This window comes from Macaca fascicularis, chromosome 4 (genome assembly GCF_037993035.2).
Source record: "Macaca fascicularis isolate 582-1 chromosome 4, T2T-MFA8v1.1".
Lineage (NCBI taxonomy): Eukaryota > Metazoa > Chordata > Mammalia > Primates > Cercopithecidae > Macaca > Macaca fascicularis.
The window spans coordinates 113,876,986-113,937,933 of record NC_088378.1 but is presented as its reverse complement, the minus strand read 5'-3'; the positions used below and the strand labels follow the sequence as shown (position 1 = coordinate 113,937,933).

At 36.5% G+C, this 60,948-nt stretch overlaps 1 long non-coding RNA gene across 1 annotated transcript; it reads left to right on the top strand.

Moving 5' to 3' along the window:
- The first annotated feature begins 352 nt into the window (after positions 1-352).
- Positions 353-34,587, top strand: LOC135970427 (uncharacterized). The gene is made up of 3 exons (XR_010586103.1): positions 353-493; positions 32,504-32,565; positions 33,005-34,587. It is a non-coding gene; the product is annotated as an uncharacterized lncRNA (long non-coding RNA).
- The last annotated feature ends 26,361 nt before the right edge of the window (positions 34,588-60,948 follow it).

The following is a 60,948-nucleotide window of genomic DNA, read 5'->3' as shown; positions in this document are numbered from 1 at the left end:
ACAAGAGGGGAAGACTGAGTGGTCAGGCAGAGAGAGGGTGCAGATTCCTGGGATCCAAAACAGGATTCAAACACACAAGCCTTAGTTTGACAGACAAGAGAATAAACTGTTTCCCTTTGAAATTTTGGTAAAGCACTATGTAATTGTGCAGTGGGATAGCTACTGATGACAAACACTTTTTTTTAAGCCAAAGATGATTCTATGTACTACTCAAAGTATTTAAATTATAAGGTATTTCAAACACAATGGAGACCTATGGAAAATTATATAACAATCCATGTATTCATTATGAAGATTATATACCTTTTTTTTTTTTTTTTTTTTGCCAAATTTGCTTAATATTTCTCTCTCTTTTTTTTTTTTTTTTTGAGACGGAGTCTCGCTCTGTTGCCCAGGCTGGAGTGCAGTGGCTGGATCTCAGCTCACTGCAAGCTCCACCTCCCGGGTTTACGCCATTCTCCTGCCTCAGCCTCCCAAGTAGTTGGGACTACAGGCGCCGGCCAACTCGCCCGGCTAGTTTTTTGTATTTTTTAGTAGAGACGGGGTTTCACCATGTTAGCCAGGATGGTCTCGATCTCCTGACCTCGTGATCTGCCCATCTCAGCCTCCCAAAGTGCTGGGATTACAGGCTTGAACCACTGCACCTGGCCAATATTTCTCTTTTTATAAAAATAAAATAATACATTATATGACTAAAGCCCAGCCATTCCATGCCTTCCTGACCTTCTCTTCTCAGGTTAGCCTCTCTCCTGAATTTGATATGTAGCATTCCTATGATTGTTACTTAGTATTTATTGTATATATTTATGCATCTCAAAGCAATATTTGCTTTATTTTACAGGTTTAAAAAATGGACATAAACAGTGTTGTATATCTTTTTTGCAGTTTGCTTTTATTCACCCTTAATATTATTTTTGAAGAGTTATCCATGTAGATACTGCATTCATTTAAATTACTGCACAATATTCATTAAACAGACATGCCGGTTTATTCAAATGTTTTTCTACTGAGGGACGGTTAGATTGTTTCCACATTTTGCCAGTAGTCTTCCAATGAACATCTGTGTTTTCCTCATCTTGTGGGTATGTGCAAGAGTGGAATTGTTGATTCACAGGATATGCCCACATTCAACTTTTATAGGTATTGTCAAATTGCTTTATAAATCAAATTGTATTAATTTTAGCACCTCAGCGTTTGTGTATACATGAAAACATTTCCTAACATCTCTGGTACTGATTTGGGTTATTGAATTAACAATTTTTCTCCAACCAAATGGGTTTAAAATAGTTTCTCCTTGGTTTGTATTTTACTGATTACTGATGAAGTTGTGTGTTTATTGAGATATTACTTAGCTATGAATGAATCTTATTTAACATGTTTATAAAAGCTTGAAACCAGATCTATGAATATATTGGAAGTTATTACTGTGCTGATGCCACACTATTTAACTTACTGTATGTAGCGTTATGGAACACTTTAATATGTTGTGGGTGATGGCCTTTTAATTACTTCTCTTCAAAATTGTCTTGCCTAGTCTTGACCTTTTCCTCTGATGAATTTTAGCCATAGGTAACCAAACTTTGGGAAAGAGTCTTTTGAATTTATAGCGTTGAATCTATAGATTTGTTGGCAGAGACTGGCCATCTTTAAGTGTTGTTTTTGATATGGCATTTTTAAAATTAATTTAGGTCTTATTTACATTCTTCAGTAATAAAGTTCTTATACTTTCCTCACATGTTCAGATTTATTTATAGTTACCTAATAGTATTTATGTTGGATACATAAAAACCAATATTTTAGATCTGTTTTATTGTAAATGGTAGCTTTTAAATACTTTTTAAAGCATTTATTAATGATAGAAATATATTTGCTTTTTGATTATGATCTTGAATCCATAAAATATGCCATACTCTATTATTAATTCTGCTAATTTGTCAATAGATTTTCATAGATATTTTTATATAGGCAGTCTCACTGTTTATTTGTTTCCCTTGGGTATATACTCAAGAGCAGAATTGCTCGGGGAAGAGAATACATAAATGTTTAGTTAAGAGATACTGCCAAACTGTTTTTCAAAGTACTCATACCAATTTACATTTCATTCCACAATCAAAGAGTGTTACAGCTGTTTTTCATCCTTGCCAACATTGGGTGCTGTCAGTCTTTTAAATTTTAGACATTTTGGTGGGTGTGTGAAATCCCCTTGTCATTTTAATTTGCATTTCTTTGATTACTAATGACGTTTGAGTAGCATTTCATATGTTTATTGGCTAAATAGTGTATTGATATTCTTTCCTGTAGAGTGCCTACTGAAATTTTCTCCCTCTTTTAAAATTGTATTTTCTGCTTTTTAGATAATTGAAAATATCATGATGGGTACAAATATAATTGATTTGTAGGATACAAATCCTTTGTTTGATGGAAGTATTCTTCCCAGTATGCAGTTAGTCTTTTTATAGTCTTTTTTTTACCTTCTTAATGATATCTTTTGGTGAACAGATGTTCTTTATTTAATGAAGTCAAATGTATCAATTTTTTCTGTTATTACTAGTACATTTTATGTCTTAAGAAATTTTTATCTATCTCCAAATTAAGAATATATTCTCTTATGTTTCTCTTAGAAATGTGATCGTTTTGGCTTTCACACTTAGGAGTACAACTATTTCCAATTTAATTTTTGTCCATGATTATAATATTTATAATTATAACTAATTGCTTCAGCATCATTTATTGGAAATACCACCCTTTCTAACTGAGTTGAATTGGTACCTTTGTTATAAATCAGATGACTATGTGTTTGTTACCAATTTTAATATATTTCAGTCTTACCTGCCCTAATTTTTTCTACCACTCATTATGATGTCTTTCTTTGAGCTATGTTTTAAAATTTCCAAATATTTCCTCTTTGTAATTCTTTTAAATTTTACCATGAATATGTAATGACTCTGTTTGCTGTTAGGTACATATAAGCTCAAAAGCATTGTATTTTCTAGGAATGAACAAATTCCCTCATTCACTTAACACATTCTATTGAGTATCACACATTTATTTTTAAGGGACTAGGGACATAGCAATGAGCAAAAGAAAGAAAAATCTGTTTACATGGGCCCTACATTCTATTGATTGAAGAAAGATAAACAACATAAGATATATGTGTGTGTGTATACATATGCATATACACATATACATATGCATGTACACATACATATGCATATGTAAGTACCTATATGCTTGTATGCATACAAACACATGTACATATGTTTACTTATATGTGTATGTATTTTTTAGATGGGGTTCAGTGTACAATGCAGAAAAATTGCTGGGAATGGTCACAGAGTATGTTAGAGCGAGATACTTGCAATTTTAAATAGGGAGAATGGTGAAGGCCTCACATTTAAAAGGAGACATTTCAGCAAAGGCTTGAAGCAGGTACCTGCAGATACCTGAAGGAAGAAGATTCTAGGCAGACGGCACCGCAAGTGCAAATGCCCTGGATGACATGTTCTAAGAAAAGGAGCCAGTGTGGTTAGATTTGGTTAAGTGTGAGAGAAAGCAGTAAGAGACAAGTCATAGAGGTAATGGGACAAATAAACTGAGTAGGGCCTTGAGAGCTATCTGAATGCCTTTGGATTCTTATTTTGAGTGAAATGAGAATCCATTGGGAGGTTTTGAGCAGAGGAGTGATATGATATAGCTTCTGTTTGAACAGGATCACTCTGGCTGCTGTGTTAGGAACAGCCTGAAGGAGAACAAGGGTGGTAGTAGGAGACCATTAGGGGCTATTGTCATAATAGAGGGGAAAGACAATGGCTTGGACCAAAATGATAGATAGAGGTGGAGGTAGTGAAAAGTGCTCTGGCTCTGGGAATTTCTTTTGAAGACAGAGCCAAAATAATTTGCTGATGGTTTGGATTTATAATGTCAAAGAGCAAAATGTCAAGAATAATTTTAAGTTTTTGGTTCAAACAACTTTTTTGCTCACTGTGTTATGTCCTATTGTATCTTTATTAATTTGTTTTGCCTTAAAATCTATTCTAAATTATATTAATGCTGCTAAGTATTTGCCTTTTGTTTTCAACCTTTCTATGGCCTCCCTGGCTCATAGCTGAATTTTATTTTTAAAATCCATACTCAAATCTTATAAATTCTACTGGGTTAATCTATTTGCATTTATAATTATTAGTGTTATTTATTTCTATCGTCTTGTTTTGTACTTTCTATGTATCATTCTTTTGTTTTTTTTCTATCCCCTGCACCCCTACCTTCTACTGTAGTGATTACTCTTCTTTATTCTCTTTTTTCCCCTTTATTGTTTTGAAAATTATCTATTTTATATTTATTTACTTAGTAATTACCCTTAAATATATAACATACCATTCTTGATTTGACAGGCTAAAGGAAATCACTACTTCTCTACTCCTCCCAAAACATATCCAGGCAGAAAATTCTTGAACTTGAATCCTCCTTTCTGTTTTATATATTATTGCTTTCAGTATTTTATTTTAAACTTTTCCGAATGGAATTTCACATCTATTCACAAAAGCATAGAGAAACATATAATAAACACTATGTACCCTTCACTCGGCTTCAATAACTACTTGTAAAGTCCCATCCTGTTTCATCTATACCTCTTCATCCCCCCTCATCCCTTTCATGTATTCTTTAAGTAAAATAATTTCTTCTTTATTTTAAAACAAATTCCAAACATTTTAGATATAAATAATTGTATATGTTTTCCAAGAGAGAAATGAGCCACTGTTTTAGTTCCCTCTTGTTTATATTCCTTCAGATTATTTATTTTTATTATTGTTCTACACTGTGGTATCTGTTTAGATTTAGCTGCACATTTACCCATTTTATTGCTCATCTTTGCATTTTGCATCTCATTCATTCATTTTAGCTTAGCTCCCTTCCTTTGAAAGTACATTTTTAGTAGTTCTTTCAGCAAAAGTAATTAATTGTGACTCCTTGTGAATCCTCTCTGTATCAATTTTTAAAAATGTGTACTCCCTGTTGAATAATATTTATCTGAGAGTAAAATACTTGGTTGACAATTATTTTCCATAACATTTTGAAATTATTTCCCCATTGACTTCCAATCTTTACTGTGATTTTGTGAAATCAGTTATCAGTCTAGTTGTCTATTTCATAGTATTTCAATTCACTGCTATATGTGAGGCTGTCGAGTTTTAACCTATTTACCTTAGGTTTCTTAAAGCTGAGAATTCTTGGATGTAATCAATTCTGAAAATTTTTCACTATTGTCTTTTTAAATTGTCTCTCCCTGTTCTTTCAATTATCTTTTGGAAACTTATTTAAAAAATATTGAACTCTTCGTTGGTTTTCCATGATTTTTAACTTTTTTTTTTTTACGATTTCTGTCTCTGGACTAGAGTAATTTTCTCAGATTTATTTTTCAGTTCTCTAATTTTCTTTTCAACCATAGGTTTCATTTCTCAAAGCTCCATTGATTTTCAGATAGTTACTGATTACCTATTTTCATAATGTCTTACCTTTTGGGATAGTGCAATTAATTCCTTCTCTTATCACTTTAAACATGTGCATTTATATTCTCTTTCAGTTATTTCACATTCCTGTTTGTGTCTATTGACTCTTTCTCAGGGTCGATTTATCCCCAGGTTACTGTGACTCATTTTTGAAGATATGTTGCCTTTTTTTTTTTCCTTTGGTAGAAAATACCCCTTCCCTAAAGCCTAGAATGTGGAAGAATTCCTCCAGAGCAGTTTGGCCTTTTTTTTTTTTTTTTTTTGCTATATGATCCAGGAACACCACTGATTCAGGATGAATTTTTGTGGTATTAATAATTTCTCAGATTAGAGTTCCCCAGACCACAAAGGTAGAAGAAATTAAGATTGAAAATCTGTGTGATTCACAAACCTGGAGTTTAAATTTGTGAGGGAATATTTTTATTTCATTTTTTTCTTTATTTTTGCTTTTATAGAATTAGATGTTTTCCTAAGCAGATTTTTAAAATAAATAAATTTCTAAAACTCCTAGACTGTCACAATATGCTGCAAAAGAAATTTATATTTATTGTAGTAAATGGGAAACAACTAGAAAATACACAATGAAGAAAGAAAAATTACTGATGATCCCACCACTAGGCTGATGATCACTTTCACATTTTGATATTCTTAAAGTTCTATTTTTTATAAATGTATATATTTTTCAAAAATGAAATTAGACCAGATAATATATTTTATAACTATGTTTTATTTAAAATAATATTTTATCTATTTTATAATATTTATTAAAATATTTAAAATTTATTTTACTTAAAATATTGTAAAAAACCTTGCATATCTTTAAATATTTTTCTATAGCACATTTTCAACTAGGATGATTTTGCTCTCCCACGGGACCTTTGGCAATATCTGGGGACAGTTTTTTGATAGCCATTAATGAGCAGTGACACTGGAATTTAGTAGGTAGAGGCTAGGGATACTGCTAAGCCTGCAATACACAGTACAGCCCCTACAACAAAGAATTAATCAGTCCCAAATATCAATATTATCAAGGTTAAGAAACTGTTCTACAACATCATTTGAATGGGTGCTAATAAGATTGTCTTTCTAATGTGCTTTATTCTGATCATGATAGTCCTCAAAAACTCTAGTAACCTTTGTTGGTATTACTCCTTAAGCAGTAATATATGTTGTCTTGAAGTATTAATCATCTCTTTATGCTGTTCAGCTAGTCTATGTTCTTTAAGGAGCTGCTTCTCTGTGCTCTGTTTTGTTGATGACCAGTAGGCCCTCAAGTCTTGTCAGATGACCAGTAGGCCCTCAAGTCTTGTCAGATGGTAATAGTGAAGTTGATTAGTATTACCAAATTATGAGAATGTGAGCTCTCCTTTTGTAGAGAGGCAATGTAGTGTGTTGAAATACGCTTGGATCTGTCATCAGATTCAGGCTCTGTTTCTTAGCAGTTCATGTGACCTGGACTTATATTTTTCTAGCCTTAATTTAAGCAGCTATAATATGGACATAATAATATTAGCTTACAGGGTTTCTGTTAGAATTTGAGAGCATGTGAGTAAAATGCCTGGTGAGAATAGGTAATATTTTTATTTTTTATTTTTATTTTTTGAGACGGGGTCTTGCGTTGCCACCCAGGCTGGAGTGCAGTGCTGGCAATCATGGCTCAATGCACCCTTGACCTCCAGAACTCAAGCGATCCTCTCTCCTTAGCCTCTCAAGTAGTTGGGACCGTAGGCATGTGGGTCCTCAGTAAGGCCCCATGGTTGGGCCAGGGAGCCCCTGAAGGCTAGGGAACAGGCTGCCAGTCCTGTGGACCAGAATGAGGACTCATGGTGCCTGTTCTGGGCATATCCATGGCCGCCCATGGACTAATTAGCATGCACTTCCTCCCCTCTGAGGTCCATAAAAGCCCTGGGCTCAGCCAGAGCAGGGCAAAGGATGGCCAGAGGACAAAGGGAGACATGGGACCTGATGACCAGCTGCAGAGAGGAGTACCCTCTCTGCTGAGAGCTGGAGACAATGCCATGACCAGCTGCAGAGAAGAGTACACTCTCTGCTGAGAGCTGCAGAGAGGACCTGCCAGGAAGAGAAGAGCTACCCTCTCTGTTGAGAGCTTCAGAGACCTGCTGAGATGTGGGAATGACTTGCTTGTGGAGAGAATCCACTCTCTCCAGGGCGTCCTCTTTGCTAAGAGCTGAACACTCGACTGGACAACCTGCCTACAGAGTGAAGCTATTCACTTCTCTGAGCTGTTCTAACACTAAATGAAACTCTTCTTCACCCTTCACTTGTCTGTGTACCTCATTCTTCCTGGACACAGGACAAGAACTTGGGCAAAGGCCGTGTGGCCACAGAGTTTTCCGGTCAGAAAAATCGACACCTCAGAGATCCTGTAACATTTCCATCGCCTCCAAAATCATATTTCGATATACTGCTTCTTTCTTATAAGGCTGATTAGGCCTTTGAAATTTAGGCAAATACTGAGAATCACTGAAGAATTGTAAAGTACTTGCAGGTACTATATCTTAATTTATTAAACAACTATCATACACAAGATACTGGGCCTGTTACTCTTGCATATATTAGTACCTCAATGAATCTTTATATCTATATTCTGATATAGATAATTGCATTTACAGATGAAGTGAAAAAGGTTGTATGAATACATCACAGAAGTTGTGAACAAACTCATTTTCATACCATTCACGTGAGAAGAGTTACTATGTATTTCTCTTACTGGCCCTGAAAAACACCAGTCATTTCTGTGGTAGTTTGTGGTAAACTAGGAGATAAGGATTTCTGTACCTCTGTGTTCAAGGTTTCAAGGGATTCTTCCAGGATAAGTAGCTATGGGCCATAGGGTGGAGAAAGAAATTATTATGTTTTCTTTCATGTATTTCCTGTCATCTCTGTTGCTAGTTATTCCTAGTCTAGTTTTGAAAAGGATGGGCCATAAATATATATGTTTATATGTGCCAATGTACAGAATGTGTATGGGCATGTGTGGCTATGTATATGAGGTTTTGAATTGACTTGGGTTTTGTACTATCCTGGCCCATTGACCACAATATCTCTCAACCAGTCCCAAGTAGTTTTAGAAAAAGTTAGTGTTGCCTCAGTATACATAACATCTGGTCTATCTTGTTTATCATCTATAAACATTGAAATTGGTATACTTCCACTGCCTTCCCTTCCACTCGACGAGTTTCATTTGGGTTTGTAGGACTTTGGCAAATTTTGAAGAGACTTCTAGATAGATATTGTAGGACCCATTCACTGCTAGTCACAGCTTACCTATGGTTTTATACTGAGAGAAAGCAAGAGCTTTGGAATCGTAGAATGAAGTTCTAATCCTACAATATACTTACAATGTAACCTTCCAGAATTCTGTCTGTAAATTGGGGATCATAGTATCTATCTCTATAATATGGGGGAGTTGAAAATAATATGTTTAAAGTACCTACAATGATGCCTGACACATTGTAGGAGTTTGAATAAAGGCCTAAATTTGTTTATGTGTTCATCTTATAAATGAACTATTGTATATGGAAGTCACTGAGCACTGTGTCTTTCATATAGTGTTCTGTAATTGTTTTTGTGGACAGATACACAAATTGCATTTTATTCATTTGTTGTGTATATCCACTTATGGCACACAATAGGAAACTGTGAATACTGGTCCTTAAATATGAGAAATTCACAGCAGTCCACCAAGAAAGGCTGCTGCTTCTAGAATTTGTCTACAGTGCAGTCTAGATGACAGAATCTCCCAATTAAAAATTTTATGTTTGCGTGTGCAGTATTTGTGAGGTGAAAACATTTGTGTTGGCGTTCACAAATTCGTATGTTTTAATATTTTGAAAATTAGAACCATAGTTCAAAGAACAGATTCTTAAATTTCATGAAAATTATATGCAGTAATTTTCTTAATTTCTCTTAATATTTTAGAGCTTTTTAGGTGATGTTTCTAAAGTTGGAATAAAAGATGACCTACAGAGGTGAAATGCATTTTTCTTCTCTCCAGGCTTAGGATGGGCTGTTTCTACATATTAAGTGAAACAAGATCTTGACTGATGCAGTCTGTTTCAAAAACAGGTCAAGGTTTTCTGACATTGCTCTGAGAGAAAAAGGAATCAGAATGTCTGGGGAAAAAATTCAGATGTTCGTCTTCTCTCTTTTACATGGGAAAAATACAGCAAGTTTCTGTTATTATCTCAGGATCTGAAGACTTAGGACAGTGCAGGAGAAAATTCTGTTTTGGATGCTTCTGATGTCCCCAAGTCTTTCAGGAGGAACAGAATTCTGAACTCAGTTCTTGACTTGTGTGTGAATAGGATGACATGCATTTTTGATTTTCACAGGGTCACTTTTATAGCTCAGTGCCTATAGGGCAGAATACAAAATAGGACTATAGAATACAGAATGCCCTAGAACAGCTATCCTTAAAATATCATTCTAAATATTCCAAGGAAAAACTCTGTTTATGATGGAAATAAAACCTTCAGCAATGCATACAAATAATAATTCAAACAGCACTAAATACATATCTTACTATGGTTTATGGTAAGCAGTGAGACCCTAGTGGAACAGTACTGGGTCATGGAGTGCTTTGGAAACAAAAAATGGCAGCCTGGATCTCTTGCTACATTGTGAATTCCTTCAGGGCCAGAGGTATGTATCCTTTACCTTTGCACCACTGGCAGCAATGCTAAGACTGTCCTCTTGGTGTGGTTGACACTCAATAACTATTTGTTGATGGGATGAGTGAAAGACATACTTGACTACACTGACAAGGGACAGGCTTTAGTCCACATTAATTAGGGCTGTAAAATAGGTCATGTGGAGTTCTGGACAGATCCACTATCTCTGTCTTTGCACTTCCTGGGAGAGGCAGGGCAGACACATAAAGTATATCTTGTGACTAGAAGCTGTCACCACTGCACTGTTACATTGCTCTGGACAGAATGAGTCTCTAAAAGAAGCTTGCATATATATATATATTTGCAGACAACTGAGCATATTATATAAGTTGATAGTATATCTGCATTGTTGTCTTGGTGCTTCTTGAATATAACTTCCTTGAAAATCACATTTGTATCTTGTTCTGTTACATTGAGACACAGTGTTGTTTAATGGATAAAAAATAGACTCTGGGTCAGACTGCCTGCAGGAGAAGTCCTGAGTTTGGCAATTACTGTGCAACCTGGGCAGGTTATATAACCTACAGTTTCTTGGTATCTTCATCTGAAAAATGTGATTAGAGGGTTATTGTGAAGATGAAATAAAGTTAATGTACAAAAATAGACATCTAAATGTTATTTGGCATATGGTAAATTCTCAATAAAAGGTTGCCATTTGACAGTACTATGTACTTGTACTTTGCAACAGAATGTAAGAACAAAGATGCTTATTTTATAAGCAGCTACTCTATGCCTGTTGCTTTACATAACTTATTTATTATGAAACAAAGTGTTATATAAAGCATGTCTGTCTTGCCTCCTATCCAAGGATATCTAGTAACTGTAGGCTAAAGTGCTTATGTTAGTTTCCTAAGCCACCTATAACAAATTACCACAAATTTAGTGTCTTAAAAGAATACATATTTATTCTCTTATACAAATGGATGTCAGAAGTCTGCAATCAGTTTCCCAGGGCTGAAATCAAGGTGTCAACAGGGCCACACTCCATTTGGGTACTCTAGAGGAGAGTTCATTTCTTGCCTCTTCTAGCTTCTGGTGACTGTCAACATTCCTTGGCTTGTAGAGGCATCAGTCCCAGCTCTGTCTCCATGGTCACATTGCCTGTTCCTCTGCCATGTGTGTAAAGTCTCCCTTTGCCTCCTTCTTATAAGGATACTTGTGATTATATGTAGGACCCACCCAGATAATTCAGAATAATCTCCTTATCTCAATATATTTAACTTAATCATTTCTGCAAAGACCAATTTTGGTCATAAAGGTAACATTCACAGCTTTCAGGGATTAGGACATGGGTATCTTTTTGAGGGTCATTTCTCAGCCTACCACAGTATCCTATAAAGATATTTCAGAGAAGGCACTCTAAGACTCTGTAATAAGACTCAGTATACTTATTAAACCATCCTCACTGTTGCTATTAAATAGTCAAAATAATAGGGTATCTCAGTATCGAGTATCACTAAATTTGAGTTAATCATTATTCCTTTTTATTTTTTACTGTTATTTTAAACTGATTTTTAACAATTTCTGATACCATTTAAACATCAATTACATTAATCCTGATATTCTATAATTTCATATTCCCAGTGATTCTCTGATTTTGTCATGAGTGATGTTATCTTTTTATTATAAATGAGAAAACTAGTGTTTAGAAAAGATAAGTGCCTTGCCCAAGATTAAAACTTTGAGTAGATCAATGATGCCAGCCAAGGTCTTTTGACTTCGAAACACATAAACATATATATATATCTCACTCTGTCACCCATACTGGAGTGCAGTGGTGCAATCATAGGTCACTGCAACCTCAAACCCCTGGGCTCAACTGATCTTCCCACCCCAGCCTCCCAAGTAGCTGGGACTATAGGTACGTGCCACCACACCTGGCTGATTTTTTTCAATTTTTTGTAGACATGGGTTCTTGCTTTGTTGCCTAGGCTGGTCTTGAACTCCTTGGCTCCAGTGATCCTACTGCCTTGGCCTCTCAAAGTGCTGGGATTATAGGCATGAGTTACTGTACCTGGCCTGGGTTTTTTGTTTGTTTGTTTGTTTGTTTAATAGGTTTTAATTTTTTGAAGGATCTTATACAAATTTAATAATTTTTTAGGATTTAGAAAACATTTTGATGATGAGCCAGGTATTATAGTTTAGAAAGGATAAATATTGCTCGGTATGAAGAAAAAGTAAAGAATAAGGAGGGAGCATTCTGGAAATTTTTAACTTTTTCTTCCCTATAGTTTAACACCTATAGTTTTTAAGAAAATATAGAGTTGCTATAGCATAACTCCTATGGAGTTCTGTATGTGCAAAAAGCAGGCTGATATTGGTCTGTTGAGCTGGCTGTGCACAATACAAGCATTAAAGCACTTACAGTTGTTGCCTGGCAAGGTTGAAAGATTGGAGTGAAATATTGGCAATTATAGAAGGATTAATGGCAAGAAATAGCTAACAAAAGGAAATAGTGCACTGTTAGATGAGGAGAAATTGGTGAGTGGCTGTGAAGAGGGCCTACATTATTAATATCTTCATCACATTTTTGTTTTCGTGTTTTGCTTGTTCTTCTGCTGTCTTGTAATATTTGCTCTCAGAGAATTACCAAAGCTATAATTGGAAAAGATGGTTCCCAAATGATTTTTTAATTCTTCATAGTTACAAGCATGAGCTCTAACCATGAAAGTCACATAAAGACTGTGCTTAAGTAGTTCTCCACCCAAAAGAGGAAGGGGGAGGTGTCAAGTAATGATTTATTCTATGTACATCGATTTAAAAAATTATAAAATTATAATATGGATTGAAAACATAGACAAATCTAATAGAATTCTAACAAAAATTAAAATAAGTACATTTTGTGGTTCATTTTATTTACCATTATGTGAGGAAAATGGAATTTTCTGTAGCTATTTTGGAGAAATAACATCAGATTGGAAAAGAACAATAAAATGAAGCAAAACAGGAAAATAATTGTCCCAGATGTTTCCTGGATATCCCTACATCATGCATTGACTAGTAAGTGACTTTCTTTCTCTTTTAAAATCCATCCAAGGACCACGGGAAAAATAGAGAGTTCTCTAGTAGAACTGGGTTTTATAAATGCAAGGAATGCAAGAGTTCCTTAAGACAAAGAAAGCTCTACATCAATTGAATGTTTCCAACACAGGAGCATAATAAATAGGTTAGAAATCAGCAAATGTGGTTCCTAAAATGGTCAAAGGGCATAATCACAAAAACGAGACCGACATTATTTGTGTAGATGCTGTAGTTTTTTGTTAAAACTATGTGTAAGCATATATACAAAACCCACCACTGACCTCACCTTCAGTTTGATTATTCTCTCTCTCCCTGTCTCTGTCTCTGTCTTTCTCTCTTTCATTTACTTTGAAACAACCTTTGTGGTGAGGTTAGTATCTGGGAAGAGTGGCCTAGAACCTAAGGTACCTTAAACCAGCACTCCCCAACCTTTTCGGCACCAAAGGTGGCGAGATGGATTTCGTGGAAGACAATTTTTCCACGGAACTCTTTGACTCAAGCAATACTCCTGCCTTGGCCTCCCAAAGTGCTGGGGGTCAGGGGATGGCTTCACTATGAAACTGTTCCACCTCAGATCATGAGGCGTTAGATTCTCCTAAGGAGTGCACCCTTGCATGCACAGTTCACAATAGGGTTCACGCTCCTATGAGAATCGAATGCGGCCGCTGATCTGACAGGGGAGCTCGGCAGTAATGCTCACCCACCCACTGCTGACCTCCTGCTGTGCAGCCCAGTTCCTAACAGACCACTGACTGGTACCGGTCCTGGGGACCCCTGCCCTAGACTCTCAAATTATGATACAACATCAAAGTTTCATAAAATGGCTGAAGTGAAAGAAGTTATTGAGAGGCAAATCTCAATGAGTTAGACTATTGGCCTAAATTAGGGACTCAATCAGTTTTTGCAGCTTCAAAACCATCCCAAATCTCAGTGGTTCAAAATAACATTGTTTACTTTTGATCTTGGCTACGTGTTGATGTGGGAAGGGGGGCCGGTGACAGGTGTCTATGTATCTCTCTTCCCCGAACTGAATTATGTTCTTCTCATGGTGATGGTGGAAGCCAAAAAGAACAAGCCCAATCACAGGAACACATTTCAAATCTGTGTCAAATCTGCTAACATCAACTCTGCAATGAGAATTGGCCAAAGTGAGTCACATGGCCAAGCCCAAGCTAAATGAAATGAAGATACTCTTCCTATGGAAGTTGGGGGAGGAGACTGAAAATTTCTGAACAATAATTTAAATTACCACAAATACAAAAAACTTACTTTTGCCTTGTGCATTGTAGCATGCAGAAGAACAGTGCCAGCTACAGTATTCCATGGCATCTAATGCCATTTCTCAGACTGCTGTGGCTTCTAGAGGAAGCCAAAGATGCTGTGCACTGCAGCTACCACTTCCCAGCATGCTTTGCAACCTCCATTTCTGTCTGCTATGACCAGGAAAGCAAACTGCCAGTTGGCATGGGTGTGTTGTAAAGGGATGTGGGGTCCTGAAATGGAAAGAGCTTGGGCTAGACTGTAAGAGAATCATGGGACGAATTCCAGTTCTGACACCACCTGTGCGCCCTTAGATAATATCATTACTTGTGAATCTCATTTTCCTGAACATAAACTGAGAATAATATTTTCCTCTCCGTATCCGTGTGCAAACAAAATTATCTCATAAGTGATATGTCTAGCATGGCGCCTAGCCCCAAGTAGGTGCACTCTTCTTCCCTAAGAATCTAGGAAGAGTAAGTAGAATGAGTGAGATCAACCTCTGTGACACAACCATTTATCTCTATATTATTGCCTTGGATGGCACTTACCTCTGGTGGTATTGTCTTACTTTTTATAGGCCTCTGTTTCTACAATTACATTAAAAGATTTTTGGAAGGGAGGTTCTTATTGTACGCTCTATGTCTCACACAGCTCTTAGTACAGTCTCACCCTTGTGAGGCAGTATCAGGAGAGGGAGAACACTTGCCTTCAAAATTAAGCATCTCTGCTAGTTTTGGGTCTCACCTGTAGCTGGCAATTTCCTTCTCTGGCTCTCTTTTACTCATCTCTGAGATGAGCTTGGACTCCATTCCCTAGAACTGTTCCTGACACATAATAAACGCTTAATCAACGGTGAATGAATAATATCTATATAAAATTTCATCAGGCTCTAAAATTCTTTAATAAAGTTTAGTTCAGGCAGAGAAATAAGGAACTGAAAGTTTTTAAATAAAATGAATTAAATGTTATTGCTAATAATGCATAATCAGATTTCATATTTCTCCTTCCCAGAAAAATAATAAATTGAAGCAAATGAAATCCCAGGAAAAAAACATTTGCCATGTGAAAAGACAGATGTGAGCGTGCTTTCCTTTTGAAGTAACTTGTGATTTCTATTTAACTATGAAAACAGTATCTATTCAGGCAGACATCTTCCTAAGTTCATCATGTTGACAAAAATCCCAAGTAGAGTATACAATTTGGCACATTTAGTCTGTCTTGATGAGTTATAGCTTTTATATGATAACTCAATGGATCTGTTGGACATTGAATAACTTTCATGAGTTCCCTATTGACTCTCAATGACAAAAATTCCTGTATCAACCAAAAATACATTTACCATCAAAACACAGGAATGTTCTTCATTGTTTTTTTTTTTTTTTTCCTGCAAACACATAGTTTGTAACCCTAGTTTTTCTATAAAAACTTGAAAGAAATACATTTAAACATCTTGGTCTATTAAAGTAGCAGGAGAGATGATTGAAACCAGGCTATTAGACTTTCTTGTGGAATTCCCAGCAGTAATTTATGGAACTTTGGGTAGTGCTGCTGTTTTTATCATTCCCCTGACACCAACCTACCCTGAGAAACATTTTTTTTTCCACTACCCTTAAGAAACTGTGAAGAGTTTTGAAGAGATAAGAAAAGACAGAGTATCTATTCTGTCTCTCTCTGGCCTCACTGTTCCAAGAAACAGAATCTAGATTGCTAGATTCCTAGCAATCTCTTCCAGATCCATAGGATATTCTCAGTTGTCCTAAACTGGATGTTTTAGGTACTCTTGTATTGTGGTTAGGGCCTAGAATCTAGAGCCAGAGCTGCCTGTGTTTAAATCCTGGCTCCACACTTTGGGCAATTTGCTTAACTTTTTTGTGGCTCAATTTCCTTATCTACAGAATGGAAATAAAAGTTACTTCTGTTGTGAAGATTAAATGAGTCACTGTATGCTATGGGTTTACAGTAGTGCCTGGCATGTAGTAAGCTATCATTATTATATAATAATTATTATCATTATATCATTATATAAATTATATATTGTAACTATTATTATTATATAAATAACATCTTTCCAGGTTTATTGTTCTATTCCTGTTGGTTGAGGCTGAATGCTATTGTGGTTACAGTTTGTCAGCTTCTTTACTTTTGTCTTTTCACCATTTACTCCATTTTAAGAAACATCCGTTCAAATTTGAGGAGAAACAGTGAACTCTTTAATAATAAAAGCAGTTCATCAGGCAGGGAGAAATTTCCAAGCTATTTAGAGATGTTACTGTCTTTCTCTAGCTTTGGTGTGTTTTGTGTTTTCCTTTGGGCAGCAAACTCATTTTGAAATTGTAAAGAGTTGTGAAGCTCTGGTCTTGCATCAGAATGATTTCGGATGCATCCAATTTGCATGCTGAAAATCGTCTTTCCAGAAACACAAAGCCATGAGTTGGGGAAAAATAATCATTTCTCCAATTCAGTGTCAGTAAAGAATTTCCTGCAGCAGGAATGAAGGACAAGCTTAGAGGATACATCTGACAAGAAACTAAAAATGATCAGATTTTATTTATAATGAAATTCACAATGTATTAGACACCTCTGGGGCATCATTGTGTTCTCTGCATTAGTTTCTCATGTGTTCTGCTGTCCTTCATTAAGATGTCTCCTCTCTCTCTTTCTGGAGAATTAAACCAGAAATTTGAACTTCCAGGGCATATCAATAAGCCACCTGTTGTACAGATTCTTCATGTTGTTGTTGTGCGAGTGCAGACAGAAAAAAAAAAAAAAAAGAAATGCAACATTTGAAAAAATTGGGGTGCTGCAAATTGGGTCAAATACTTGCTTTTAAATTTTAATCTCTTAGAATACAAATTACTTATTTGACAAGTGCCCTAGATGGTTTATTAGAATACAGTAAGTGGGGTACAGATTGCCTGGACATTTTGCTGAAGAGAACAGCTTGCCTCTCTTGCCAAAAAAATCACTTTGGATATGGTCAGTATATCCCTAGAATATGTATTAGGAGGCAGCCTGTGTCCCTTGATAATGTACAGGAGAAATACTTAATGTCTGCTAAGAAATTCCAGTTTGGCATTTGTGTTTTGAAACAATGGCAAACTGGGGGTAGGAGGTGGGACCTTTTGTAGATCAAGAGCAGGTGGCCTACTTTTGGGGATACTCCAATGTTTAAAGACTATTAAAATAAAGGAATTGATTTTGAAAAAAACAAAACACAAGTGTTGTTTCTATGAGTCTGATGAAATTCGAAAATGTGCTTGCTCTTATATTCACTTATTCCTTCCTAAGATTTAGGATGGAAACAGAAAAATGGAGATACAATCTTGCTGCTATTGGGTACAATTCTTGTGACCTTTTCACATCTCTATGATGAAATGCAGAAGGTGAGAGGAGTAAGTTTCATCTATTCTTGGATAACATTAAAAAAACTACCTCTTTTCCTCCATTTTCACAGCCAGATCCTAATCAACTTTCCTCTGGGCTCTGATAAAATTACTGTGTCAGCCTCCTTGCCTGGCCCTTCTATTAGAGCTGAAAAAATAATTGCCCTCTCTTAAGGGTCATTTTGGCCATGCTGTATCTCTTTATTTAACTGTTTCCTCTCAATTGCTTTTTTTCCCCTTTTTTTTTGGTCCGGAAGAAAACTTTCAAGCTTGTTTTCTTGAAGTTGAACACAGTAAATCGTGAAAAACAAAACAAGAGAAAACTCCAAACTTAACTTCACCATAATCCCTAAACTGTTCCTATTATTAGGGTGGATGTATATGTATGTGTATACATATGTTTGACCTATTTCTTGCAATAAAAAACTCCAAAACTTAGTGGCTTAAAATACAACTACTTTCACATCTCTTATGACTTTGTGGCTTGATAATTTGAACAGATCTTGGCTGGGTGATTCTTCTACTCCATGTTGTGTTGACTGAGGTCACTTGGTAGTTTTTAACTGGTAGCTACCAGGGTCTAGAGATTTCAAGGCAGCTTTACTCACCTGCCTGGTATCTTGACCACAATGACTCTGCTGGGCCCTTTTCCCTCGCCAGATGAGCTGAAGGTCTCTCCATATGGTCTCTTCAGCTGGTAGTTAGAAGCTTTACACTCAGGCCTTGGGGCTCCAAGAGTGAGTTTCAAGAGATAGGAAGTGGAAGCTGCCAGTGTTTTAGGGGTGAGGAAGCGAGCATGATGTCACTTCTGCTGTATTTAATTGGTCAAAGCAGTTGCAGAGTCTGTCTAGTTTCTCAGACAGGAGTGTCAAAGGATTTATGTTCATCTTTAATTTTCTATAATTTACCCTTTGGTCACAAATGATTTATATTTCACTCATATGCAAAATACGCTTGTTCTAGATCACCAAAACCTCATCCCATTACATCGGGGATTGGCAAATTATGGTCTTCCACTTATTTTCATAAAGTTTTACAGGAACACAGACATGCCTTTTAATTTATATGTTGTCTATTGCTGCTTTCATGCTATAACAGTAGAGTTGAATAATTGTGACTAGAGGCCTTATGGCCTGCAAGTCTAAAATATTTACTATCTGGCCACCTCCTGCTATCAGCTCAAAGTCCAGGATCTCATCTTTTAAATTAAGGCAAGGTACAGATAAGGATCCTTAAGCACAGTTCATCAAGTACAGTTTCTTCCTATCTGAAGAACTGTGAACTCAAAAGACTAACCCCCACAATACACAATGGTAGCTCAGAGATAGGGGAACCCCAGTGGACACTCCATTTCAGAAAGAAATGGCAGGCACATAGCAGTCACTAGTCCCTAGCAATTCTAAAGTCTAATCAAGCATGTTTGCCAGTTCCTTGATTATGGCCCTGTCCTGCTCCTTGGGAAGACTTTTCCATGGCTTGTGGCTCAATCCTCTGGGCTTTTGATTCTGCCAAAATTAACCTTCCTTTTCTATGTGACCTGTGTTTAGAGCTGAGTAGTTTTCTCAGCCTGCTTCCTGCCCATAGAAGGTTGGGATCCAGTGATGTCTTTTCATTCTGAACTGTTTCAGTTTCTTTCAGTTAAAGTGAATGAAAGTGTTTTATAAACTTTATTAGTTTGTTAGGCATCATTTTATAATAAACTTCTTTAGACAAAAGCCAACCAATATTTCTTTATTAGATATGCCCTTCTCTACCTTTGCCAGCTGTGAACCTGCTATGGGATAATACCCTGATGATTCTGAAAAGCCCAGCTGCTTAAGTGAGAAGGTCTATGAAGCATACCCCAGAGATTCTTAGAAATCCTACTGGACTTAAATATTTCAGAATGGTCTTACAGCCATGCCTTGAGATCCTTAACTTGGAGTCGTGCTTTACTGATGGCACTCAGGATTTGAGCTTTTCCTTGAAGCTATTTCATTGAGAATATTTTGCTGGGAGAGACTGGGAATGAAGAATAATTTTTACTTTCAAACTAAGCAAGTTCTAGCTTCCTCATGTTTTCTCTAAATTCTTCTGGAATACTGAATAGTTCCTTTTTAAACCTGTCAGTCTTCTCTAGTCTGTTGTCATAGGCATCTAGAAGCAAATTGGCTCCTTCTACCTTCTGCGGGGCAATCTCCCCAGAAGAGATTCCCGAATTCATTAGGCATCCTTTCTGTTTTCCACATGACCACAGGTGTCAGTGTTGCCAAACTTCCCACGACACTTTTTTTTTTTTTTACCCTCTTCAAACTCCCACCAACAAACTCCCTAGGCTTTGAGTTTCTTCTTGTTGCCCAGTCCCAGAACCAATGGCTCATAGTTTAGATTTTTTGTTTGGGCATCATTGCATTTCCAGGTACCAAATTCTTATGTATTTATTGCATAATTACTGACATCATTATCTTTTACCTACCCTCTCCTATAACTTGATATATTCTGTCTATTGCACACACACCAAATTAAACTACTCTTTCTTATTCTTTCTCTAGGTCTTTTGCTACAATGACTATGTGTTCTGAATATTCTGAAAGAGTTAAGATTTGTGTGTCAAGGAATCCCTAAGTCAAACATAATTGTTTACACCTAAATTATTTCCTAGGATTGCTTTCCTCAATCTCTTTTAATGCTGCAACTTGGCAGGAAAAAAAATTTGAAAGAGAAAAACCGAAGGAAATTAAATATAAGGACAGGAGAAAGGTCATAGGCAGCTACCTCTTTATCTTTGGTGGATTTTAGGAGTTGAGGAAATAACTTAAGAAGTGCTTGTTAGTTAAGTGTATCATGATAAATGGCTGTAGCATGGACTCTGGCCCTTTTTTCCTGTTTTTGCTTCTCCATTCTTGAATTCGCTACACATCTTCAACCTAATAGACTGGCAAAGCTGAGAGGTTGGCAGGTGAGTGTGGGCTGTGTATACAAACAACTAGTTGTTTCTGGGTTGCAAATACTGTTTTGTGTCAACTGGTTTTTGGTTAACTGTCTTAATTCACTACCACTATTTTCTCAGACCTATCAGGGCAGTTATTCTTGGGGAGGTAGCAGAATGGGAATGTTAGAGATGAAGGAAATGGAAGGAGAGAGAAAGGAAGCATACATATCAGAAAAAAATCACCTGGAAAGCTTATTTAAAATATACATACCTGGACTTCCCAGTAGGAATCATAAGAGAGGTGGGGGTTGTTTTCTAAGGGCTCTTCATAGTCTGATGGTATCTTCTTCAATAATTGGGCTTTTAATTCTATTTTATCAAACAATTCTGCTTGCTTTACAATTTTTTCATCTCATGGTTGGGCACTTGATTCATGGTCAGAATTTGATAGCAGAGAGCACCAAACAAGTAAGTTCTACTTCTTTGTGGGCCTCATTTAGTGCCCATCCTTCCTACCTTGCAGAGGAGTTTCAAATACTATAATGGATTGGAAGTACCTGAAAACTCTAAAGAGCCTTGAGCATCATTTCAAAGGGCCTTTGAAAGGCTTTCCTGTGGAAAAGGCTTTCCCGTGGAAGAAGCATTATCCATGTTGTCTGTGCTCCCACAGGTAGCACAATTTAAAATGACACTAAATCAGCTTCACTTTCCACTGCACACCCCAAGTGTGGGCAGCCAGCTACTCTGCATTTGAGAGTGACGCATTAAAACATCATGAAAGACTTCCAAGGGGGTATTCAAAATCCAGTCAGGAAACCATTAGCAGCTCTTCCTCTTCAAAGGAATAGATGGGTTCACCTGGCGTCCCGAAGATGATTTTTTTTGGAGAGGACCGTTAGGGTGTTTTGACTGTCCCCAGTCATGTGTGGCAGGAATAAAGAAGGTACATTTTTTCTCTTTGTAAGTTCAGGGAAAGAGGTTTTAGTGGACTGAACCACTGTTGAGAGCTAGACCTGCTTTTCTTAAAGTTGCCATCTGGCTTATTCAAAAAATATATCTACGTGGCTGAAGACTGTGGTTATCTGGCTGTGACTGTGGTGAGGAAAGAGGTAGATACAGTGGCACTAACCTGCTCAGACACTGGGATCTTAATGCCATTTGATCAGACCATTGGTACTTGTTCCTTTAGAGTTAGTCTAGCTAAGGGTGCATGGTTATCTCCTCTGGGCTGGGTAAGGTCACACAGGAGGAGTTGTCTTGGATCTTGCCCCAGAGTGTCACATAAGAAGGAGTCTGGGATGTCAAGGGAAGTACTTGCAAGAAATCCAACAATGGTGGGATGTCAAGGGGCTTGAAAGAAAGCCCAACTTTAAATTTCTGCTAAGACCAGACAGCATCAAACTTATGTTGCCATGACAGTACCAATGAAAATGAAATCTTTCTTAATCTTTGCTTCCAGTCTCTCTCTATCCTCAACCTGGAGGCGGCAGAGGTAGCCTAGTGAGTGACTGGGAGCAAAAGTGCCAGGTGGGGAAAAAGATATATATCTCATACAAGTATAAAGAAAAAAGTCATAGGGACTTTCCAAGTGTTTATAGGGGCATGAAAACAAAAGAACCAGCTCCTCAGAGCAAGCTTTAATGGCAGTGGCAGTAAAAATAAATTTATTTTCTGTTGCACTTTTGGAGTCTTAACTTGTTCAATGCAATGATTGTACAGATGCTTGTGTTAGAACCTAGGGGTGGAAGTTGCAGGCTTATTTCTAAGAAAACATGTGTAACCACAAGAGTTGTTCAAAAAAAAGTTTTTCAATAGAAGAATTTTGTTTGACTTAATTATAAAAGTTGTGATAGCTACAAAATTAGGACTCAAAAATATGCTATATAATGTTTTTTTATTGTCCGTGCTTATCAGTTCTTTTCTTCCTCCCTCACCTTATTTTACAAGTTACTTTTGGCTGAAGCTGATATAAATTGCCACATTATTCCACACAATTTCCTGGTCTCACCTCTACAGATAACATATGGATTTAGCTACTAACGTATTTTTCTAGCTTTCAGAAATGTGGACAAAAGTTGGAAGCTGTATCTCATTTCAGAAAACCTACTAACTTATTGAGCGAGAGAGATCATCCACCGATAATGAGGAAATAATCTTTTCTCATGCTGTGGACCACATTTTAATTCCAAGAGCTTATCTGATTAATTCTCAACTAAAATATGTAGACAGTAGATATAAAGATACGAAAGAATTCTAATTGGCACAACTTTCCAGAATCAGTGTCAAGGTAACAGTCTAACTGCTCATCAGAAGCAGAAACTGATAACAAAGTCTTTGAGAAATACCTTTCAGAGACTGGAGAAGTCTCTTATTTTGAAAAGTTCTTCTCTGCTGCTATTTTCAGACATTGAGTAATGCAAAAAGGTTTTTTAGGTGAACTCAGCTGACTACTTGTAAAAAAGTCAATAGTAGAAAAGGAGATGTAGAAATCTTTTTTCTTTTCCTTTCCTTTTTCTTTTTTTGGACCATTTGGAATTTTCTAGGAATGGTTTGGGAGCTTTTCCTTTAATTACACCCAGGCTTTCTTCATAAAAATGAACACAAGATTGATCTATTCTCTAACTTTATAGTCTTTTACTTTAAAAACTCCAGCCTAGTAGATGCATTTTTAGGGCGTATGCCCAGTCACAACCCTCTTTCCCTTAGAGCTGAACTGTCACTACCTACCCACATGGGCAGGCCTAACAAGAGTACATACAACCCTTCCTCTGGGGCCATAGCCAATCAGACTAGAGGTAAACTTCTAAATATGATGAGTCAATTTAGTCTTGTTTCCAGGAATTTGGAGTTGAGATTCAGAAATTCTAGTTGATTTATTCAGTTGTCTTAGTTGAATAACACAAATTTCTGAAGAGAGGAAGGAATTTTCTATTGTGGTGGTCATTTTGAGCCGCATTGGTTTCAAAGAAAGAGAAATAGGAATCCAACATGCTGGGTATATACCCAAAGGAATAGAAATCATTCTACTAGAAAAACACATGCTGATAGACAAAGTGAGGCGACCACATAGATGGACAGAATGAGCGCAAGAGTGTGAAAGGGAGACCAGAAGAGCCATTGTCTTGGTTTTGGATGGATTTCCTCTGATGTTCCTAGACTTTGCTAATGCCATTGATAGGCCCTTGATTCCATGGCAAACCTCAGGGTCATCATAACATTTTGTCCCTTTTACTTGTCCTTTGTCCTTTTTGAATTAAGTGGGTTTTATTATTTGCAACCAAAAAACAAAAGTTAGTGGAATATTCACCCAATTACAAAAGTAAATTTTGACAGCTCAACACACTCTTTGACTTCAATTGCTAGTGACTGATCACTTAGAAGGGTACTTGTAATGCCAACTCAGTAATCTCAAAGAACATACTGTTTATATCCCCACATTTCCATGGTTGTTTTCCATGGTCCTTTGTCTTGAATCCTCTGTAGAGCACACTCACTTATTATGTATCATTGCAGGAAAACAGACTTTAAGAATACATCATCAACCAATATTTATGTCTGTCACTGGAGCTAGGGGTCCTCTATACTATGTCTTCTCCTGTTATTACCACAGGAGTCATAAAGACCAAGATTCAAATCCTTCAGCCTTTCCTCAAATCCTCCAGGCTTTCCTCAGATGATGAAGTTCTGCTGATGTTAAAAATCAGTGTAGACACCACACCTTCCTCTCTAGACTTCTTAGTTCCTTCTGTTGCAATTTACAATGTAGCCTTTTAATTTAATTTAATTTAATTTAATTTTTTGAAATATAATTTTAAGTTCCAGGATACATGTGCAGGACATGGAGGTTTGTTACATAGGTAAACATGTGCCATGGTGGTTTGCAATTATTAAAAAGTCAAAAAACAATAGATGCTGGCAAAGCTGTGGAGCAAGGCAATGCTTATACACTATTGGTGGGATGTACATTAGTTCAATGACTGTGGAAAGTACTTAGGAGATTTCTCAAATAACTTAAAAGAGAGTTACCAATCAACCCAGTAATCCCATTACTGGGTATATATCCAAAGAAAAATAAATTGTTCTACCAAATGTCACATGCACTTGTATGTTAATCACAGCACTATTTGCGATAGCAAAGACATGCAAACAACTTAAGTGCCCATAAACAGACTGGATGAAGCAAATGTGGTACATATATACCATGGAATACTATACAGCCATAAAAAGAATGAAATCATGCCCATTGCTGCAACATGGATGAAGCTGGAGGCCATTATCCTAAGTGAATCAATGCAGGAAGGGAAAACCAAATACCGCATGTTCTCACGTGTAAGTGGAAACTAAACACTTGTGGACATAAAGACAGCAACAATACACACTGGGACTACTAGAAGGAGGAGGGAAGAAGGGGTATATGTGTTGAAAAACTCACTATTGGGTACTACGCTCAGTACCTGGGTGATGGTATCAATTGTATACCAAGCTTCAGCATCATGCAAAATACCCAGGTAATAAACTTGCACATGTACCCCATGAACGTAAAATAAGTTGAAGTTATTAAATAAACACATGTATTTTTTAAAAAATGTAGTGTTTGTCTCTGAAAGCAATCTTATTAATCATACTCAGATTTTGCACTTATTTATTGCCTACTGGTTTCCTCCAAGACTAGGAGCTGTGTTTAGATTCATCCTATATAATTGAGAAATTTTTTCCTTTTTCCATCTTTTCCTTGAATTTCTATCAGCTTTCATTCAATCGACCAATTATTACTGATCTCTCATCATGTTTTAGGCCATGTGCTAGACTCTGGCTATACAGTGGTGAATAATGAAAAATACTTGGTTTTCCTTTACTGGGGGAAATTGATATTAAGTATATAAATGAGCATAATAATAATTCACATTGGTGATAAGAGTTCTGAAAGCAAGTGAAAATATGGAAGACTACAGAGGAAACACAATTGCTAGAGGAGGTAGGGAAGGCTTCTCAGCAGAGGTGACATTTTGTCCATGATGGGACAGCTGAGGTAAAAAGCCAAAGAAGTCAGTCCCCAGACAGGGAAGTAAGGGTTTTGAGATCTTTAGGATTTGAAGTAAGGGTGGAGGGCAGTGAATTTTTCCTGTCAAACCCTGAGCTGGGAAAAATTTGGCATTTTGGAATATTTTAAGGGAAGCCAATGTGAAATCCATTTATAACAAGTATTTTACAGTACCCCTTTTACTATCCTGAAGTGAAATTTGCATGTACTTACATTCATCATTTCAAAAAAAAAATAAAATCAATATAATGCCTTAACTGGAATACAATAAAGAAACAAAAGTCAGTAAATATATTGCAAGTTAATAAGAGTTTTAATGTGTGAATTCTTGACCACAAATATTCTAGAAGGTATAATGAAGTTGTTAGACGTTTGTAATCCAAACATCAAATCACTATGAATGAAATACAGCATAGTTAGGTTGCTTGGTAACTCACATTTCATGAGTTAGGTTGCTATTGATGACATGATATTCCTACATGAGGAACAAATATTTGGTAATTTTCTGAATAAAATGAAATCCACTTCCCTTGATTAACACAGAAGTCATTTATATTAAATCCTTGTAAAAGTTATTTCTTAAATATAAAAATATAATCACATTCAGGTATTAAGTTTGGAAGAAATGTTTTAACTTACATGAATATTTAGTGGGATATTCTAAAGTTGTGTGGAATGAAGGTAGTTTCTTCACCATGCTAGCTCAACCCATTAAATGTTAATAGTGACCTCCACTCACTCTGATAAACAAGAATGTACTTCCCAGGGAATGTGCTACATCCTTAAGAGTCCCTGGAGTTAAGCCTTATGACTAATTGGAAGAGATACTCAAGGCAAGGCTGGAGAATGGGCAGGGCTGGGTCATCCAGAAAGTCTACAACCCAGCAGGCTGGTCAGAGTTGCGGGCCCCTCCTTCAAGGTCTCATGGGTCGTTGCATAAACTTTTAACTTTAGTCTTTTGGCTTTGTTTTATGACTATTTCTTATAAACAACATATTTTTTTCTGAGTTGTTTTTAGACTCACTTTAAGAGACATTTATCAACCCCTTGGGTCTCTAGGTTGCAAACCACTGTGTATAAACACAAACTGGAGCAGTGCCAATAAACAGAGGCTGCTCAAAATGTATTCGATAAGCAAATACAAATCAACTACTTTCTTTAATTTTCTTAAATCTTTTAGAAGTTATGCATCCTGATTTTATTTTATATGTGGTTATTTGTAAACGTTCTTAAATCATTATTGATATTTTCTGTAATTATCAAAATTAAGAGTGAAATAGTTTATTTTGAAACCTCTTTATTCAAGAGGGCTTCTATTCTTCCCTTATTACTTGTCTTTGTTAATCAGGTCTTGGGATTTAGATCTATTTTATAACTGAGACTTTGTTTCATTAAGAAACCTTTCTTTTTGACATTTACCTCTAGTTATATAACTAGATTTGCAATTATTTGGATATCTGATTTTAATTGGTCTCCATGTTCACTGCCTGTTCTTTTATTCTGACTTTTCTGTTCCTGAGTTGTTAATTATATCTCTTCTTCTGTTTGTCTTCAAATAATTTTTTTCAAGAGGGTTACAAAGGTGGCATCTTTCTAGAGACCTTGTATTTGATCACCTTCGGTAAGAGGCCACTTGGATAAGTATTGAATTCTTGGGTTACAACCCTTGAATAATTAGCTCCTGAAAACCGAAAGTTGATTTGAATAACATAGCATTTTAAAGAACACCATTTCCAAGAACACTGTTATTTACACTGTTTCAAAATGTAAATTTTTCAAAATCGATTTTTGTTTCAGCTTCTGTATGTGGAGCAACTTATTTATTGCTAGATATGAGATGCCCTATCCCATCTCTCCCTTAGAAGATCAGATACAACAGAGACATCAGAGGGTTTGGCAGTCATTTATTCTTTCATTTATTCAACCAAGAATACAAAGGTGTATGATTCACCTAACTTTTATTGAGCAGTTACATTTTTGCTTATAAACACTATTTAAAAGAAGAGAAGGTTATGATCCCTGACATTTAAGGAATTTACTATCTGGTTGGAGAGAAGAAATCTATAAAAATAACTGGAGAGCCAATTTTAGGGCAGGATACACATAAACCATGTCTGTAAAGCAACGAGATAGATGTTTCATGCTAGAAGTAAAAAACTAATATCTATGCACACTTAATATATATCAAAGTCATAAAACTACTTATTTATTTACTTTTGCATTTAGTGTTTGCCCATCTCTGTTTAGGATATTGAATACCTATCTAAAAGTGATTAAAATTGAGTGAGGAACTCAGAGTTTATAGAACAGTGAGAAAGAATCAGTCATAAGAAAATGCATCTGGAGTAAAACTGGATAGTATAGACTTCCTGGAAAGGGCAGATATTGATGCTACCTCAGTGTGTTATTTGAGTAGATACACAGTTAAACAGAAAGGATGTAAAACCTCAGACTGAAGGTAAAGTGTCACTATGTTTATGATTTTTTTTCTTTTGTTGAGTACAGGGGACTTTATTGATGGTACATGACAAGGTGGGGCTCCCTAGGCGTCTCCCATTCTTCAGGGGTCTGGCATTGAAACGGTGTTGAAGGGAGAGTCTCAGCATGTCAGGGACAGAATGTGGCAGGGACTTGCTAGCAGCCAAGGGCCTCTTTTCCTGTTGTTTTCTCACTGGGGATGATAGTCTAGGACAGTGTGGCACGGACTTGCCTGCAGCTGAGGGCCTCTGTTTTCTTGTTGTGTTCTCACAGGGACTGATGGTCTAGGGGGCTCTTACTCCTTGGAGGCCATGTGTACCATAAAGTCTACCACCCTGTTGCTGTAGCCAAATTCATTGTCATACCAGAATATGAGCTTGACAGAGTGATCGTGCAGGATAATGCCAGCCCCAGGGTCAAAGATCGAAGGGTCAATGTCACTGTTAAAGTTGAAGGAGATAACTTGGTGCTCAGTGTAGCCCCACCATGCTTTTGAGGGGACCCTTCCATGCCTCCTTCATTACCTTCTTGGTGTTACCATACCTGGCAGGTTTCTTTAGATGGCAGGTCAGGTCCACAACCAACATATTGGCAGTGGGGACACAGAAGGCCATGCCAGTGAGCTTCTCATTCAGTGTGGGGATGACCTTGCCTTGGCAGCACTAATTAATTGCAGGGATGATGTTCTGTAGAGCTCCATAGCTGTCATCCCAGTTTCCAGAGGGGCTGTCTTCATCTTCTGGGTGGCAGTGATGGCATGGACTGTGGTCATGAATCCCTCCATGATGCCAAAGTTGTCATGGATGACCTTGGCTGGGTGTGCTAAGCAGTAGGTGGAACAGGAAGCATTACTGATGATTGTGAAGTTGTTTTTGTTTTCCTCATGATTCACACCCAACACAAACATGGGCCATCAGCAAAAGGGACGGAAATCATGACCTCTCTAAGTGAGCCCTAGGCTTTTCCAAGGTAGTGATGATGCTTGTGGATTCCACAACATAATCAGTACTGGTATCCCCCTGTTTGATTTGGATGGGATCTTGCTCCTGGAAGATAGTAATGGGATTGTCATTGATGACAAGCTTCCCATTCTCAGCCTTGATGGTGCGTGGAACTTGCCATGGGTGGAATCATACTGGAACATGTGGACCATGTAGTTGAGGTCAATGAAGAGGTCATTGATGGTGACAATAACCACTTTGCTAGAGTTAAAACTAGTCCTAGTGACCAGGCACCCAGTAAGGCCAAATCCATTTACTCTGGCCTTCACTTCAACCTTCGTGTCTCAGGGACATGGCTGGCACTGGACAAGATGTGACTGTCTGTAGAATGGGAGGAGCAGAAAGCCTATATTTATGATTTTTATATAATTGCATCAGCATGGAAGAACTGTTGGTGCCTAGTATGCATCTTGCATATTTGGCATCTAGAACTATTGCTTGATTTAATTGCATTTCAATCTAAAACTTTGTGTTTTTTTGTAATATTAACATTTGGGGGGATTGCTGCTCAACTGCTCTTCACAGAATAGAACACAGAGATGGTAGAATTGATAAACTGTAAACTAATGTGGCTGAATCTTTTGTAATGGTTGATTTTGTGTCACAGGGTGCCCAGATAATTTGGTTAAACATTTTTTCTGTGTGTGTGTGTGTGAGAGTATTTCTGGATAAGATTAACATTTGAATTAGTAAACTGAGTATAGCCGATTGCCCTGCACAATGTCCCCAGGCCTCATCCAATCAGTTGAGCATTGAATAAAAACAGAAGGCTGAGTAAGGAAGAATTCGCTCTCTCTGCTTGACTTCCTTTGAGTTGGGACATCAGTCTCCTCCTGCCTTTGGACTTGGACTGAGACTGAAACTTACACCATCAGCTCTCTTGCTTCTTGGGCCTCACACTTGGACTGGAGCTATACCATCAGCTCTCTCTGAGCCTGCTGACTCTCCTAGCTTGCAGATCTTAGGACTTGTCATCCCTCATACTGCATGAGCCAATTCTTTATAATAAATCTCTCTCTCTCCCCCACCCCCAACACACACACTAGTGGTTCTGTTCTCTGGACACATTTTGTATGGAGTCTAATACATATTTTGTATGGCATCTAATACACATTTTGATATGGAGTCTAGAGGAAAAGAATCTTAAGAATGAGCTTTCTGAATTGGTTCTGGGGTTTTGGAATTGGCTCTCAAATGTAATTGGATTTAGAGATGCTCATAACTCTATTTCCAGTAGTAAAAAGAGCATTGATAGTACATGTTGTGCTCTGGTGATAGTGATACACAAAATAGCACCATTTGATGCTCTTAACCACTTCCAGGAAGTAAAGATCTGAATGACTGTTTATATGATACTTTCTAACATTTTTGGCAAACTAATGAGTATAATGAGATTGGCTGGTTGCTCCTATTGTCACTAGACAGAGTGGGAAAAATAAAGGATGAGCTCAGGGATTTGAATATGATAAAGATCAGTGTCCTAGAGGCTGATGGGTGGATCATAGGAATCAATTAGCCTGTTTACCTGAAAGGGTGCTTGTACCAGGTGTTAACAGACTGGGTGAGTAATTTGAGGGACTTGCTCCAATATTGGGAAAAATGAAAACATGAGGCCCTCTTGGAAAGTTTTTAAGAGCAGAGATAAGCTTTGTTAATCTTTGAAAAAAATGCACATCCATGGGCTTGGTACCTTTTTACTGGGTAAAAGGTACTTGGTACCATTTTACTGTGTTCAATAAAGGCTGGTTAAACTGGGCCACATTCTTGATGATGGAGCATTTCCCTTCCTGTTTAGGCTTTTCAATGGCAATAGAATTGTCTAGTAGCTGAAGAATGAGTGCTCAGGTGCAAATTCTGGCAAACTAATAAGGAACGTTTATTGATATAAACTTGCCTTACTCCAGAATAAGTATTTTTTGGCTGGCAGTGTTTTTTTATTTTATAGTTGTCTCGATTACTAGCAATAAACTTAGGGCATATAAATTCTAACTTGGTTTTAACGGTAGGAGAGTATATGGCATGAGATCCCTCTCCTTCAATTTAAGTAGGATAATCATATTAACCAAATAATCAGGCTGTTATAAAATATATTTTAATAAAAATATCCCCATACCAAAGAATCCCTTTGGTGATTAATAAAAATTTGGTATAATGAGGTTGTAATCTCCAGCTCAGTAGGAGGGAGGGAACTACAATGGGAAGTATTGAGATTCTTCAACCCCATCAGGGAACAATTACAATAATAATCATAATAACAATAACAATAACAAAAAACCCAATAGTACTTGCCATTTATATTACGCTAGAGCCAGAAATTCTATACAGAGGGAGGGTGGCACCCTAGTTGGAAGGAGGTAGTAAGGCTAGGAGACACCTTGAGGTTGAATTGGTATAGCACGTTACCTTTGACTGAGAAGATGACAACTGTTAGGATCAAAGAATGGGTATGCGCCAGGCGCGGTGGCTCACGCATGTAATCCCAGCACTTTGGGAGACCAAGATGGGCGGATCACCTGAGGTCAGGAGTTTGAGACCAGCCTGGCCAACATGGTGAAACGTCGTCTCTACTAAAAATACAAAAATTAGCTGGACATGTTTGCGGGCACCTGTACAGCTACTTGGGAGCCTGAGGCAAGAGAATCACTTGAACACGAGAGGTGGAGGTTGCAGTGAGCCGAGACTATGCCATTGCACACTTCAGCCTGGCCACAAGAGTGAAACTCTGTCTCAAAAAAAAAAAAAAAAAAAAAGAATGGGGTGGGGCAGGTGAGTGGAGGTGAGGAATCAGGATGGGGGTGACACATATCAGGCTGCCTCAGTCTTGTGGGCTGAACTGTTCTAAGCCAAGTAGGCACCTCACTACCAAATGAAAGACCCAGTGATGATTTTAAATGCATTCAATCCAAGCCTGTGCCTTTGACAGTCAGTTTTCTCTAAGAACTTATCCGTAATGTTGACCGGATACCCAACTAATTATCTTTGGTCACTTAATTAATTAATTCTTACAAGAAGTTTAACACCTGAACCCTCTTCTCACTCCCCACAAACTACTTCTTTATGGCTGATGCATGGTGCTTTGCCATTTCAGAACTTGAAATAGTTTATTCACATCAATATGCCTATTGCAGATATAATTCCTGTATAGTCTTTGTTCAAAGAAAATATTATTTGTTCTTTAATTTCTGTTATGTCATTCTCTCACAGGATGGTGCTAGCATATATAATACTGAAACACCAAAGTCCTCCGTGGAAGTTAATGAACTTCTGTGAGTACACTTTACGTTATATAGGAAGTTGTTTGGTAGCAACTAGCACATATTTGGGTGACAAGGGGTTAATATGCTTCCATCTACATAAAAGTTCAAAGTTTGATTATTATGCATTGCATACCAGGGTGGATGACAGTAGTTTTGATTTTGTCAGGATAAATGTGTTCTCCCTGCTCCAACCATTATGCCAAGGATGGCCTTATTCTAGAACCTCCAAATTCCGTTTTGAACATTCCTAGTCATCATTCTTAAAATTGAAATATTTTCTACTAGTACATGAGCTCATGAGAGCTTTCATAGCTGTAATTAAAGATGCATAAAAGGCATGTAACACTTTCAACTCAAGTCACATGCTGGTCTGTTCTATCAACTATTCGCAAAAGTTCTCCTGATTGGTGATTAAAAGTGGATTAACAATTTGAGTTTCTTTCTTCAGGGTTATCAGATTCTTCAGCAGAGTATTTGAGCCATGCCTTGAGGCACATACTTCAAGTTGCTGCATCCAGTTTTAAACTCCAGATTGAGCTTTACATATTAAACGTGCACATTTGTTCTCACATTTTTGAGCTTTGCCAGGGGCTCCCTCTCTAATTAATCATCCCGCGGGTTTAGGAAACTTCTGCCCAGTCCTTTCTGATTTGTTAAAAGAAAGAGAGAAGGTTTTAGTCTGAAAAAGGCCTTTTCTGATAAACGTCACATTATATGGATTTTTACATTTAAGTACATTTTCTTTTTAAATCTGGTGGCTTTCCCAAACTAGAAAGATGGAGTGTTTGCATACATCCACCATTCACCAACATTAACAGAAAGAAAGCTTGATACAGTAAGGGAAAGAAACAGCTATTTAATAGTTCTTTTATTTTCCATTCAGATCACATACACATTAACCAAACGAGGCCTCACAGCATGGAATCTGATATCACAGCAATGTTTTCAGGAAGCAATAATTGAACACTCCTCATTAAAAAGGTTCATAAAAGAATCCTATTAAAACCAATACAAATAATAAACCTTGAAAATGCTGCTTTAAATTCCAAGAGGATGGTGAAGATCTGCGACAGTAACAGTCTTCCTATTCATAGAGTGATTTTGAAAATCTTGTGGGCTGAATTTTTCCAAGCCAAGCAGGCATCTCACTACCCAATGAAAGACCCAAGGACTATTTTAAATGCATTCAATCCAAGCCTGTGCTTTTCACAATCAGTTTTCTCCAAGAATTTATCCCTAATCTTGACAGGATACCCAACCGAAAGGCTAATTATTTTTAATCACTTAATTAATAGGTAATTCTTACAAAGAGCCCAACACCTGAACCCACTAAGTCCTCTTTGCATGGGCAAATCCAGCTGGTTTGATGCGCTAATTTCACTAAACGAAATTTGGACAAACTGTATGTTACCGCAAATAATGGTAAATGTATCCAATTCAAAAACAGTAATAAAAAAGTATTTTTTTGTTCCCCTTTTAATCACAGAGGCGGCTGTGGTAGGCCCCAAATGCACAGGGCATATGGCTCACCTCATCACCCCAGATGGTGCTGCTGGCCCAGCCTCCCCAGCGTCCACCCTGGCAGTCTGTCCTCATTTCCTTGGCCCTCACCCCGTCTCCTCAGCCTTCCAGCTGCACTGCTATTGTATGCTGCTCTTTCTCGACAATCTCCTTGTGTTTTCTGTGATGTCTCAGGATGTTTTCTTCTTCTCAGGGGTTTTCCAAGCTTCTTCCACACTCAGGTTCTCAGACCTGTTTATTGTCTGGGTTGTGAAGGAGATCAAAATTCATATGGACAGGCATTTGTGTATTAGCCAAGAGTTGCTGATGCATTACTTGATTATAAGTCTCAGAGAAATGGGATGAAAGATCTTAGATTTTTATACATTCTGGTTCAATGCTTTCTCAGTTCTTCTGATCTGAAAAGAATAAAGGACCCCTTTCAGCTAAGCACTTTCTGTTTTATTTCTTATAAAGCCATGTAGTGGCTGTTATTGCCAACACAGCAGTCATTTAATAAACCCCGAATGTAGCATTTCTTCTCATTCGTTTCAGTGAGTGCTGTTCTTTTCTGTGTTTATTTTTTATTTTTTTTCCATGCAATATTTCTTGCACCCTCTTATTACTCCTCAGTCTTTGGATTCTAGATCAGTGGTTCTTAAGCTTTGCCTGCATCAGAATACCTAAAGGGCTTGTACAACACTGATTGCTGGATCTCATTCCCAGAGTTGCTGATGTGGTAGGTCCAGGTGGGCCAGGGAATTTGCATTTCTAACATATTCTCAGGTGATTCTGCGGCTGCTGGTCCAGGAACAGCACTTTGGGAACCGCTGCTCTTGAGAGAAGAGAAACTAGAGGTTAAGTGTTTTAGCTTCAGGGTCAGTTGTAATCCCTGCTTCACTACCCTTCTAGCTGGGTAGTCTCTCAGCTGATAAAGCTCCCCCAAGTTCAGTTTTTTCACTCTTAAAATGAGTTTGTTAAAACATCCTTAGCAGGATTGTTTAAAGGAAAAAATTAGATAATGTTTATTAAGCCTTTGAAAGAAAAGTGATCATGGTGGGTGTTTTGTTGTTATTACTTTTTATTTCTTCCTGAGGACTCAACTTTTAGGACTTCTAATTGAATCATAAAGGATCCTTCGAGCATCCAATTTGGTTAAGGAATTGTGTGTCTGTTTAGAAAATAAGAAAATGAAATCCTTTTGGGAGGATCTTGACCAGATAATGATTCTAAAATCTCATGCTCAATAATAGTCAACAGAATTTTGAAAGGAGGCACCTCTTTTGATTGGGGTTATACCACAATCAAAACACAGTCCCAAGAAATCAAAATATATTATAAAGTCACAAAAATCAAAATAGCATGGTATTGGCTTAGGAAAATGTAAATCAATTAAATGAGCAGAGTAAAAAATTTTATATCACATTGAGAGACAGGACTAGCTGGATTTCCTAGGTCAACTAAGAATTCCTAAGCCTAGCTGGGGAAGGTGACCACATCTACCTTTAAACAGGGGTCTTGTAACTTAGTTCACACCCAACCAATCAGGTAGGAAAGAGGGCTCACTAAAATACTAATTAGGCTAAAAGCAGGAGGTAAAGAAATAGTCAAATCATATATCGCCTGAGAGCACAGTGGGAGGGACAATGATCGGGATATAAACCCAGGCATTTGAGCAGGGAGGGGCAACCCCCTTGGGTCCCCTCCCATTGTATTGGAGTTCTGTTTTCACTCTATTAAATCTTACAACTGCACACTCTTCTGGTCTGTGTTACCCGCTCGAGCTGAGCTTTCGCTCACCGTCCACCACTGCTGTTTGCCCCAGTCGGCTGATTTCCACCCCTAGGGATCCAACAGGATGTCCATTGAGATCCTGATTCAGTGAGGCACCCATTGCCGCTCCCGATCCGGCTAAAGGCTTGCCATTGCTCCTGCGTGGCCAAGTGCCCTGGTTTGTCCTAATCGAGCTGAACACACTAGTCGCTGGATTTCATGGTTCTCTTCCATGACCCACGGCTTCTAATAGAGTTATAACACTCACTGCATGGCGCAAGGTTCCATTCCTTGGACTCCGTGAGGCCCAGAACTCCAGGTCAGAGAACAAAAGCTTGCCACCATCTTGGGAGCGGCCTGCCACCATCCCGGGAGCTCTAAGGACAAAGACCCGCCGGTAACAACATGCAAGCACACACACATGCACACATACTCATATATATATATAGATATATAGATATATATGTATATGAGTATATATAAATGTGTGTGTATGTGTGTGTATGTGTATATATATATGAATATAATTTCAAGCTAGTGAGGGAAATACAGAGTGTTAAATGACATTGGGGCAATTATTGATTTGAAAACAACTTTGATATTTGCCTTATATCATACAAAATCAACTTCTGGATTGGTTTTTAAAGCTTAAAAAATCAAAAGAAAATATAGTGTAATATTTCTATTATATTGGGGAGTAAAAGGAAATAAAGGTAAAAATGTTAGATTTGAAGTGACAGAAATTTGAAATTTCTGTATGAAAAATGTGTTTATTATGGATAAATTTGAAAGACAAAATAGATTGGAAGAAAATATTTCCATCAGGTTATGGAAAAGGATTAATACCTGGATAATAAAACTACCTTATCAAAGCAATAAAATACATACAATACAATAAAAATACAAGTAAAGCATATCAATAGTCAATTCAGAAGAAAAGGAAGAAGAAGAGGAAGAAGAAGAAATAATAATAATATTAATAGAAATGCCAGATAAAGATTGGTAAGATTTAGTACTGTTAAGGTTATGAAAACCCTGTCACTATCATTCAGTGTTCCTGGAAATGTAAATTTATCCAGTTTTTTGATGAGAAAACTAAATGTGCACATATCCTTTGAAACAGCCAGTCCACTTCTAGAAATATATGCAATAGAAAGATTTTTATGTAGGCACAATAATATATTCACAGGAATTCTTGAGGCATTTCTATTAATACTAAAAAATAACAATCTAAGTGTGCATTAACAGAAAAATAGTTAATTATGTTATGGTATATCCACACTATGGGATACACATGTAAAAGGCAGGACTTGAAATTCCAGCAAAATGAAAATCAGATATCATGAGAGACCCTTTGCTAGATAAAATACCACTATCCATTGAGAGGCATAGTTGAACTTGGAAGAAAGTAGGACATTTTCACAGGGGCCAAAAAGATGAATTAGAAAACCAGAATGTTAAGCAAGCCCAGAATGTTCTGAAGACATTTGTTTAGAGTGGAAATTGGAGATGGTGAATAGGTGACAAATTCTTGGGCCTGTGTGGGATGGGGAGCTGGAACTGAGGCTTCAGGATAAGTGATTCCTTGTGGTAGATCCTCTGTGAAAGAGTGTGCTAAACATCTGCAACCGATAGCTAAGGAAGATGAAAAAGATACTTGTTTGTCTCAGACTGGCCCTGAGGGGGAAAAATTAAATATATGTAAACTTCTTCACATTAATCAGAAAACCCTGATACCGTCCTACAGAAAAATGGGAAAAAAATACATGCAATTTTCAGAAGAGGAAACCTGAATAGCCAATAAATATACAAAAGAGGCTTCAATCCCCTAGCGATTAGGAAATTGCAATGTAAAATCAAAATGAAATATCCATCAGATTGGCAAACCATTACAGGTCAGGGGATACCTCTTAGTAGAGTATCAGAACTTATGGTGGGAGAATACAAAGGAACAACTACCTTGCAAAATAATATGGCAATAACTAGAAAATTAAAGATACAATATCCTATGAATCATCAATCTATTTCTACATTCATACCTTAGAGAAACTCCTATACAAGCACACAACGATGCATTTACAAGAATAACAATAGCATTTGTAATAGCAAAAAATTATAAACAACCAAAGTAAAATAATGTATAAATTATTATATAATCAAATAGTAGATGACATATTGCAGTGAAAATTAGGAAACTAGAGTGCCCAGATGATCCTTAAAACACAATTTTGAGTGAAAAATTTAAGTTGTAGTGAAATACATACACTTTGATACTGGATAGGGATAAAGTTTCAAAGTATGCAGAATAATACTGAATTCAGCTCAGAAGTACATACATTTCTATTTGTAGGAAAAAAATAGAAATGGATGGGCTTGATAGACACATTTAGAAAAATTATTATTTTGGGTGGGGCCATGGGAAGGTCAGGTTGTTGTGGGATACACAACGTGGAACAAAATTTAGTGACTAGTGATAGGTAAGAATGTAATGTGTTGACACATTTCAGAATCTTTTCAATCTTTCCAAATGACAATTATGTAGATTACATATCAACGTGGAGAAAAATTTTGATGCATTTAATGAAAACAATACAAACTAGAGGTATGGATATTATGCTACATTAAAAAAATGCAGGTGCATGTAGATGAAGGTTGAAAGGTATCTAGCAAAAATGGAAATAATTAGAGTAGTCTGATTAATACAAATTATCTTTAATTTTGATATATTTTCAATTCTTAATATTTTTTTAGATTCAGTTAAGAATCAGATAAAAACTTCCAAACACTGTAACTATTAATCTGATAACTCAATAAAAATAGAAATAATCTGTCATTCAGAACTTTGACAGCTCAGAGCCACTAAAATATGCAAAAGGTCTGAAGGAGCTAACTGAAGCACCTGTAATTTTTGTTGTGCATAAAGTATATATGGCAGATTGTATTATTTAAGCAACCTTTGTATCAATTTGAAATTTAAAAAAATGCTAAAATATTAATGTGGAAAGAGTAAATACAGAGTAAAGATTCTAAAAAATAGGAGCAGTAAGAATTATCAATATGTATATTAAAACAATTTAAAGCTTCTATCATCAGAAGAATATGATACTGGAGGCAAATAACTAGACTTGATGCTTGCTACTCGGTTGGGAACAATGGAATCAGGAGCTATACTCAACCATTTGGTGAGACTATGGGTCTCAAGGTGGTTCAAGTTAGCTGCTTCAGACCTTTCACATAGTTTAGTGGCTCTGAGCTGTAAAAGTTCTGAATGACAGTTTATTCCTATTTTGACTGAGTTATCAGATTAATACTTACAGTCTTTGGAGTTATTTTTATTTGATTCTTAGGTGAATTTTAAAAATGACTAAAAATCACTTGGCATTGACAAGCTACAGAAGCTCTGCCACAGCTCCCTAAGTCCTGGACATCCCACCACTGTCCTATCCCAAGTGGTCACTGCTTCAGGCTGCCCTTTCCACATGTAGTTCTCATTTGAATGCATCTAGTTGGCATGACCTGGGCCACTTTGCCCACTTACTAAGGAGAAGAAAGTGTGAGAAATTTAGTATTTATAAATCTACTTTGGGGGAGTGGGACATACAATATGTGAAACTACCAAGATATTGAGGAGATGTTTAAATTTGCTGGTCAATCAAGAATATAGATGGCCATTTAACTCCTGACTCAGGAAAGGACTGTTCTTATAAAGGGTGTCCACAAAGGGACACCAAGGCTTGGACTGAAAGACGGCATAGAATTGAATGAAGAGAAAAGTCAAGAGAAACTAGACTAAGGGGGCTCAAACTTGAATGTGCATTGGAATCACCTAGAGGGTTTGTTGAAGCCAAGATTGTTTGGCCCCAGCTCCTTGTAGTTTCTGATGCAGGAGTCCTGGGGTGGGGCAGATGATTCTACAGTTCTCATAGAGTCCCAGGTACTCTTGATAATGACAATCCTATGCTCACATCCTGAGAATCATTGAACTACTCAGACCATACATATTTCCTTCTGTAATAGCTGGTTTTCACAAATTCACAAATTCAAGTTTTCACAAGTTCAGTCTTAACGTCAGATTGAAAGTTGGTAGCAAAAGTACAGTATAAATTAGTAGTAATTTTATATTTTTTGAGCAAGTTTATGTAAATTGAAAAACAGAGCATACTGGCACATGAATAGACAGACCTTTGTAAATAACAGAAAGTTCAGGGCTGGGCACGGTGGCTCACACCTGTAATCCCAGAACTTTGGGAGGCAGAGGCAGGCGGATCATGAGATCAAGAGATTGAGACCATCCTGGCCAACATGGTGAAACCTCGTCTCTACTAAAAATACAAAAATTAGCTGGGCGTGGTGGTGCGTGCCTGTAATTCCAGCTACCCGGGAGGCTGAAGCAGGAGAATTGCTTGAACCAGGGAACCGGAGGTTGCAGTGAGCTGAGATTGCGCCACTGCACTCCAGCCTGGCAACAAAGCGAGACTCTGTCTCAAAAAAAAAAGGATAGAAAGTTCAGAAACAGAGACAGTATATATAGAAAACAGTATATACAGAAATTAAATATAGAAAGTAAATTTATATTAAATTTGTATATTAAATTACTGTGAACAGGATAGATAAAATGGTTTTGGAAAAACTGGATAATTTTGGAAAAAATAGAATCCATATTCATAGTATGCAATTAAATAAACTCCAAATGGATCGTCAATTTTAATGAACTCATGACTTTAATAGATTCTCTTTCCTAGCTCTGTCCACTGAAAGGGCCAAGATGCTGTGACACATTGCAAACAAGGTTATATTAGTTTCCAAATACTATTCCCACCAAAAGGGCAGGACTCCCTGAAGTATTACATGATTCCAGGTCTTGTATTAGATTAGCATGAAACATCTTGTGCCAGAAAGCAAGGAATTGCTGAAAGAGTAACGGGAAGATGTCAAAAGAACATGGGAATGACCACCTGACTGGCTAAATTTGAGACAATGTGAAAATTAAAAAAAAAACAGCAATAACACATTATAGAACATTGAATATCCAGAAAATAATGACAAGGGCCCTCAGACTGATCCAGATTGTAGGACATTTCCTAAGACAATTGATCTGAACTCTTCAAAAAATGTCAATGTCGTTAAACACTGAAATGAACAAAAAGGCAAGACACTGTTTAAGTTAAAGAGGAATAAAGAGACATAGAAACTAAATGGCATGTGTGAACCTTGATTGGATCTTGAATTACAAAACACGGCTATAAAGGATATCTTTGTAGATAATCAGGAAAATCTGAGTATGGACTGTGTATTAGAAAGTATTGTATCAATGTTAAATAATATTCATAGATCAGTTGTCAACATCTTCTCACATTGCTTTATCTCTTTGTATCCCTCTCTCTCACAAACATGTACACTTCATGACAAAACCACTTGAAAGTAAATTAAAGATATTATAACACCTTACCACTACTTACATCTCATGAAAATCTCAAGAACATTATTTTACATAAACACAATACCATTATCATACCCAAGAAATGTTAAATTTCTTCATAGGTAGTTGGAAGTCCAACTACCTATGAAGAAATGGGTTAAGAACCAGTCTATAAAGAACTGGGTTAAGAAACAGAAATCATCCCTACTGATATTTCAATCCCTACTGAAATGTGAGTTAAAAATAGCAGCTACAAAAACAAAATCCTCAAAAGGTCTGTTCTCTTTGATAAGGTGTAATACAATGAGCTTCCTCAAACCAACAGATTGGAAAGAAAATTTCAAGTATTCAAAGAACCATATTTGATGTTCAGTTGCCATATAAAGCTCACAGAAATGGAATCTTATATATATTAGAATGTGACCTTAGGGGAGATAATTTATTCAAGGATCTGTGTCTTCATCTACCAAGTAAAGAGACAGATAGTTTCTACTTACATCATTTATTCCTTTATATACTCGCACATTTATTTCTTACATTTGCCTTAATTTGTAACTGGTGGATCTAAGTGAAGGATTCTTTCAATTTCCTATAGCTTTGCAATTCTTCAAAATAAAAAGCAGACAATAAAAATAAATAATATTATTAAATAATTAAATTACCATTTATATGTAAATAATATTTACATATATGTTAAGACTCTTAGTCTTCAGCAGCTTCTTGATCCTAAAACCATTTGAAGTCTGAGATGGAGATCTGAGCATAACAGCTTCTCCCTAGCCTTCTTATTCCTACCTTCTTACCTGTGATCCTTTAAGGCATCCTCTTCTCTTGGGCGACAATACTATGTTGCCCTTAGGAGAGGGCAGGGGAGGGCCTTATCTTTCAATAGTTCTGTTTGGGCATTGGTCCACAACGTTTTCTTGGCTTAACTTACATCCGTTACTGTGCTCAGTGCTTTATATACGTTTCAAAACTGCTAGGGAATTACAATGTGAAATACCTGGTAATTTCACTTAGAATCTTGAAGGCCACTGGGGATTTGGCTGACAGTTGGGGAACAAACATTTACAGTGAGTCTAGGGAAAGAATAACATTTGAGGAATTTGGTGATAGCTAGGCCATTTTCTTTGCCTTAAACTACTTAAAATCAAATGATTTATATGTAGGCTTTTCTTGGAGGTGCCAAATATGAAGATAACATCCAAGGAGTGATTTTCTAATGAGTATGAAGTCTTTCCATAAACAACCTATCTCAATGGAAATATTGTCCTTGTTGAGAGAGAAACTGAGGAGAACTTACGTCTCAGTATAAAAGTCATGGTGATTTTTCTTTTGGTAATTTGTTTCCTGGCCTGATAAAATATTTGCATATAAATACATAAGGAAAATTATAGAAATGGAGCTAAAATGTATTTTCTCTGAGTACGTGTTAATATAATACTATTGAAATGCAAAGATCTGGTTGTCTGAATACAATACTAAAGTATTCCTGGAACCCCACCTCAAAACTGGTCAATATTTATTAAAACCTATCTTTATACTGAAGAGCAAAGAGAAACAAGTATCAACAGGATGGACTTCTCATTGTTTCCAAGTGTGTGCATGTGTGCGCCTTCTCTGGATATACCCTTCCTCCTTAAGAAGAAATGTTATACTTATTCCTCAGAGGCTTATTCTAAGGGAATGATGAAAGCAAATGGGAATATTTATGTGTGGTTTGAGTTGTTAATTTTGTTAAATATTTACATCCCTGCCTATGGGTTCCAGAAGAAAACAGAACGAGCATGTTTAAAGAAATGAATAAATTAGAATCAATGAATTTAGATGACTTAATCCTATTAAAAATTCAGGATATAGGATAAATTGTAAGCAGAACATGGATGATTTAATTTTTGTTGTCTTCAATGGGAGAATATTTCATTCCCCGATCTTGCTGTCTTGCAAGGGTACTAAATGCAATGTAGAGCTTTTGGGAAGCAGCTGCGAACCTGGATATCCCACTCACTTGCCAATATTTTATGACCAAGCAGATGTGTACGCAAATCACACCTGTTCTAGTTCCAGAAGCTCTGCTTCAGTCAATCACTTTAAAATAACTTCTGTCTCTAAGATATAAAATGTACTAAAGAATCTTGAAGGCTGGACAATGAAGGTGTCAGCAGCTCCCCGACCAAGGGCACGGCTGAAACATATGGTCACATTTTCCATGCTTTCATGGGACTCCAGGGAGCACTCAATGACAAATCAATGAAAACTTCTCATGGACAGAACAGTGAGAAGCCCAGAGAATGTGTTGGGAGGACAATAAGGCACATCTTGCTCTGTGGATGCCTTTCTTTTGCTGCTCTGTTCAGGAAAATCTTGAAGTAGTAATGGCCTTTTGCGATATAGTAACAGCAGGTAAATCTTATTTCAAAATTGTTCTCTGAGAAGGTGCAAGGTGAAATATTTGGCATTAACTGTTTTGATTGCTTTTAAAATATTTTTGTGTTTGTCTGACACAAAACAGGTATCATAACCTAGAAGAACAGACTGATACTTTTTCTGTAATGATTTACTAATAAAGTGAGAATTGCCTGCTTCTGTAACCCACATCCCTAAGCACCATTGTTTGAGTTGGATCCTGAGTATTTAAACAATTCTGAAGGATTTTTTTCCAGAACAGTAAACGGGTTTTGAATTTATAATGGGCATTGTGTAATCTGGGTTCTGACAGATCCTTGTACTTTTCTTCTCTGCACATGGCCACATGTTATTTCTGCTTTGTAAAAGCAGGCTCTTTTGTATAAGGTCAGAATTTACTGTGTTCTGTTTGAACACAACACAGTGATTTTTCATTGCATTTCTTGCAGACACTCAACAGTTAATTGTTGATGACAGCCACTGTCTCTATTGTGTCTGGCTTTTTAATCCACAGTAGCCACATTCACGGCAGTGTCCGTAGTTACCCAGCTGATGATCTCTCACCGGTAGCCACTGTTCTTTGTCATAGTTTCACATCCTTTTTATTGTCAATTGTCCTTTCCTATATCACCATTGTAAACTTCTGGATATAAAGAGAGCAAGTTTAGATCTTTTTTAAAAATAATTTTTAAAATTTTATTGTTTACTATTTATTTACCTATGACATGCATAAAGAAAAATGAATGTATTATAAGTGTGAATACTCTATGTAAAAATTAAAATGAACACACCCAGGTAACCAGGACCCAGATAGAAAAATGCAGTATTGCCAGCACCACCTTCAGATTCTATCCCCAACTACCATAGATAACCACAGGTTTGGTTTCTAAGAGCTTAGCTTAGCTTTGCATGTTTCTGAACTTTATTTAAATGTTTGTATGTACAAACATTTTTCTTGCATGTAGTTTAGTGTGTTTATTTTCATTGCTGTATAATATCCCTTTATGTAAATTGCCACATTTTTTTTTCATCCATTCTAGGATTGGGCATTTACACAGTCTGTAATGTTTAGCTAGTATGAAGAGAGTTGTTACATTCTAGTAAATGCCACTTGATGAATATATGTATGCATATCTCTATGAGTGGAGTTGTTAGATTATGTATATGCTTGATTGTAGAATTTTTTTAAAGTAATCAAATTAGGCTTTCAGAAAGACTTTCTCACAGCAGTGAAAATAATGGATGAAAGAATGGTAAGAATAATTTAGATGAGGAATGATAAGAATTTGAGCTAATGAGTGTCAGTGAGATAGAAATAAAAAGATGATTATGAGAACTATTTGCATGGGAAAATAACTGAACTCAATGGCCTAATTAAACACGGGGTGAGGTCAGTATGACTTCCAGATGGTGTCATTATAGAGCTAGAGAATCTCCTTAAATTAACATTAATATGCATCCAGGAAGTTGTTCGTGTTTATTTTGGAGATGAAGAAATAGGACTGATACAGATAATACCGAATAAGTGGCTTATTTCCTCCAAGATGTAATACTAATTCTTAAATAGCCAAAATAGTGCCTGGACTCATTTACCAAATGCCATGCATCCTAATAATTGTACTCACTGACACCTACAGAGCGCTTAAAGAGAAGACCTTGTTTAAATCTACCTCTGTCATTTAGAAGTTACATGGATTTCAGCTAGTTAACATTTAAAAGGCATTTTTTTTACATGTAATACAAGGTTAATAATATACATCTTGCATAATTCAATGAGATCAAGTATATAAAGTTTCTTTTAATGCCTGGCACATAGTAATTTTAAATGATAGCCATTATTATTGTTACATTTAGTTATTACATCTTAATGCTTTTAAAAAAAACTATTCATATTCTCAAATAAAGAGATGGGACCACCTTTCTCTTCTCCATATCGTCTCAACAGATTTACCCTAAAATCTGAGCACTTAGACATTAAGTAAAAACTGACATTGTATTTAGCAGCTTTAAACCAGGCTTGATCATTCCGCCCACCTCCAGGTAGTTTGTAATTGAAAATAAGGATGTAAGCATGCTTAGATCTTAATACAAATATATCCCAATTTTATCCAGCAAGCTTATCCTGATCTTTCATTATTAAGTATCCTACAATTGCTTCCTAGGATCTCAAAGTTTGCACCTAAGACGAATCGTCATCTATAAGATTCCACTACGTCTTCTTGACTTTTAAGGTATGAAACTCCACTTGTTTTGGAAACAAATTGTACAGAGTACAGTCTGGAAAAACTACAACTTCAGTTTTACAGCATGGGGATTATTACTATTCACCATGTGTACCGACATCTGCACAGAAAGCAAAAATACTCAACACAGCATCAGCTTCCAAATCCTGAGAAACATTTTTGAGACTCCATAAAAGCAATGATATTCTTTCTCTCCAGCTATATCTGCTTTTCGTGCTGCCATTTTCAGGAGCAACAAGCAAGACCAGGGGTCTATTTGTCATTGCTCTCTCATGTTCAGATCTGCTAACTGCAGTGCAAGGTGGTAAGGAATTTTGAGGATGAAAATTTTGAATATAATATTGATTTCATCATTGAAACTGTCAGGATAACAGAGGAATACTTTCATAAAGCCTTTTAAATCTTCAGCTATTTGTTTCTAGGCAAAGTATCCCCTCATTCCTGTCAGTTTCTCTGTCCCCTCACTCCCTTCACATACAAATCCCATATAACTGTATATTTATGTAGTGATTCAATGAAATAAAAATATTATAGCAGTTTTGGCTAATATTATTATGAAGTAATGTTCATTATCTGTACAAGTTGACAGTGATATATGCCATTCAAAATTCACTGACTTTTCTGATATCTGCAAAGGACTCGGGATTGGATCTGGACTAGAACATATTAGTCATGTGACTAGATTCTCCAGTTACCAGGCTATAGAAAATTGTATCACATGACTATGCTTTGTTCTCTGAAAAACAGATGGAAGGTACACTGTTTTTTAAATATTAGATTGATTTTGGTGGTTTATTTTCATGTGACTTGCAGTAACTGAAGGAAGATGAACATGTTTTAAGATGAGCAGACCTGTACAAATGATAGTCCTGTTGATTACAGGGAGGGTAGCTACTGCATATGTCTCATTAGATGGATTTGAAGACTCTGTAGGCATGTTTTGTTTGCTAAAACACTAGGAAAGATGAACATATACATAACAACAGCATAAAAGCGGTAAAGGCAGAACATTCTGAGGTTGCCTTCAAATGCTTGTCTCATGAGTCTAAACTTAATATCACCCTTAAGCATTACAAGGAATAACTTCGGGGATAATGCTGCTCCAAACTGCAGTAGCATACCTTGGCAAAATCATCCCCTTACCACCAACCCAGCCATGATATCCTTCAAACATTTTACAGTTCTTTACATTGAGACATGAAAATAACTAAGATGAATAGAATCTCAGAAATTCTGTTTACTACAGATGTTCAGAGTAGATAAATATAGAGTTATATGGATTTATTGGCGGTGGAGGGGGACCTATGAGCCAGACACTGGTAAAGGGAACTGGGGAGTGTAGTGGCATCCAAGTCCGTTAGTTTGTAGCCACCACTAGGGTGCATTTATTGAGAATGCTGTCATTTTTCCCCATCATGGGCCTCTGGTCGTGTTGCCATCTTGATCACAGCCATCAGGATGTGGTGTGTCCATTCATTAGAAAGTCAGCCGGAGCAAACTCTATCAGTTAAATATTGAAAATGTGTCCTATAACTAAATCTATATTCTGTTGTGTTGTTTATCTGTCTATAGCAAATTCATGATTTCCCTATAAATTCACATTTCTACAGAAAATCAAGAAAAAGGCAGAGAAACTTGTTAAAAGGAAAACTTTACATATATTAAATTCAACAGAGTTTAATTGAACAAAGAATGATCAGTGAATCAGGCAACCCCCACGAACCAGAAGAGGCTCAGAATAACTCTGGCATTGTCTCATGGTCTAAGAGAATTTATGAACAGAAAAAGGAAAATGACAAAAGTGAAGTATAGAAACTGCTGGATTGGTTACAGCTTGGCATTTGTCATATTTGAACATGGTTTGAACAGTTGGTTGCCTTTGGTTGTAGGAAACTTGGTGATTGGCGCAAGAGTAGGTTACAGTCTGTTTACACATCCAGTTAGGTTACAGTTCACTAAATATGGAAAAACTTTAGGCCAAACATAAAATATGTAAGGAGTAGCTTTAGGCTAAACTTAACAGGCTGAATGTTGCGAGTTTATTTTAGCATTGGTTTTCATGAGGACTCTGATTTCAGTGTCGGTGTCTTTGTTTTGATTTGTTGTGCTATTTTTTGACTTTCTGAAAGCATCCCTCTGTTATCCTGACAGTTTCAACGATGAAATCAACGTTGTATTCAAAATTTTCATCCTCAAAATTCCTTCCCAGCTTGCACCACAGTTAACAGATCTGAACATGAGAGAGCAAGGTCAAGGAGATCCCTGGTCTTGCTTGTTGCTCCTGGAAATGACAGCACCAAAAACAGATCTAGCTGGATTGCAAGAACATTGTTTCTATGGCGTCTCACAAAATGTTTCAGGATTTGGAAGCTGATGCAGAGCTGGGTCTTTCTGTTTTCTGTGCAGATATAGGTACACATGGTGAAACAAAACAAACTGAATTTGTTTTCAGTTTTAGGCCTTTGTTTTATAAGCATTTTTACATTAAAACGTAGAAAAAGGGAATACATAAAATTTTTCTTGTGAGAGAGTGGTAATATGAATTCATAAAAATTTGACAAAATACAATGGATCTGTGAGATTCAGTCCCCTTTAGTGACATGGATGATGATGTGTTATTTGAATTGCTCTTTCCAAATGTACATTTTATTTTCTTATTAAGGGTCTGTCTTTATGAGAAGGTCTGTCTTTATCAGAAAGTCCAGATACATTTTTAGTGTAATACATGTGACATGTATTTGTATGTAAATTTCCCCAGGCATTTTTTGGTCATAGAATATTATCATTTGGTATTTCCACAACTCCTGGAAATATTTTAAGCAGGATAGATGTTTTTACCTCAATCATATTAGGCATTTATTTAACATGAACCATGCCAGATGGTGTTTTGTATATGAAACTGAGAATGTGCATGGTGTACAAAATTTGAAAGGTACAAAGAGGATTCAGTGAAAAGTAAGCCTTTATTCAGGGCCCCCAGCTACCCAGTCAGTGCATCTCCATCACCATTTTGTCATTTTATTCTCTATGTTTATACATAAATATACATAATGCATATATCATATTATATATGATATCCCTATATGTACATGTGATGTATATAATATATAATTTATTTAATCAAGTATCTATTGATAATTTTGGATTGTTTTCAATCTTTTACCAACAATGCTGTGATGATGGTGTGTTTAGACTACCTCTTCTAATAGGTATCTATGGAGCTTCTTTCCATATTTCCTTCAGGTTTCAGTTTAAATGTCACCTCCTTGCTAACTTACGTAAAGCAGAATCCCTTCCTCATTACTCCCTACTCCTCTTATTCTATTTTTCTTCATAGCACTTGCCATTAGTTGACATATTATGTATTTATTTGTTTAAAGGCTCTTTCCCCAACAAACCTAAGCTTCATGAGTCTCTCTACTGTGTTTGCTGCTCTATCTCCAGTGTCTAAAACAAGAGCTGGTGTGCCGTTGGTGTTCACTAAGTATTTATTAAATGAATAGCTCATTTTACACATTTGTGAGTAGATTTGTAGGAAAAATTACTAGAAGTGGAATTGCTCTGTTAAAGGGTGTGGGCATTTTTAATTTAGACACATGTTGCCAAATAGCTTTCCCTAGAAGTTGTAGAAATTTATATTTTTATCAGCAGTATACCTACACCTTCACCAGCATCAAACTTGTTATCAGTTGATATAACCAATGGTATCTCATTTTAGGTATAATTTGTATTTCTCTATTATGAGTGATGTACATACACTACCAAAACTCTTTAACTGTTTATGATGACTAAACATGTATGAAGTATTTTCATTCGATCTTTTTCAAAGACCAAAAGATCTTCCTGACACTCATGCTCTTATACCAGAAGTTGCCTAATATCTGCCCTCCTTGACTCTGTAGGAGTCATAATTTATCTGTGTTGAACACTGACTGATAAAATCAGGGATTTTTGTAGTTGCTTTTGACTTCTAGATTTCTTATGCAATGAAATCTATCTAATCTTCCTTTTATCTTATGAATTTAATATTCTCCTACTCCTAGGTTATATTTGGGACCTCAGTCTATGCCACCTGGAATATTAACACCAAGTAGTATATCTTACCATAATGAAGTTAAAATTACCAGGGCTTTGATATAATGGGGTCTAATTTAAAAAGTGATATTGGCTAGGCATGGTCGCTCATGCATATAATCTCAGCATTTTGGGAGACTGAGGTGGACGCATCACTTAAGGTCAGAAGTTCGAGACCAGCCTGGCCAACATGGTGAAACCCTCTCTAAAATTATAAAAATTAGCTGGACGTGGTGGCGCATGTCTGTAGTCCCAGCTGCTCAGGAGACTGAGGCAGGAGAAGCTCTTGAACCCAGGAGGTGGAGGTTACAGTGAGCTGAGATTGCACCACGGCGCTCCAGCCTGGGTGACAGAGTGAGTCTCTGCCATAAGAAAAAAAAAAAAAAAAAAAAAGTAATATCAATCCATTGTGATGTTTCCTAGTTAACCATATTTCAGGAATTCTTTTAACTCCCTTTAAAAATGTTTACATATACTAAACTCATGTGTTTGAACTATCATGGTTTTGCTGGAAAGTAAAATAGACATTTCCTGTTAGAATTAATTATTTGAATTGTTAGATGAAATCTAAATGCACAAAATTCAGAATCCTCGTAGCAAGAATAAAATAATGTCATAAAGATGATCTTCAACACTAGAACCTCTTGCCACTGCAACTCTAATCATACCAATACTTTTATATACCCTCCCCCGCCACTGACAAAAAGACGTGGATCATTTACCTTTTAGGTACTGTACCAAAACTTTAATATATGGAACTATGATAAGAACACTGAGGCAAAGACATCAATTTTCAGGACTCCTGAAAACTTGTGTTGTCTGATTTCTAACAAGAAATAAAAAGCATTATAGCATGCGATTTTCTATTTTTGAGTGTTTGTCTAGGATCCTCTGAATTTTAATGTGGCTTATACTTATAATTTGTTATATGATGTTTGTTAAATAATACCTTCATTCCTTTTTTAAATTAGGTGAGGCATTATGAAGAGCCATTGTTTAACAAATATAAGTCATACTAATAAGATCTAATTTTTAAATGAGGTTAGTAATATATTGATTAATACATAACTGAAAATTCAGAGAAATATTTTTTTCTAAAATTTCTTGCTAAAGTTTTAAAATCTATAAATATTTGGAAATTTTATGAGCTAGAAACAGATCATGTATAGATTTTCACTGGTCAAGGAAAGACAAGGTAACAAAGGATTGTTAGAAGAAATATTTTGCACTAATAATATTCATGTTGCATATAACCTTGATGAGAAAATTTTTATAAGCAGCAACCATAATGTTAGGGCTCAGTGATTATGAAAAACTACAGTGGCTAACAGAAAATAACCTTGACACTCTAATATAAAATCCCTGAAGTGTTATGGATGACTATGTTGTATAAATGTAACTTAGAAATATCTTCATGCTGAGATTTAATACTTGGGGGTCAGTGCAGTGGTAAAGTTGGAAAAAAATAAACATATCAACTAAACAAACTTCATTATTATGTCCACCAGGGAGTCTCAGTATGAAACCTTTTCACATCAAGAATAATTTTAACACAAGTCAAAAACCCTAAAGCATGCAGATCAACTAAGCAATGACAAAATTCTTAAAAAGAAACACAAACTCCTGAGTTCTTGCATATAAAGTTTTATATATAACATGTTTAAGCATATATGATTTAAATATAGATATATCAAGTATACCTATATATATATAATCATTTACTTATTTTCCAAAAGAGTTGAGTTAATCAAAAAGATTAAAATGTTATTTTAGAAGCATCATCACATCAGATACACGTAAAATTAAAGTATTAAAATAAGTTCAATAAAAAACTTTTATTTATGTTTATATTAAGCAATAGCTTTTTTGAAGTACAACTGAACAATAAGCTGCACATATTTATAGTAAACATTTTGGTACATTTTCCCATATATGTACACTCTTGGAAGTATCAGCACAATCAAAATAGTGAACATTTTCATTATTTTCCAAAACTTTTTGTACCCCTTTGAAATCCCTTCTCCTGCCCCATCCTATTTCATTCTCCAGACAACTGCTATCCTGCTGTTACTGTAGTTAAGTTGGCATTTTCTAGAGCCTATATAAATGGAATCATACAGTATGTAACCTTTTTGCCTTCTTTCACTTAGCAAAATTATTTTGAAAATCATCCATGTTGCATTTACAATAGTTTATTTCTCTTCTATTGCTGAATAGTATTTCATTGTATAGATATACCACAGTTTGTTTACCCATTTACCTGTTGACAGACATTCGGGTTGTCTGGATTGTTCTGGCTATTACAAATGAAGCTGCTATGAACATTTGTGTATAAATCTTTGTATGGACATATGCTCTCTTTTCTCTTGAAAAAATACCTAGGAGTAAAATGGCTGGACTATATGGTACACGTATTTTTAACAAAGTGCCAAGCTCTTTCCAAAATGGTGGTATCATTATATGTTACTACCAATAGTGTGATAATAGAGAGTTCCAGTTCCTCTAAATGTTTGCCAACACTTGGTACAAGAAGTCTTTTTAATTCTTAGACATTCTAATAAGTGGGTTGTAGTCTCCAATTGTGGTTTTAATTTGCATTTTCCTATGACTAATGATGTTGGGCATCTTTGCATTTGCTTATTTGCCATCCATACATCTTTTTTGGTGAAGTGTATGCAAAAATCCTCTTTCACATTTGGGTTGAGTTTACTACCTTATTATTGAGTTTCAAGAGTTAAAAAAATATACTTTTTGGATTTGAATATACATATATATAGTGGATACAAGTTCTTTGTCAGAGAGCTGCTTTGCAAATAACTTCTCCTGGTTGGTAGTTCGCATTTTCATTCTCTGCATTTCATTCATTATGAGAAGAGGAATCTGCTGTTATCCTTATTTTTGTTCCCCTATAAGTAATGTGTATTTTTCTTTTAGCGGCTTTTAGGATTTCCTATTTATTCTTGGGTTTGAGCAATTTTATTATGATGTGCCTGTAGTCTTCTTTATGTTTCTTGTTCTTGAAGCTTGTTAAGATCCTTAATCTGTGGGTTTATGATTTTCATAAAATTGGGAAAAATTTCAAACATTATTTCTTCAAAGAAATGTCCTGTTTTCCCTTCACTATGATGTTCTTTCATGATTCCAATTACATATATATTAAGCTACTTGAAGTTGTCCCAAGTTCACACATTTACTTTTTAAAAATACTTTTCTATATATTTTATTTTCTAAAGTTTCTATTGCCATATCTTCATGTTCACTGAGCCTTCGTTTTGCAATATTGAATTTTCTTTTAATCCCTTCTACTGTATTTTTCAACTTTAGCATGGTAGTTTTCATATGTGGAAAAAGGTTGATTTGGATTTGATTTTATAACATTTTCAATGTCTCTGACTTTTGGAGCACAGGGAATATAGTTATAATAATTATTTTAGTGTCCTTGTCTAATAATTCTAACATCTGTGTCAATTCTGGCCAATTGATTCTCATTGTTATGTAGTTCCTTGCTTCTTTGCATGGTAATCTTGAATTAGATGCCAGACATTGTAAATTTTATCTTTTTAGATGTGAGATATATATTTTTTGTTTTTATAACTCTTTTTGAACTTTGTTCTGAGATGCAGTTAATTTACTTAGAAACAGTTTGATCTTTTCAAGTCTTATTTTTATGATTTGTTAAATGGATCTGGATTAATGTTCAACCTAGGGCTATTTCCCACTACTGAATCAAGGCCTTTCTGAATATTCTACCTAATGCTCCATGAATTATGAGGATTTTGGGATCTGGCTGTTGTGATCAGGCACTATTCCCAGTCCTATGTTAGCACCTGGCATATTCTTTCAAATCATTTCAAATGGTTCATTCCCCAGTCTTGCGTAGTCTTCTCAAACACAAGTGCTGATCAATACTTAGCTAAATACTCCAGGAGACCCTCTGTGGATGTCTGTATTTCTCTTTCCATATAGCTCTCTCCTTTCTGGTATTCTGTCCTGTGAACTCTTGCCTCTTTGGTCTCCCTGGACTGTCAACTATGTCTCTTCAACTCAAGAGTACCTCAGGCTCAAGCTAGGTTCCCCCTCCCTCTACTGAGGCCTGAAAACTCTTTCAGTCAGTAAACTGGAGGCAATTGCAGGGCTTAATTTATTTCTTGTCTCTTGGGGATCCCTGCCCTTTGTTCCTTCCTGTCCAGTGTTTTCAAAATCTTGTTTCATTTATTTAATCTAGAATTTTTTCGGGGGGTTGTTTCAGACAAGCATTACTTCGTCTTGTCTGGAAGTGGAGGTCTCCAAAGACTAATTCTCCAAACATTTATATATTTTTTTAAGAGAGGAATAAGTAATATTTTAAAGATATACGTGAGGAGAAAAGTGAATGCAACATTTCTGTTTATATAGAAAATTTATCCTGAGGTGTGGTGTTAATAGTATGGGCTTCCCTTTTTAATTTGTTCTGATATTGAAATTTTTATTATTTAATATATACTAAGCCTTCTAGATATGGACTCCATTGCTGTATTGTAATTAATCAAATTCCTACTTTGAGGAACTTGAAATCTAATGGCATTACATATACATATATAAATAATATTTAATATTGGAACTCAAATATAGAATTAAATAGAATTAAAATGTAAGTGAACAAGGATAGCTAATGTGGAAATGCACTAGGTTGAAACTTTAATCTTCCCTTTTCAACCTTTCTTTAAATGAGGAGTCAAGCTACAAAGTAATAATGAAAGGAATAATTATTGAGAGTTATGAGAGGAGATAAATTAGGTGAATTTCCACAATTGGAATACTATTGGATGATCATACAGAAATAGAAAAGATGGCATGCACCATATAACAACCTCCTGAGGCAGTCAGGCAGGTATTATCTCAGTTTTAAAGATGAGAACACTGAAGTCTTGGGAGAAACATAATGGATGCTTCAAAGACATACCTCTGCCAGCCACTCAAGTGCAGCTGATCATACCTGCTTTGGTGCCCCTGATTGTTCCTTTCTCGTAAGGCTATGGGATCACACTGAACCTGAACCAATAGTTCACATGATTATCTTCCTTACTACAATGTATGTAGATTTGTTACATGGAAAATATGTATGTTTGGAGGGATACAACTTGACATGAAGAGATCTTTGTGAGTTTATGTATGTTTAAACTTTTGAGCAGTATAACAATTGTGTGGTTTTGACACTGCAGCAGAACTGTACTATATCTTATCCATCTTTGAATTTCTATTATTCAGCATAGCATCATACATATAGTAAGTGGCCAGTAATTGTAGAATAAATGAATTAAGGGATACCCTGAATTTTAGAAGAATTGGAGCTAAGCATACTAACTTTGAAAGTAAAACAGTATTTTTTTTTAAATTGTGACTTCATTACTTTAAGTGGGGTAGAGGCAAATATTTGCTTTTAAAAAGGCAAGATTCAGAGCCTTCTAACCTCATATCTTCAATGTTTGAAAGAATAATGATGAATTTATTATTTTACACACTTTACTTTCTTTCATATCTACTGTTCCTTTTCTTCCAGTGTAACTCAATCTAACCACTCTCCACCACTGCTCCCCTTCTTGAAGCTACCATGACTTCACTTGCACCACATGATCTCCCTGCTGCCACTCTTGCCCCCTACCATCTGTTCTCTACTCAGCAGCCAGAGTAATTTTTAAATGTGTTTTATCACTTCCCTAGTTAAAAATTTTCATGGGTTCCCATTGAACTGAAAATAAGTTCTAAACTCTATTTCATAATCTAACAGGCCACACAGGTGTGCTGCTGCTGCTGCCGTGCCTTTTTCTTTCACCAATCTCCCCCCACTCACTCTGCTTGTATTGGCCTTGGCGTTCTTCAAACACTACTTGTGTTGCACTTGCTCTCCCTTCCACTTGAAGTGTCTTGCCCATTTTATCCCAAAGTTATTTGAATAATGATGTCTCTAATACAGTAGACATATAAAGCTCCCAATGGACTCCTCTGAAAAGCAACACATGTTTGGGTAGATAAGTTGTGGGTTTGTTAAAGAACCAGTCACAGTGACTTCTAGTTACAAAGCTTTTGGAAATAAAGATGGTTTACTCTCATTCTGCAAAAGGATGGCTTTCCATGTCTCATGGCTGACATTACTGTTTGAACCATGAATTACCCAGCATCTATATTGGTAGAATAAGCAGCTGTTATTCCTTCTGTCTCCCTCAGTGTATTGTCGCCTCTACCATCGACATTTTCCAGCTTGAATGATCATCCTTAGGGATGTAACACCTCCCCTTTTCCCTCCAAGGTCAATTGTAGTTCAGTTGACAGGGATAGAACTATTATAGCTATGTTATACAATTTGTTTTTTTACTCTGATCCATTTTGTACCATTAATATGGGTATGGCTGTTTTGTTAGAAAAAGGAACTATGTTCAGGGAGAAGAACATGAAAAATGACCTGGGAAGAAATGGGATCTTTCTAACAAAGAGATATATCAATATAAGAACTTATTAAAAACATACCATTTGTAACGCACAAATTGTAGTCATTGCAATGGCCATAATTGTTATTCTAAACTGCTCCTCTAGACTTTCAAAGGAGACCAGTGTCCTCAGACAGTCTCTTTTGTCAATGATGGATTTTTTCTTTTTATGTCGCAGTACTGTAGGATTTGTTTCTCTGCTTAGTTCAGAGGGCTGCACTTCTATTTATCCCTGTTTTCACCAATTTCCCTTCCATCTTGTCTCTTCTCAGCTAGTTACAAGAGCTAAGAATATTTTTTCCTTTCCAAAAATAAGCCAAACATAATTTACCTTTCAGCTTTGGGAAATTTAAAACTTTCATATAAATACTAATAAAAACATGATTCCTGTAGAATCTCTGTAACAATCCATTTTTGCTTCCCATAAGAATATTTTGACACCTTGCTTTTTAATGGCCAAGAATACTATGTATTTCTGTGATACTCAGGAAGATGGTGCATTTTACCACAGGTGGACTTTTTATATATCTACATGTAGAGTGTTTGCAAATATTTGGCTTCTCTTTTTCAGGGTAGAAATAGCCACTGTTGTATCACTTGAACCAGTTCAACCAGCATACTGATAATTGTGAATAAACAGAGTACGTAGAGTGTACTGGTCTCTAGGAGTCAGAAGTGGTATTGTTTAATTTGAAGGAAACTTCTGTGCTAGCAGCAGTGTGACAGGCCCAAAAAACAGTTCAAATGGAGGGAAGACAATATATTGTAGAAAAAGAACTACAGATAATTCTTTAATCTCTTCTTATATACTCAAAAATCAGGGAAGTAATGCAACTAGTGGAAATACTTTAGTGAAGAATGTGTGATCCACAGTGCTCAAGTCAGGTAAGGTGGTAGATGCTATTTGCAGATTAAGGGCTCTTATGGACTGTTTTTGTCCCCCTCACATCAATGTGTTGAAATTCTAAACCCCAATGTGGTGACATTAGGACATGGAAACTTTGGGAGGTAATTAGGGTTGGACAAGGTCATGAGAGTGGAGCCCTTGTGATAGGATTAGTGCCCTTGCAAGAAGAAACACCAGGGAGTTGCTCTCTTTCTCTCCCTGCCACATGCACAAGGAAGCGGTCATGTTGAGCACACAGTGAGATGGCAGCCACCTACAGTCCATGAGAAGGGGCCTCGGAATGAAACTATCTTCGTGACACCTTGATCTTGGACTTCCCACTCTCCAAAACTGCCAGAAATAAATTTCTGTTGTTTAAGCAACCTAGTCTGGGTATTATTTTATAGCAGCTCAAGAAGACTAACACGAGAGCTCTGAGAGGATGTGTGTGTTCCATTTGGCGCAGCAAGGGGAGACTCTAGTACAATGGTTTTTATATTAAAACCTTTACAGTCTCTCTTATGTTATAGCTGTTTGTGTATTGAGGTTGACCCATCTCGATCTCCCATCATATAATGAGCTACAACTCAAAAAGGAGTAAATTGTAAACCCTTGTCTCTCCCAATCAATGCCTGCTATTTATCTTATCTTAGGTCTCCTTTTTACTGAGACAAGTTTTTATTTTTGTTTTTTAATAAACAGAGGTTCAGAAGATGAACAACTTGTCATTTCATACATCAGCAACTCTGACAAATGTTTAGAAGTAAACATTTGGAACTGAAGTGAAGTTTAGTAATAATTTGGGAGTCTTATTTCCCCAGTGATACTCAGAGATTAAACAGGACTTAATTATTGCTGGGAAGGTTGGGGGTAGGGAAGACAGGAGTAATTTGTTCCAGGAGCTTTTATTGTTGTCTGCGGGGAGGTCTGAGTCCTCCCCAGGCCTTCTGCTTCCTTCCTCTGTGTTTGTCTGGCTCCAAGACTCACTCCTCTCCTCCTGACTCCCCACTTCCCCCTGCCTGGCTGTGCCAGTGAGCTACTGTCTTAATATTAAACCGCCTTGGGGAAGAGGGTGCCTAAAGAAATCAGAGGTAATCTACCCCCAGATATTTCAGAGAAGATGGTTGTTTTGTTCTAATGATAACTTTGAGTTATTCTCCTTTTCCCACCCCGTTACACATGACAAATAAGTGTTAACAATATTCAGTACAGATATTTATTGACCTGCATTTATATACTAAGCATTGTGCTAGGCCTCAAAGCACAAATAGGAGTAAGGTCTGCTCTGTACTTGAAGAGCTTCCATTCTAAGGTGTTGTAGGAGAGGGGTAAAGTGAGGCACTTAATAAATAATAATATATGATGTTTTATAGTGGCGAAAGGACAGATTCATTCAGGAGGGGTCAGAGGGAGGATTTAATAGGGCTTCACAGGGAAGATAACAGTTGAACTTGGACCTTGAATAATAAATGGAGGTCTCCCAAATGGGATTTGTCAAGAGGAGCCTTCTAAGCAGAGGAAACTGCCTGAACCAAGGCAAACAGGTAGGAAAAGGTTTGAAGCATTTAGAAAGCTGAGAATCTGCTTTATGTAGGTTTATGGCAGGGAGGAGGCAGGAGATGAGCTTGGAAATTTAGGCTTTAAATGACAAGGCTAGGGGTTTCTCTTACGCCAGTCTTGGCAAGGGAGGGCTACCAAGAGTTTTAAGCAGGCAAGTATTATGAGAGATAATTTTTTAGAAAACTCACTTAGGCTGTATGTAAAGAGTGGATTGATTGCAATTAGGGAGATCGAGTTGGAGCTTGCAGAAATCTTTGCAGGTGATGGGAGTGTTGCAATTTAAAAAGTGGAGATGGAAGGAAGGAGCCAGAGAGATGCCAGAGATAGAATTGACAGTTGATCTAAAAAAGAACAACAGCGGTTGGGTTTGCCTATCTATAAAACTTTGGAGCTGGTGAAAAAAATTAGAAAGTAGATGTCTTCAGTGGGACATGTTGGGAATAGAATCTGGTATGATCACTTGTACCTAAAGACACTTAGATTCATATCACGTGAATACTGAATTCTCAGTGCAGTGGTGATGAAGGATGCCTAGTTTTTGTCTGTGACCATAGATTTTTAGTTGGTTTACCCACCTCCAAGAACAATATAAGGGAATAACCAGTGTCATACTGAAACCACATAAAACAAATTAATGTCAAAGTTAAATCTCATTTAAACTTAGCTTTACATAGAATTGTTCACTTAAACATGTGCTATGGAGAATGTATGTGTCCCCCCCAGATTCACGTGTTGAAATCTAGGGCAATGGTAGTAGAAGGTGGGCCTTTCAGGAAGTGTTTGAGTCGTGAAGGTGGAGCTTTCATAAATGAGATTAGTGTTCTTATAAAAGAGGCCCAAGGGAGTTTGTTTGCCCCTTCTACCATGTGAGGACACAGAAGATACTATCTAAGAACCAGAGAACCAGTCCTCACCAGATATCAAATCTGCTGGCATCTTGATCTTGAGCTTCCCAGACTCCAGAACTGTGAGAAATAAATTTCTGTTGTTTATAGGCCACCTAGGCTAAGGCATGTTACTGTAGCAGCCCAAATAGACACAGACATTTTACGCATTAATTAACCACAAGCGTAATTTCAATAGATAGAACTGAAGACCATACTTTATGAAGTCCTCTTGCCACCTCCAATTCCCCTCTCCACCTCTTACCTATCACAAATCAATGATAATTTGAACTACACACATTTAAAGGAAGAAATGTAAGTTGCTAAAATGCCTTCCAAGGAATCACGGGAGTGAAACATATTTTCCAAATTCCAATTTTAGAAAATTCTCTTTGAATTCTGAGAGCTCATTACTTGGGATTTCATGAATTTCTGAGGCCTGCAGACTGTCTTTGGGACACAAAGTAAAAGCTTTATGACATCTTTTTCCTTAGTCTTAATTAAAACAATATAAAGTTTTATTTTGCTTGTGTTTTAAGGCTCAGATATTCCCTTTTGGAATAGCATTTTATTCCTTGCCAAGTGGTTTCTTTCATAGGTCCTTATAAAAGCACAGCATGAAAAACAAAATAGTTTAACGGTGGTCTGTCAATATTCTAAAATGTTCTACTTTTTATTGGTTAATAAAATTTCTATAATAGTTAAACAGCCAGGTACATAGATTTCCAGCTCATTCCGTATTTTTTTCTGGTTTTTGTTCATTCACTTATAATTCAGTTGTTAAATATTTATTGAGCATTTACCATGTGCCAGGCCAATGCTAGGTGTTGTCTTGCTGTCTTTCTGCTGTTTTTCCTCCCTTCCTGCATTTTTCTCCCTTCCAGTCTCCTTCCCATTTTGTCAGGACAGCAGGGCTAAAGAAACAAAGAAGAATAAAGCATGATTTTTGTTCTGAAGAAGTTCATGGACTATACTTACATACATGTATATGCAGTTACACTCGTAATATCTTTGTGTTAATGAAAAGTATATTAATTTTTAAAATTAGACTAATCATTTGATGCAATTGCAAAAAGAAGTATTGGACATAAAATATGTGAAATCTTATTTTAATTGACAAAATCACATTTTTTTGATTCTTAGTTTTTAACGAAAGAAAATCCTCTAATTTATAATGAATTTC